Source organism: Spinacia oleracea, chromosome 2 (assembly GCF_020520425.1).
Source record: "Spinacia oleracea cultivar Varoflay chromosome 2, BTI_SOV_V1, whole genome shotgun sequence".
In the NCBI taxonomy this organism is placed as follows: Eukaryota; Viridiplantae; Streptophyta; class Magnoliopsida; order Caryophyllales; family Amaranthaceae; genus Spinacia; species Spinacia oleracea.
In genome coordinates, this window is record NC_079488.1 from 82,843,750 (window position 1) to 82,915,838 (window position 72,089).

The following is a 72,089-nucleotide window of genomic DNA, read 5'->3' on the forward strand; positions in this document are numbered from 1 at the left end:
TGGTGTATGGCGCAGTCCGGGAATGTGATTTTGATCGCGCGCTCCTCGTTGGAGTCTATTTTTTCGCGAGCCCCCAAGCACTGGGGCTCGTCGGTTGTTTTTCGCATCTTGTAATCATGTTTGGGGTCATGCTCGTATGTGCGAGCGACCTTCTATAGTAGTGTGCTACTTTAGCGAAGCCGTGGAGTGCGACTTTAGTTTTCAGGCAACATCCGGTTTTAGTTTGGCCCTGATTAACCCTTTTGACAGACAAACATTTTTTATTTGGAAAACCAATGACTTGACGACACATATTTTGGTGTTTCGAAGAATGACCATGATATTTAACTTGCTTTTTTTTTAAAAGTGTACATAAGCATTTTCTGAGACGAGTCTAAGTTTCGACCAAGTTTTAATGTTATTATTTTTTTCTTGCTTATTTGGGAGCTAAAGGTGCTTTGGGCTTGATCCTACTTGCAATAGGGCCTCGTGTTTAGCAACACGGTCTTAAGTCCTTTCCTGTTCCGTGTTTTGTGAAATCTGGGCCTTGGGCTGCATTTTCAGCGCCCAAGGCCAGGCGTTAAACATTTCGGCGCCCAGCCGTGGGCGCTGAAAGTCCTTTCCTGGTAATATTTGACTTTCGGATTTCCTAACACGTTTCCGAATGGGATCAGGATGTCATTGGGTGCGTTCAGCTATATATATGGGCTAGATACGTCCCTATTTTCTACTACTCTCAAATTTTTTCTTTTCTTTTTGTTGTGCTTTAATTATTCATTGCTTTTGCCATGTCGATCCCTACTTTCTCACTCCAACCGACTGTTAGGCGTTGGCTACGGGCCCTTACTCCCACAGAAAAAGCTTTGTTAAAAGAATACCACTTAGAGGCACTTTTAGGCTTACAACAAATTAATATTGATTATAATTTTCTGCATGCTGCCCTAAGCTTTTGGGACTCTGATCATCATGTTTTTGCCTTTCGGGGCAACGAAATATGTCCTTTGCCTGATGAATTTGCTGCGATCCTTGGTTATCCTACTAATGCTACTCCTGTTACCCCTGGCACTATTGAAGAGGGTAAAATAACCATAAGGGCTTTCCTAGGACTAGATGATAACATGTTTGCTGAAATTGTTGTAGATGATAAGGTTAACTTGGCAAAACTTGTAAAACATCACTTTAGGCCTAGTAAGAATATGACCGAACAGAAATTGAATATTCGAGCCCTTGTATTTTGCTTTTTGAATCATTATTTGCTATCGAATAACAATGGTGAGTTCGGTGACATAAGGTTGATCCCCTTGATTAGCCAGATGGAAAGTTGCTATTCTATCATGCCGTTGGTTGTTGCCGAGACTTTGCTGAGTGCGAATGAGCTGAAGAAGGATGCCAAATCTGAACATTTTAAGGGAAGCCCCCTATTACTGCAGGTGATCGATTTTTTCCTTGCGCACGTATACGTGTTAGGTTATGATACATATGACATTACATAGATCATGCGGAAACAACCATTAACCCAGGACAACATATTATTTACACATAATCATATAGCATAATTTAGATGCATACTCTTTGTTGCGTGCCCTCCCTAGCTGCGACTGAACCGAACAAGAACAAGTCTTTAGGACTCCAAGTGTCGTCCCTCCGTAGATAGTCCACAGCACGTCCGGATCCGCCTTAAGATTGACCAACTAGAATCGCCCTTAAGGTACTAGAAAATTTCGGCACTTTTATGAGCAAAATGTGTGTTTTAATTTTCTCTCAAAAACTCAATTTTGAATACTTTTAAACTTGTTATAAATTGTGAGCCCTAGCCTCATATTTATAGGGGTATGGAAAGGGAATCGAAATCCTATTCAGATACAAATTAATTAAACTTAGAATCCTACAAGAACTCTAATTTAATTAATTTATCAAATAGAATTAGGAATTTAATCATTAACCGAACTCTGCATGTTTTAGGAAACGTGCACGAACACAAACACTTGCACACACACGCACGGCAGCCACGATGGGCCCCATGCGTGCGCGCGAGCAGCAGCCCAAGCAGCGCCCGCGCGCGCTGCGCGCTGCGCGTGCTGTGCGCGCTACGCAGCCTGCTGGGCCTGGCCTTGCGCTGGGCCTGGCGTGGCTGTTTGTGCGGCGCGCTTGGCTTGCTGGGCGATGGCCTGGCTTCGTGCTGGGCCTCGTCCGGCAGGCCTCGTCCGATGCTTATTCGTACGATGCGCTTCCGATTAAATTTTCCGATTCCGGAATTCATTTCCGATACGAACAATATTTAATATTTCCGATTCCGGAATTAATTTCCGTTTCGAAAAAATATTTAATATTTCCGTTTCCGGAATTATTTTCCGATTCCGGTAATATTTCCGATTCTGACAATATTTCCGTTTCCGGCAATATTTCCGATTCTGGCAATATTTCCATTTCCGATAATATTTTCCGATACGTACCATGTTTCCGTTTCCGGCAACATCTACGACTTGGATAATATTTATATTTCCGATACGATCCATATTTCCGTTTCCGGCAATATCATCGTTTCCGGAGTATTCATTTCTTGCCTGTGACGATCTTAGCTCCCACTGAAACCAAGATCCGTCGGTTCCGAATATTCATAGATGGAGTATTTAATGCCATTAAATACTTGATCCGTTTACGTACTATTTGTGTGACCCTACGGGTTCAGTCAAGAGTAAGCTGTGGATTAATATCATTAATTCCACTTGAACTGAAGCGGCCTCTAGCTAGGCATTCAGCTCACTTGATCTCACTGAATTATTAACTTGTTAATTAATATTGAACCGCATTTATTAGACTTAACATAGAATGCATACTTGGACCAAGGGCATTATTTCCTTCAGTCTCCCACTTGTCCTTAGGGACAAGTGTGCATTTCCTAATTCCTTTGTCGCTCGATGCTTGCTCTTGAACATAAGGTAAGAGTTGTCATCCTTATTACGTCCAGAGGTGTTCCTCGGTTTCAGAGTTCAACTGATCAAATAAACAGATAATCATAGCCTATGATTCATCCGAGCACGGCCATGCATTTCACAGTTTCTAGCTCTCCGAGTGGCCTTGTACAACTTTTAAGCATCTCATCCCGATTTATGGGAGGACAATCCCAATCTTGCGATCTTGAGATTAGACTTCGTTTGATAGGTGATTACCTGAGCGTTGCCTTTATAGCCTCCTTTTACGGTGCGACGGTTGGTCAACGTCAAAGCAACCAGTTCTCAAACAAGTAATCTCAAATCACTCAGGTATTGAGGATTTAGTGTCTAATAATTTAATGAAATTTACTTATGACAGACTTTCATCTCTTACAGTAAAGTTTCATAGGTCTTGTCCGATACTAGTCTTCCCAAAGTAAGTATCTATGCAAATGATTATAACATTGCCATGTCCACATAGTTCAAGAAACAGAACTACTAGTCATCTTGCATTCTAATCGTCTAACGTTTTCTATGCGTCCAATTTTATAGAAAACTCCGACTAGGGACCATTTTCAACCTTTGACATTCAAGTTCACTTGATAGACATTTCTTAGTCACAGGACTGGTCCTGACAGTCTATCTTGAATATATCGTCAAATTGAAGGGACTCATCATTTAATAAACCACAAATTAAATGGAAAAATGAATTCTTTTCATTTATTGTGAATGATTAACCAAAAATGTTTTACAAAGATTTAAACTCTAAAACTTTAAAACATTAAACAGAGACATCAAAGCCATTCTCCAATATGCTTGATTCCCATAGCTGCAGTGTGCGAGTTGTGCTTCGCCTGCGGCAGAGGTTTAGTTAATGGATCTGATATGTTGTCATCAGTTCCAATTTTGCTTATCTCGACTTCTTTTCTTTCAACGAACTCTCGTAGAAGGTGAAATCTACGAAGTACATGCTTGACTCTCTGGTGGTGTCTAGGCTCTTTTGCCTGTGCAATAGCTCCGTTATTGTCACAATACAGGGCTATTGGTCCTTTAATGGAGGGGACTACACCAAGTTCACCTATGAACTTCCTTAGCCATATAGCTTCCTTTGCTGCTTCATGTGCAGCAATGTACTCCGCTTCAGTTGTAGAATCCGCAATGGTGCTTTGCTTAGCACTTTTCCAGCTTACTGCTCCTCCGTTGAGGCAGAAGACAAACCCAGACTGTGATCTGAAATCATCTTTGTCGGTTTGGAAACTTGCGTCCGTATAGCCTTTAACAATTAATTCATCATCTCCACCATAGACCAGGAAGTCATCTTTGTGCCTTTTCAGGTACTTCAGAATATTCTTGGCAGCAGTCCAATGCGCCTCTCCTGGGTCTGACTGGTATCTGCTCGTAGCAATGAGTGCGTACGCAACATCCGGGCGTGTACATATCATAGCATACATTATTGAACCAATCAATGATGCATATGGAATCCCATTCATTCGTCTACGCTCATCAAGTGTTTTTGGGCACTGAGTCTTGCTTAGAGTCATTCCATGAGACATGGGTAGGTAGCCTCGCTTGGAGTCCGCCATCTTGAACCTATCAAGCACCTTATTGATATAAGTGCTTTGACTAAGTCCAATCATCTTTTTAGATCTATCTCTGTAAATCTTGATGCCCAATATGTACTGTGCTTCTCCTAGATCCTTCATCGAAAAACATTTCCCAAGCCAAATCTTGACAGAGTTCAACATAGGAATGTCATTTCCGATAAGTAATATGTCGTCGACATATAATACTAGGAAAGCAATTTTGCTCCCACTGACCTTCTTGTATACACAAGATTCGTCTGCGTTCTTGATGAAACCAAAGTCACTGACTGCTTCATCAAAACGTATATTCCAGCTCCTGGATGCCTGCTTCAATCCGTAGATTGACTTCTTTAGCTTGCATACCTTTTTAGCATTCTTTGGATCCTCAAAACCTTCAGGCTGTGTCATAAACACAGTTTCTGTTAAAACGCCGTTTAAGAAAGCAGTTTTGACATCCATCTGCCATATTTCGTAATCGTAATATGCAGCGATTGCTAACATTATCCGAATAGACTTTAGCATTGCAACTGGTGAAAAGGTTTCATCGTAATCCACACCGTGGACTTGCCTGTAACCTTTTGCAACCAATCTAGCTTTGAAAACTTCAAGTTTCCCATCCTTGTCCTTTTTCAGTTTGAAAACCCATTTGCTTCCAATGGCTTGGTAGCCATCTGGCAAATCGACCAAATCCCATACTTGGTTTTCAGACATGGAGTCTAATTCAGATTGCATGGCTTCTTGCCATTGCTTGGAGCTAGGGCTCGTCATAGCTTGTCTGTAAGTCGCAGGTTCATCACTTTCAAGTAATAGAACGTCATAGCTCTCGTTCGTCAAAATACCTAAGTACCTTTCCGGTTGAGATCTATATCTTTGCGATCTACGCGGGGTAACATTTCTAGATTGACCATGATTCTCACCAGATTCTTCTAAAGATCTCTGAGTTTCATCCTGAATGTCATCTTGAGCATTCTCTAGAGTTTGTTGTTCGACTCGAATTTCTTCGAGGTCTATTTTTCTCCCACTTGTCATTTTGGAAATGTGATCCTTCTCCAAAAAGACACCATCTCGAGCAACAAACACCTTGTTCTCAGATGTATTGTAGAAGTAATACCCCTTTGTTTCCTTTGGATAGCCCACAAGGATACATTTGTCAGATTTTGGATGAAGTTTTGTCTGAAATTAATCGTTTGACGTATACTTCACATCCCCAAATCTTAAGAAAAGACACATTTGGAGGTTTTCCAAACCATAATTCGTATGGAGTCTTTTCGACAGCTTTAGACGGAGCTCTATTTATAGTGAGTGCAGCTGTATTTAGTGCATGTCCCCAAAATTCTAATGGAAGTTCGGCCTGACCCATCATTGACCTGACCATGTCTAGCAAGGTTCTGTTCCTCCGTTCTGACACACCGTTCCATTGTGGTGTTCCAGGAGGAGTCAACTCTGATAGAATTCCACATTCTTTCAGATGGTCATCAAATTCATAGCTCAGATATTCACCGCCTCTATCAGACCGCAGTGCCTTAATCTTCTTGCCTAATTGATTCTCTACTTCACTCTGAAATTCCTTGAATTTGTCAAAGGATTCAGACTTATGCTTCATTAGGTAGACATAACCATACCTACTGAAGTCATCAGTGAAAGTGATAAAGTAGCTGAAACCACCTCTAGCATTTGTACTCATTGGTCCACATACATCTGTATGGATTAAACCCAATAGTTCATTTGCTCTTTCTCCAACTTTAGAGAAAGGTTGCTTTGTCATTTTGCCAAGTAAACATGATTCGCATTTACCATAATCCTCTAAGTCAAATGGTTCTAGAATTCCTTCCTTTTGAAGTCTTTCTAAGCGTTTCAAGTTTATATGGCCTAATCGACAATGCCACAGATAGGTGAGATCTGAATCATTCTTTTTGGCCTTTTTGGTATTTATGTTATATACTTGTTTGTCGTGATCTAATAAATAAAGTCCATTGACTAATCTAGCAGATCCATAAAACATCTCTTTAAAATAAAACGAACAACTATTGTCTTTTATTAAAAAGGAAAATCCCTTAGCATCTAAGCAAGAAACTGAAATGATGTTTTTAGTAAGACTTGGAACATGGAAACATTCTTCCAGTTCCAAAACTAGCCCGGAGGGCAACGACAAATAGTAAGTTCCTACAGCTAATGCAGCAATCCGTGCTCCATTTCCCACTCGTAGGTCGACTTCACCCTTGCTTAACTTTCTACTTCTTCTTAGTCCCTGTGGATTGGAACATAAGTGTGAGCCACAACCTGTATCTAATACCCAAGAAGTTGAATTAGCAAGTATACAGTCTATAACGAAAATACCTGAAGATGGAACGACTGTTCCGTTCTTCTGATCTTCCTTTAGCTTTGGACATTCTCTTTTGTAATGGCCTATTCCATCACAATAAAGACAGCTTGATGTGGACTTGTCCTGCTTTGATTTAGCATTGCCCTTGGACTTTCCACCTTTCTTGAACGGTCTCTTTCTAGCCTTGAGTAAATCTTTGGCTTCACAGTCCAGTATTATTTCAGCCTTTCTGACAAGGTGAACAAATTCTGCAACTGTTTCTTCTCTTGGTTCACTTAGGTATAGTTGCTTGAAGCGACCAAACCCACTGTGTAGTGAATTGAGCAAGACAGAGACTGCCATTCTTTCGCTTATTGGTGTTCCTAGTAGACTTAGGCGATCAAAGTATGAACACATAAGATCCACATGGAACCTCAGTGGGACGCCTTGTTAGGTTATGATACATATGACACTACATAGATCATGCGGAAACAACCATTAACCCAGGACAACATATTATTTACACATAATCATATAGCATAATTTAGATGCATACTCTTTGTTGCGTGCCCTCCCTAGCTGCGCCCGAACCGAACAAGAACAAGTCTTTTAGGACTCCAAGTGTCGTCCCTCCGTAGATAGTCCACAGCACGTCCGGATCCGCCTTAAGATTGACCAACTAGAATCGCCCTTAAGGTACTAGAAAATTTCGGCACTTTATGAGCAAGATGTGTGTTTTAATTTTCTCTCAAAAAAACTCACTTTTGAATACTTTGAAACTTGTGTATAAATTATGACCCCTAGGCCTTTATTTATAGAGTTATGGAAAAGGAATCGTAATCCTAGTAGGATACGAATTAATTGAAATTAGAATCCTATATGAATTCTATTTAATTAATTTATCCAATTAGGAATAGAAATTTAATCATACACTGACTCTTGTAGATTCAGGAATCACGCATGAGCACAAACTCACACACACACGCCAGCCACAAGGGCTGCCCATGCGCGTGCGAGCAGCAGCCCGCGCAGCACGGCCCACGCATCCGTGGCCCTTGGCGCGCGCTGGGCCTGCCTTGCGGTAGGCCTGGGCGCTGCCTTGGCTGCGCGCGTGCTTGCTGGGCGATGGCCCGGCTTCGTGCTGGGCCTTCGTCCGGCAGGCCTCGTCCGATGCTAATTCGTACGATACGCTTCCGATTAAATTTCCAGTTCCGGATTTTATTTCCGATACGAACAATATTTAATATTTCCGATTCCGGAATTAATTTCCGTTTCGAACAAATATTTAATATTTCCGTTTCCGGAATTATTTTCCGATTCCGGTAATATTTCCGATTCTGACAATATTTCCGTTTCCGGCAATATTTCCGATTCTGGTAATATTTCCATTTCCAATAATATTTTCCGATACGTACCATGTTTCCGTTTCCGGCAACATCTACGACTTGGATAATATTCATATTTCCGATACGATCCATATTTCCGTTTCCGGCAATATCATCGTTTCCGGAGTATTCATTTCTTGCCTGTGACGATCTTAGCTCCCACTGAAACCAAGATCCGTCGGTTCCGAATATTCATAGATGGAGTATTTAATGTCATTAAATACTTGATCCGTTTACGTACTATTTGTGTGACCCTACGGGTTCAGTCAAGAGTAAGCTGTGGATTAATATCATTAATTCCACTTGAACTGAAGCGGCCTCTAGCTAGGCATTCAGCTCACTTGATCTCACTGAATTATTAACTTGTTAATTAATACTGAACCGCATTTATTAGACTTAACATAGAATGCATACTTGGACCAAGGGCATTATTTCCTTCAGTCTCCCACTTGTCCTTAGGGACAAGTGTGCATTTCCTAATTCCTTTGTCGCTCGATGCTTGCTCTTGAACATAAGGTAAGAGTTGTCATCCTTATTATGTCCAGAGGTGTTCCTCGGTTTCAGAGTTCAACTGATCAAATAAACAGATAATCATAGCCTATGATTCATCCGAGCACGGCCATGCATTTCACAGTTTCTAGCTCTCCGAGTGGCCTTGTACAACTTTTAAGCATCTCATCCCGATTTATGGGAGGACAATCCCAATCTTGCGATCTTGAGATTAGACTTCGTTTGATAGGTGATTACCTGAGCGTTGCCTTTATAGCCTCCTTTTACGGTGCGACGGTTGGTCAACGTCAAAGCAACCAGTTCTCAAACAAGTAATCTCAAATCACTCAGGTATTGAGGATTTAGTGTCTAATAATTTAATGAAATTTACTTATGACAGATTTTCATCTCTTATAGTAAAGTTTCATAGGTCTTGTCCGATACTAGTCTTCCCAAAGTAAGTATCTATGCAAATGATTATAACATTGCCATGTCCACATAGTTCAAGAAACAGAACTACTAGTCATCTTGCATTCTAATCGTCTAACGTTTTCTATGCGTCCAATTTTATAGAAAACTCCGATTAGGGACCATTTTCAACCTTTGACATTCAAGTTCACTTGATAGACATTTCTTAGTCACAGGACTGGTCCTGACAGTCTATCTTGAATATATCGTCAAGTTGAAGGGACTCATCATTTAATACTAAACCAAGATTAAATGGAATATGAAAATACATTTCATATATGATAAATGTTCAACCCCAATGTTTTATAACCATGGGCCTCAAACCCATCTTCTAAAACAATTCATGGAATTCAAAGCTATGCTTGATTTCCAGTGCTACAATGTGAGTGTTGCTTCTTACTTGTTGCATAGGTTTAGTTATCATGCTTTGCCAATCTTAATATCCTTTTCATCGAATGTTCTTCGAGATATGATGATAAGATCTTTTCGAGTTTGTTTATTATGTGATCTAGTCTTTCTTACTTCGATGGTGGTTTTACTCACTTTGCAATGAAGAACCATCAAGTTAGCAGACGTTTTTCTTGCTTCAAGAGTGGTTCTACGCATTTTTCAATGAAGAACCATCAAGCCAGCAGATAGGTGATCTACCCAAGTTCAGTGAAGAACTTTAAATAACCCTGTTTTATTGCTTCTTAGGCAATAATCACTTTTACTTCAACTGTATAGGTTGCTAGTGATGCTTTGTTTGGATTTACCTATCCAAGCAGTTCATAGATATGTGGAAGACTCTTCAACTATATCTTAGAACATAGAAATTATTATTTTAATTTCCCACGCAACAACTCATGGTCTCCAATCCATGTTGCCATTTCAAAACACGATGCTCTATAGCTCGTCCTTATCAATGGTTAACTCCAAAGGGTCTTGCTTGATCCTTTGCCAGTGTTTATGCGTGTAGCATCAATATTTAGCATATCTTTATTTCCTTGAATCAAGAACTATTCCTATGTACCTTTTCAAGTACCATAAGTATCCTTGATCTCAATCTAGTTGATCTTCACTTAGATCAATAGAGATTGGTATATGTTCGTCATGGCTAAAGTCATACGATACGTTTTTGGCGATCCTCATATTATATCATACATGATAAATTCTTTTGCAGAATAATTCCCAATTGAATTCTATTCATGTAACTTTAGCTTATTCAATTTCAGCAGATACTGAATCCAGCTAAATTCTTTGACATATAATATAGGTTAAGAATCTCATTTAGATTCTTTGATGTTTAACTTAGTAAATGCTTATACATAGTTCAAACATCCTTTACTTAGATTTATTCACATGGGTCGAATATCTCCAATGGAGACTTTCGTGTTTGATTTAGTAAATGCCATTACTTAATCCAAAACAATATCATAAGATCTTTGTAAATAGATCTTAATACCCAGTATGTACTAAGTTTCGCCATGGTCCATCATTGATGAATAATTTCAAATCTAAGTCATTTAGCATTTGAATGTTATTTCACAATAGAGAGATATGTGTGTAATACACATAGGACCAATTAAGTTTTAAGTACTCCCACTAAACTTCTTATATATCTATAAGAATCATGTATATTTTATGAAACTAAAATACTTATTAGCTTCACTAAAATACAGTTCTAATTCCCAATTGCTTGCTTAAATCTGGATTTAGATTTCATAAGCTAGCTTTCCTTTTCAAGCATTTATTTGGATCCACAAACCCTATGACATACCATGTACATAGTTTATTCCAACATTTGATTGAGGAATACGTTTTGTCATCCAATTGCCATATGTACCAATATGCAATCATTGCTTGAATTATAGACTTAAGCATTACGATTTTGCATGAGGTTTCAACACAATCCATGCCATGAATTTGCTTGTAACCTTTAGCAACTAATCTAGCTTTGTGTGTGAACACAATTCCATGTTTGATGGTTTTTATCCTTAAAACAAACTTGCAACCAATAGGTGTGAAACTATTCTTGCAAATCAACAAAATTTCAATTTTGTCATCAAAACATTGAGTATGTTTTATGGCCTCTAACCATTTAAAACATTTGAGTCTATATATGGCCTCTAACCATTTTAGGGAATCTAAGTTTCGTCATAGCTTTCTTACAAGTCATAAACTCATTAATCTACATGATAATAGTTTGACTGCAAGTTGTAGGTTTCTTTACAATCGAATAGAAGAATCTCATAGTTTCATTGACCAGAACTCTATGTTTCCTTACTATCTAATAGAAGAATCTCATAGTTCCAGTGACTTGAACTCTATGCCTACTTGGGTATAGAACATCAAACAATAGAATATCAACAGGCACTTTGAGAGTCCTTTGAATATTCTATTCTCCTTGAAGCACTTGTAAAGTCTTCTAAGAGATGTCTATTCTTTAAAAGCTACTTCTAAAGTCCTTTCAGAATAAGTTCGGATTTTCTGAAGCACTTCGAAAAGCCTCCGGAATGTCCGTTTATGTTTGTTGTTCGCCTCGAAAACTTTCGAGGTCTATTTTCTCCCACTTGTCATTTTGGAAACGAATCTCCAAAAGGACATTTCTTCGAGCAAACAAACATTATGTTCTCAAAAATTCGTGGTAGAAACAATACCCTTGTGTCTCATTTGAATAAATCACAATGAAACATATATCTATACTTGGGCCATAGTTTGTTGAATAACAAACACTAAGCTCCCACTGAGTTTAGGAACTCTTTAGATATATTATGAAAAGATATTCTGAAATTACTTTTCAATAGCTTTGACGAAATTGGTTTAGTTTGGTGGTAGTTGAGCATTTTGTTTTAGAAATTATAGGAAAAGTCTTTATGATCCGTCATTGATCGAATCAAGTACTAATTGACTTCGATTATTCTAACTAAGATATGCCATATCTTATGGACCTAGATTGTGAAATTACAACACACAATCATTGATGATCATATTTGGTCTCAAGTAATCATCAACATGATCTAACCTAGATCTTTATGATTTCTTGCCAAGTGGATTTTATACTTTTGAATCTTTGAACTAGCCAAACAGATTCAACTTATATCACATTTGAGTAAATAAACCTATATTCACTCAAATCCATGTGAAATAATAAAGTCATAAAACCTTTCTTTAGCTTTGAACTCTATCGTCTAGGCGTTCTAACAATAGTTCATATTCTTTGTTACTTTCAACAAGTAAGACTAGCTTGTCTTAAGTTGATCTAGAAATCAACCAACTTTCAAAAGTCCATCAAAATAGAGCTTATGAATGTTAACTTGTTGATATGGTCTAAGCAACAATGCCAAAGATTTAATGGAACTCAAATCAAGGGTTTGATTTGAACCTAGTAAAGTTCTTTAAAGAGTTGTTTGTTTTAATCAAGCATATTGACTCAACCAGTAATTGACCATTTCATTCAAATAAACAAACAAACAAGCATTGTTTTTGTTCTTCTGAATGTGAGTCTTTCTGTGTTTGAAGCAGAAATTTAGGTATGCTGATTATGGAACAAAATAGCCATTAAGTTCCAGCCTTTGAAAGGACTTAAAACAAACTAGATGACCCTACAACTAATGTAGCATTGCCATGCTTCATTTCCCACTTGTAGGTCATTAGTGTATCCTAGCTTCCATTATTTGAGTTATTACCGAAGTAAGAACCTCAAGCGGTATATGATACCAAGGAAGTTTGATTGCTAGGTCACTTCTCTTTAAACATAAATTTATAGGTAGAAACGGAATCGTAAATTCCTTTCATTTGTTCCTCGTTTTCCTATTTCTTGTACCCTTTCTTATAGTCTTAAGAATTAAATTCTTTAGTGTTGACTTTTATACTTTGTTAGACATGTCCAATGTCACCAATTCAACAAGGTTCTTTACCATTTTAATTTATGTTGAATATTCTTTTCAACTAGATGATCTTACCAGAAGCTTCTAAAGTTCTCTAAGCATCGATCTATTCGAATGTCTAGGAACTAGACTCATTCGAGAATTAAATGGAAAAAGGATTTTAGGTTGTTAACCATTGGTAAAGCTGAGCGTTTAAACTCAATGCTTTATGATCTCAAAACCACATTGTATTTTGAATTCACAAGCACCAATCGGTTTGCCATTCGACTTTGATATTCGAAAACAACCATAAAAGTCGCTATAAGAAACGTACATTTTAAATTGCTCACTTTCTCTCTTTTCCGTGAATCGTTCTTGGATTCACTACCAATCGAGGAAATTTACTGTTACCTTTCTAAAAGGATTTATTGCAGTGCAAGATATTTAATTATAAACAATAATTAAAACATACATTGAAGCATGCAAAGTCTAAACATTTATCATGAATAATAACTTGAAATTAAAGCAACCATGCAATTCAAACAAGTTATTAGCATTTTATTCGATTTTATTGTTCCGGCAGGTGTGAATAAAATGATTCCAAGACCCTAAAACCATTGAAGAATTAAGCACAGTTTGTCGACTCAATTCTAAAACATTTTAGGTAAGCAAAAGCCGTTTGCTAATAGTCTAGAAACTACTCTTGGTTGATAGGTACGTCTAAGAACTTATTAGGTAAACCTATCGATTTTGCCACGACATAAAAGGACTCCTTACTTATATCGTTGAGTTTCACCAAAACTAACATGTACTCACAATTATTTGTGTACCTTGCCCCTTTAGGACCAATAAGTAACACCTCGCTGAGCGAAAACTATTACTAGATTGATGTAAAGGATATCCAAGCAAGTGTATATTTTGGCATGGCACCTTTTAACTCAATTTTTAAGTTTGGAACTTAAGGCTCTTACTATGTTGGTTAGATTTTAAGTGAACTAAAATCCTTAATCATGCAACATAATCAAGCTTTTGATCTCATGCATTTTAAGACATATTTAAAGCAATAAATAACTTAAAACATGCATAAGATATTTGTGATCTAGTATGGCCCGACTTCATCTTGAAGCTTTGACTTCAAAGTCCGTCTTGAAAATCTCCGTGGGAGGCACCATTTTCTTCAAATAGGATAAGCTATAACTAATTACAACTATTTGATGGTACGCAGACCATATTTGAATTGAAAAATGCTTTGGTGCTTTAGACCAATTACATTCAAATTAATGGTACGCAGACCATATTTTCTATCCTATTTGGGCCATACTAGTCACTTCATAACCTGCAAAACAGTACATATACAATATATACCATTCACCCATTCATTATCATGAATGGCCCACATAGCTGGTTAGTAAAACACATTATGCATCACGTAAACATTTGCAGCAATTAATCAAGGGCACCAATAATCTACCAATTATTCAGTCCTTATTAATTCTAATCAAGTTGTTTTAACCTTAAGGATTTGTAGACCTAATCAAGAGTTTATGACTAAAAAGCGCTCCCACTCAAACCAATAAATTCATATGCTTTACTAATTTTAAACATAAAATTGTGTTTCTAGTCTAACCGGAAACATACAAATTTAATTAAAATTTAAAGCTCATATAAATTTATAATTGAATCCAAAAATTTAATTTAATTTCAGTCGCATTTAAATTAATTCATCATTTTAATTTTAGTAAAATAATTAGAATAAATAACATTTATTATAATTATAATATTCAAAATTAAAATCCAAGAAATTAATTCAAATTATGAATTTTAAAATTAATTAAAATTACGTGAACTGAAATTTTCAAATTAAACATTCAAAACGATCTAATCGAAACGCAAACACCCTACGCGTTGCACGCCCATGGGCCGTACGCACACAGCCATTGCTGGCCATGTGCGCGCAGCCCATGCGCTCGTTGCATAGCTGCTGCTGTCCTATCGCAAGCCTCCGCACAGCGCCCCATCGCACGCGAGCTATCGCTCGCAGTGCGCGCGCGCGAGATCGCTCGCTGGGCGCGCTGGCTCGCTCGCTGGGGCGCGACATCGCTCGCTGGGCGGGCGACATCGCGCGCTGTGCGCGCGAGCCATCGCTCGCTGGGGCGCGACATCGCTCGCTGGGCGAGCGACATCGCGCGCTATGCGCGCGAGTAGTGCTGGGCGCAGCGCTCGTGGCACGCGAGCTTGCGCTCGCTGCGCGCGAGGCTGCGCGCACTTGTGCGAGGCAGCGCGCGTTGTGGCGCAGCTCGCTTGCTGCCCACACGCGACTGCCTTGGCTCGCCCTTCGCCCATGCCCATTCGTTCATTGCTCGTGGCACACGACACAAGGCAGGGCTGCTGCCTTGTGCTCGTGCACTACGCCCTTGCTCATTGCATTCGTGCCGCACGGGCGACGAGCTCCCTTGCTCGTCGTCGCATGCCCGCATTATACAACACCCCTTAAGGGTAACACGAAGCGTCCATTGCTTCGTGCGTGCAAGTTATTTGAACGAATCGCATAAAAATTTAAAATTTATATTTAAAATTAATGACAAATTAATAAATATTATTAATTTCATAATTTTAGGGCGAAAAAATCGAAAATTTATTATCCAATTGATTTCCGATTGATATGGATTCAAGTCTAGGTCATAAAAATTTAAAATTTATCGTAAATTTACAATTTTTATGGTGGTTTTTAATCATAGGTTTCTAATTAAATTACAATTAATTATGAAAATCAAATTAATTCTAAATTATTCTAATTTTCAACAAATTAATCATAATTACAAATTAGATTGCATAATTAACAAGACTAGGCATTCAAACTTGTTAAACATATGCAGTAGGTCAATCAAAAATTCAAGATTTATCAACAAGAATCGCAAATATTTAATTTAACATCTTAAATTTACGAAATTTTGCATTCGAAAAACTAAAACCTTCGAAAAGTCATAGTTAGGCTTCGAATTTGAGAATTCTGGGTTCGGCAGAAAAATACTATTTTTGTCAAAATTTTAGAATGCCTTTTACATGCGGAATTGACACAAAAATCACTCAATTCGGATGAGTAATAAAGAAACTGCCGAAAAACTGCGTACATATAATTAAATAAACGCAATTTGCAATTAATTAACAATTACGAAAATTAATCACCCCTTTTAATTCTTGCAAATTTGTAATATTTAACCATGTTCATGCAATTTAGATTATGAAAATAATAAGGGGCTCGTGATACCACTGTTAGGTTATGATACATATGACACTACATAGATCATGCGGAAACAACCATTAACCCAGGACAACATATTATTTACACATAATCATATAGCATAATTTAGATGCATACTCTTTGTTGCGTGCCCTCCCTAGCTGCGCCCGAACCGAACAAGAACAAGTCTTTTAGGACTCCAAGTGTCGTCCCTCCGTAGATAGTCCACAGCACGTCCGGATCCGCCTTAAGATTGACCAACTAGAATCGCCCTTAAGGTACTAGAAAATTTCGGCACTTTATGAGCAAGATGTGTGTTTTAATTTTCTCTCAAAAAAACTCACTTTTGAATACTTTGAAACTTGTGTATAAATTATGACCCCTAGGCCTTTATTTATAGAGTTATGGAAAAGGAATCGTAATCCTAGTAGGATACGAATTAATTGAAATTAGAATCCTATATGAATTCTATTTAATTAATTTATCCAATTAGGAATAGAAATTTAATCATACACTGACTCTTGTAGATTCAGGAATCACGCATGAGCACAAACTCACACACACACGCCAGCCACAAGGGCTGCCCATGCGCGTGCGAGCAGCAGCCCGCGCAGCACGGCCCACGCATCCGTGGCCCTTGGCGCGCGCTGGGCCTGCCTTGCGGTAGGCCTGGGCGCTGCCTTGGCTGCGCGCGTGCTTGCTGGGCGATGGCCCGGCTTCGTGCTGGGCCTTCGTCCGGCAGGCCTCGTCCGATGCTAATTCGTACGATACGCTTCCGATTAAATTTCCAGTTCCGGATTTTATTTCCGATACGAACAATATTTAATATTTCCGATTCCGGAATTAATTTCCGTTTCGAACAAATATTTAATATTTCCGTTTCCGGAATTATTTTCCGATTCCGGTAATATTTCCGATTCTGACAATATTTCCGTTTCCGGCAATATTTCCGATTCTGGTAATATTTCCATTTCCAATAATATTTTCCGATACGTACCATGTTTCCGTTTCCGGCAACATCTACGACTTGGATAATATTCATATTTCCGATACGATCCATATTTCCGTTTCCGGCAATATCATCGTTTCCGGAGTATTCATTTCTTGCCTGTGACGATCTTAGCTCCCACTGAAACCAAGATCCGTCGGTTCCGAATATTCATAGATGGAGTATTTAATGTCATTAAATACTTGATCCGTTTACGTACTATTTGTGTGACCCTACGGGTTCAGTCAAGAGTAAGCTGTGGATTAATATCATTAATTCCACTTGAACTGAAGCGGCCTCTAGCTAGGCATTCAGCTCACTTGATCTCACTGAATTATTAACTTGTTAATTAATACTGAACCGCATTTATTAGACTTAACATAGAATGCATACTTGGACCAAGGGCATTATTTCCTTCACGCCTACCCTCTGTTTAGTGCGAAGGAGCTGAACATGTGTTTCTTGGACCTCCATCCTATAACACCTGTTGGGAGAACTAACCTTTAGACCAGACATTGATTCAATCAACTCATGGACGTTCAGGTCCCTGTCCTCCGTAGTTCCACGACAGATATCCCTCAGATTCTTGATGAGCATAAAAGGTTCATAGGCTACAAACCTTTTAGCCCAATCATCAGGGATATTGTTCAGCATGAGACTCATAACCTTTTTGAGATCCGCATCCCAGGCGTAAAATCTCTCAGGGGTCATGTCTCTGGCATAGTAGCTTGGCATGGGATGTGACAGTACATACTCAAGTCCATTGAGTTTGACTATTTCAACTAGCTTAGCTTCCCATTCAAGAAAATTTGTCAGGTTCAGCTTGACCATAAGCTCAGAACCCATGATGATGTTTTGATTGTTGTTTGCCATATTAAAACTACAATTGAAAAGAATAAACAAATAAATAACCATTCACAGTTTCTCTTTAATAAACTTAAATTCTAGCATACATGCATAATTCAATGTTTATTAAGCATTTTATTCAAGTTATGTGTTCCGGCAGGTGTGAATAAAATGATTCCAAGATCCTAAAATCATTGAAGAACTAAGCACAGTTTGTCGACTTAATCCTAGAACATCTTAGGTAAGCAAAAGCCTTTTGCTAATAGTCTAGAAACTATTCTTGGTTGATAGGTACGTCTAAGAACTTATTAGGTAAACCTATCGATTTTGCCACGACATAAAAGGACTCCTTACTTATATCGTTGAGTTTCACCAAAACTAACATGTACTCACAATTATTTGTGTACCTTGCCCCTTTAGGACCAATAAGTAACACCTCGCTGAGCGAAAACTATTACTAGATTGATGTAAAGGATATCCAATTGGATATCCTTTACATCAATCTAGTAATAGTTTTCGCTCAGCGAGGTGTTACTTATTGGTCCTAAAGGGCAAGGTACACAAATAATTGTGAGTACATGTTAGTTTTGGTGAAACTCAACGATATAAGTAAGGAGTCCTTTTATGTCGTGGCAAAATCGATAGGTTTACCTAATAAGTTTTTAGACGTACCTATCAACCAAGAGTAGTTTCTAGACTATTAGCAAAAGGCTTTTGCTTACCTAAGATGTTTTAGGATTAAGTCGACAAACTGTGCTTAGTTCTTCAATGATTTTAGGATCTTGGAATCATTTTATTCACACCTGCCGGAACAATAAATTCGAATAAAATGCTAATAACTTGTTGAAATTGCATGATTGCTTTGATTTTCAAGTTATTATTCATGATAAATGTTTAGACTTTGCATGCTTCAATGTATGTTTTAATTATTGTTTATAATTAAATATCTTGCACTGCAATAAATCCTTTTAGAAAGGTAACAGTGTATATTTTGGCATGGCACCTTTTAACTCAATTTTTAAGTTTGGAACTTAAGGCTCTTACTATGTTGGTTAGATTTTAAGTGAACTAAAATCCTTAATCATGCAACATAATCAAGCTTTTGATCTCATGCATTTTAAGACATATTTAAAAGCAATAAATAACTTAAAACATGCATAAGATAATTGTGATCTAGTATGGCCCGACTTCATCTTGAAGCTTTAACTTCAAAGTCCGTCTTGAAAATCTCCGTGGGAGGCACCATTTTCTTCAAATAGGATAAGCTATAACTAATTACAACTATTTGATGGTTCGCAGACCATATTTGAATTGAAAAATAACTTTGGTTCTTTAGACCAATTACATTCAAATTAATGGTACGCAGACCATATTTTCTATCCTATTTGGGCCATACTAGTCACTTCATAACCTGCAAAACAGTACATATACAATATATACCATTCACCCATTCATTATCATGAATGGCCCACTTAGCTGGTTAGTAAAACACATTATGCATCACGTAAATATTTGCAGCAATTAATCAAGGGCACCAATAATCTACCAATTATTCAGTCCTTATTAATTCTAATCAAGTTGTTTTAACCTTAAGGATTTGTAGACCTAATCAAGAGTTTATGACTAAAAAGCGCTCCCACTTAAACCAATAAATTTATATGCTTTACTAATTTTAAACATAAAAATGTATTTCTAGTCCAACCGGAAACATACAAATTTAATTAAAATTTAAAGCTCATATCAATTTATAATTGAATCCAAAAGTTTAATTTAATTTCAGTCGTATTTAAATTAATTCATGATTTTAATTTTAGTAAAATAATTAGAATAAATAAAATTTATTATAATTACAATATTCAAAATTAAAATCCAAGAAAATAATTTAAATTATTCATTTTAAATTAATTAAAATTACGTGAACTGAAATTTTCAAATTAAACATTCAAAACGGTCTAATCGTAACGCAAACACCCTACGCATTGCACGCCCATGGGCCGCACGCATACAGCCATTGCTGGCCATATGCGCGCAGCCCATGCGCTCGTCGCATAGCTGCTGCATCTCCATCGCAAGCCATCGCACGCTGTGGTGCTTGCTGCGCGCGCGCCAGCGCTCGTCGCACGCGAGCCATCGCTTGCAGTGCGCGCGAGCCATCGCTCGATGGGCGCGCGACATCGCTCGCTGGGCGCGCGACATCGCTCGCTGGGCGCGCGAGCCATCGCTCACTGTGCGCGAGCAATTGCGCGCGATCAACGCTGGGCGCAGCGCTCGTGGCACGCGAGCTTGCGCTCGCTGCGCGCGCTTGCGCGAGGCAGTGCGCGTTGTGGCGCAGCTCGCTTGCTGCCCACACGCGACTGCCTTGGCTCGCCCTTCGCCCATGCCCATTCGTCCATTGCTCGTGGCCCACGACACAAGGCAGGGCTGCTGCCTTGTGCTCGTGCACTACGCCCTTGCTCATTGCATTCGTGCCGCACGGGCGACGAGCTCCCTTGCTCGTCGTCGCATGCCCGCATTATACAACACCCCTTAAGGGTAACACGAAGCGTCCATTGCTTTGTGCGTGCAAGTTATATGAACGAATCGCATAAAAAATTTAAAATTTATAAAATTAATGACAAATTAATAAATATTATTAATTTCATAATTTTAGGGCGAAAAATCGAAAATTTATTATCCAATTGATTTCCGATTGTTATGGATTCAAGTCTAGGTCATAAAAATTTAAAATTTATCATAAACTTACAATTTTTATGGTGGTTTTTAATCATAGGTTTCTAATTAAATTACAATTAATTATGAAAATCAAATTAATTCTAAATTATTCTAATTTTCAACAAATTAATCATAATTACAAATTAGATTGCATAATTAACAAGACTAGGCATTCAAACTTGTTAAACATATGCAGTAGGTCAATCAAAAATTCAAGATTTATCAACAAGAATCGCAAATATTTAATTTAACATCTTAAATTTACGAAATTTTTGCATTCGAAAAACTAAAACCTTCAAAAAGTCATAGTTAGGCTTCGAATTTGAGAATTCTGGGTTCGGCAGAAAAATATATTTTTGTCAAAATTTTAGAATGCCTTTTACATGCGGAATTGACACAAAAATCACTCAATTCGGATGAGTAACGAAGAAACTGCCGAAAAACTGCGTACGTATCACTACTAGAAAAGGGGATTTTAACGACAAACTTTTTCGTCGTTATAAGTCGAAAAAGTCGTCGTTAAAACTTTTAACGACGAACAAAGTTCGTCGTGATTTTTGTCGTAATAGCTTCCGACGTTATTAGTATTAACGTCAACGTTCGTCGTGAATTTTACACGACGAAATTATTGTTCGTCGTTATTTATTAACGACAAAAAGGTTGTTCGTCGTTATTTATTAACGACAAAAAGGTTGTTCGTCGTTATTTATTAACGACAAAAAGGTTGTTCGTCGTTATTACGTATTCAATGACGTCAAACAAAGAGCAAATAACGACCAACATAGTTGACGTAAAAAGAGAATCAAATTGACACAATAATTTTAATTATCGTCCAACAACGACAAAATATTTCGTCGTTAATGTGACTAAAATAAATATAGTTTGTCGTAAATATGAAAAATATATATAACCTGCCATTCATTCAAAACCATAAAAAGTATATAGAATATTACACTAAATTTATATTAATTAACGTAATCAATTACAAAAGATTTATAATAAACAAATTCAATGTGAGTCAAAACAAACTAATAACGTCAAATATATAACTTGGTCCATACTAAGAATTAAATCTCAATGATTCCTTGTTCTTAAAAAAAGTAAGAAAATTTGCACCAAATATCTAAAACTGATGTGTAGCAGCTTCGACCTATTCTTGCATTTCTGATCCTGCTTGTGAAGTTGGAATAGTAACATTAAGTTGCGACACCAATGCATCTTGAAACATTTTCATTCTAGACTCAACCAAGCTAACACGTTCCTTCATTTCATTGTTCTCGGCTTGTACTTCCTCCACGCGATTTGCAAGAACTTCATTATGTTTGTTGGCAGCATTCAATTTAGTTTGAAGCTCTACTCTACTGGGTTGTGGTCCCCTTACATCTTTAAGCTTTATTCCTCCTCCAAAACCTACAACCCTATCTCGAGATTTTGATTTAAAAACTTGTTGTACTACCTAGCAGAACACAAAGAAATTACATTAGTACATGAAGAATACATTTGCACATGAAGATCTATTATTGGTATTTCGAGACAAGAAGTAGATAATAAGGCCTGATCACAATTGAAAAGGTAGTACTAAAGGATGCACCATTCAAGGAAATACCCTGCCCAGATAAGGTAAGCAAAGACCCTGAAATTATTTAGTACAGAAAAACTCAGACTAGTCACTCGCTAAAACTGCCTAAACGTACCATACACAAACACCAAAAGAGAATTAGAGGAGAGTAGTAGGCCTAGTAAGAGTTGGTAATGCCATTCAGAATTGCACCCCAACTAAGCAGTGAGAATCGTTGGTTCAACAAAGCGGGACAGACTGAAAGAAGAAAGCGAGGGTGACGAAGACAAAGAAACAACTCACAATCTAATGAACACAAAAATGCAAGACAAACAAGTCCATGAATGATCACACAAACAAAACTTGGGTGATGAAGAGCTAGGCAACGGTTAAACAATAAACATCACTATTAAAACCTAAAGTCGTCGTTTAATCAGACCAGTTCATTTTCATATGTTCCACATCCACCAGAGTTGAGTTAGACCAAAACCAAAAAATGTATGAATATCCAGGACATGAAAAAGAGACTGGGATATGGTCAAGTTTTTGACACAGACAGATAGTCTTTAGGAGACGAAGCAAAACTAAACGTCCTGTTTGTTATGCTAAAAAAAATCTTGAGGAGTATCATTATATTGAATATCAACCACAACACAAGACACCAAGAAATACGTCAACAATCATTTCTCTATTATGATCCTAGCAAAACCAGCCAAAATCAGAAACTTTAGAGAGCACAGCTTTCTCATTAACATGACAGAGACACAAGATATTAACCAAGATAAAAGGTGCCAAGGGGAGAGAGGGAAGGGGGGGGGGGGGCATTCTTCTGCATAACTTCTGTTCTACTAAAGGTTCAGAAACTTACTAGTACAAAAGTAAGAATGAGTACCATCAGAAGGTGAAGGTATAGAAGAGGAGAAAAATGTATCAAAGGATTTGATGATGGCGTGTTCAATCACCTTTATTGAAATACCTTACTATGCTTAGTATTCCAAACTAAGCAACTATTTTTATGGTAACATGTAGATCAATCATGGCAATAATTAACTTCTTTGTAATGTAATAGCAAGTCCTTTTTCTCTCTGAAAATCTGTGTTATGTTATTAACCCGCAACTACAGAAACTAAAATATGGAATTCTTAGCTACTAAAAGTTCACGGGCGGCTATGAACATAATGGCCACATAGAGACAGAATAAATTTCAACCTACATTAGTTTTCATCTAGAACACAAAACCACTCTGACGGAGCTAGGTGAGAGCAGAACCAAACATGAAAGACTAAACTCTATGTATAGTTACCAGTATTACATAATCAATATTCTTGTAGTGACAATTGAATTAAATATTGATGATTCCTAACAAACAAATACTATACAGTGGCAAATAATCATATCACTTGAAGATAACACTATACTAACTACTTATCATTTCAGTATTTTTTGCAGGATGATCTTATAAAATTCTCAAACTCAAAACTGAATGGATGAGAAATGACAGATGAAGAGTATTTACCTCGACTTGAGAAAGTGATGGATCCTTTGCCATTGTTTCCCGAAGTTCTTCCTATAACATAGCAAAAACAAGATCATTAACATTAACTAAAAAAAACGGGCCAACAAAAATAAAGCATTCAACAGACATACATATTTTTGCGTTGTCTCCGCATTTGGAAGCTGAGTTCCTTTCTTTCGAGTGGAGTAGAATACATCAACCAAACTCGGCTTCTTCCCATTATTTCCTCCCTTACATAACAAAGAAAATAATCAGTTGTCATGTGAATTTAATTCCAAACTTCCTGAACCTATGAAATTAGGTATTAATAATCATTCTTTCTCACCAAATCATCCCAAATGACTTGCCTAAAAGGCTTGCTCCCAGTTCGAGGCATTAACTCTTTAAGATACTGAGCCCGATTATTAGAGTTCCTGGCACTTCTTTCCTGAAATTCGAAAAAATTAAATTTCGGAACACATTATAAAGGAAAAGGGATTATAGTTAAGTGATTTTACCTTAAATTCTCGCTTTGAAAAAATCTCCTTAATAAGCCACTGCCACTCACTCTTATTAAGCCCATCAGGTGGAGAAGCGTTGTATGCAGCTTTTAAGGTGAGTTTCTTATGAATGATTTTATACCTTAACAAGTCTGACCTCCATTTTCTCCACAACTCCTTCATATGGTCCAAAACATGCTCCTTGTAGGCCTCCATATTTTCATTAGTAAAGGAATCCTGGAATCAAGTAAAAGAAAAACAAATCAAAGAGTGAAATGTCAGACTAAAAATGGAAACCCCAATAACATAACCAAATCCATAAAAATCATGTTACCGTGACTGCTGCCCACATGTGTTCTTTTTCTTTGTCTCCAATATCTGCCCATTTGTGCACTTTGACCGGACACATGTTAGTATTTCGTACTATAATACCAAGATGTCTGGCAAACACATTGTGATTATCCCCTACTGCCCGATTGTTAAAGAATTGAATTTGCAGCTTCTCATTAGGTTTCAGTTTAGCAATCTTTTTACACTTGTTTCTTCCCCTCCTTTTTTCATTATCAGCTTTCTTCTTTGTAGTAGATTGACCACCACCTTCAACCAAACAATTTAAAAACATAAAATGATTAACATAAAAAAAAGAATAATTCAAAGGCATAAATCGGATGTTAAATTATTACCATTTGCATCCTCTTGAATAGTGTTGGTCGGAGATATCTCCATTTCATTATCATTGACATTGTCATGAATGTTCTCACGAGGTTCATCACCATGATCATTATCATTGACATCCTCATGAATTCTCGTATCAAACTTATCACCATGTTCATTATCATTGGCAACCTCATTCTCAGCCTCGTTCTCAACCTCGTTCTCAGCCTCGTTCTCATCAGAAGCATATTCTACAAAGTCTCTTTCGAATTGTATATCTTCATCTAAATAATGACTTTCTGCATTAGGACCATAACAACGACGACTGGAAACCATTAAGGGATCAACAAAAGATATATCATTTTTGTTTAATATGACAGAATCAGTGCGAGCTTGAGAATGAGCAAGATGGCGTTTCTTTGATGGTAAAAAATTGTTAGCAGGATGACTAGGGAGGTTACTCTCCTTTCCAATGGAGGCATTGGTTTCAACATTTGTTTTGGAAGAATACAAATCAGCTAACCTCTTACCACGACCCCTTGCCAGCATAAGAGGTGGTACGTACTCGCGTTTAGATCTTACCATAGAAGATTGTTGTGCAGACCCATTGGGAAGAACCATTTTCTCCTGCATTGTTCATTGGTCAAAGTCAAGTCATACTATACAACCAAATAACTAAAACCCACAAAATTGAAAATAAAAAACTAACAAAACCATCAAAGTTAACCAAAGTCAACTTTGGTCAAAATCTAATTTGTACAACCAGAAAAACAACAACAAATCAAAGCAGACACTAAGCAAAACCAGAATGTCAGACATTAAATGTGCTAGCTGACGACTGAACCCTAACACTTTACACTCAGCTGGCACAACACAATAGTCATCACAGAATCGGATCATGCTTAACCTTCTAATCTTCGATGCATACTGCTGATGTGCAACTTACGAGAAAATGAGGCTTCTATACTGTAATTACATGGAACAATAAAGCTTCTGATAAGAACATCCTCTACTGAATAGACAGACAAAATGCAACTTTGAATGATACTGAATACACAGACAAAATGCAAAACAGAATTCAGTTCTTCGTTCAATAGCCAATCGGTCCGGTGCAAAATGCAAAACAAAATTCAGTTCTTCGAACTTCGTTCATCTGTTACTAACTACTGCTTTGCTTTGATTGTAAATTTCTCTTCCAGGCAAAATTACCTATGTAAGAACTGCAAGCGGCCTGGGCATTTTGCTAGAGAATGTCCAAATGCTTCTGTGTGCAACAACTGTGGGCAGCCTGGGTAAGTTTATGAAACTTAGACTCTTAACAAGTTCATTTTGGTTTATAATGCTACCACTTGTCTACTGTTCCATTCTGCTTAAACTGAGTGCAAACAATCTCTTTGCAAAAATCGTTGTCAGATATTCATGTTATGATTTTCTTTTTATTTTTACTTTCTTTTTTGTTATTCAATTGGGAGCACAACCAAACACAACCAGCAACCCTAGCAGCAAACAACAATAACGCAACAGCAACATGACACAAAAATTGACCATAAGCATATCAACACACGCTGAACCAGGAACTAGAGCACTAGCCAGCAGCAAACAAACCACACTCAGCAGAAACACTAGCTGAACTAAGCAACCAGGCTGAAGTAGACAACAACAACGACCCTGCCAACAAAACAACCTGCATTCCAGAACAAGCCAACAGACTGACTGCACCTAAACACCAGATCCAGGGAGAAAACCAGGAATAAGACAACACAAACAAAACTGAATACAGACATAAATGCAGAGGAAAGTAGCATTGCAGCAGAGTACAGCAGCACTGCAGCAGATTACAGCAGCACTGCAGCAGAGCAAACAGCAGAACTGTTGCACAGCAACTGCCCTACACAACAGCGTACTGGCCTGAACAATGATAGCAGGCCTGTAGCAATCAGTCATACCATATGCCAGAAACCAAGACCAAGACTGAATCTAAGGCATATATATCTTTGTACAGAAATCATGTCAAAGCGTATAAGAGAAATCTGTACAAATGCAAATCGCAAGAATGAACTCAGCATTGACTAAAACAGTCCAATATATTCAACTCAAAAATCAAACCAATTTCTCACAAATAAATTATCAATCAAACTCATAAAAACCTAATTCCAGCAAGTCGCAACTACAGTGAGCATTCTTATTCAACCAATCCACTTTTTAGTTGGAAAAACAGCTCGTAAAACCAAAACGTCAAACAAAAAATCCAATAAAACCACAACAAATACAATTACGGAACGAATAGTCAGGTGGTCAAGATTTTGGAAAGCAAAAGCAAATAGAAAATTGACCAATAAATCTTTTATAAACCTAAACTCCCCCCAAAAAAAACTAAAATTGACACATAACTAAACCACCACAATAATACCAACTGCAACAGGTAACGAATCATTCCTCTCTTCTCCTCTTCACAGGAGCTTGTTGTTCTCCACTTTTGATTGAAATATCTTCCACAATAATGGGATCTATGCCAACCCGACTTCTACAGATTTCACTGCTTGCACTTGTAGAGGAAGATGCAACATATGTTGGTCTATCAAATTCACTCTGTTGGTATGCTTCACTTTGCTCATCAACATCATTGTCATCATCTAACAAGTTGCGCGGTTGAGTCTTGGATGCAATAACCCAACCTTTGTTAATGTTATCAGTGGCATAAAAAGCTTGTCTTGCCTGACTAGCTAAGATAAATGGTTCATCAGTTTTTAATTGCCTATTGCAATTAATACTAATGGTTCCATATTCATCTTCTTTGATTCCTCTTACCTTATCAAATACATCCCACCAGTTACACCGAAATAGCACAATCCGGTTTCCTCCGAGATATTGTATCTCTACAATTTCTGTTACAACTCCATAATAATCCATGTTCTCATCTCCATCACCCGTATTTCCTAAGACAACCACGCCACTATTTTGTGTTCTCAAATTCTTATCACGGTTTTGTGTACGAAATCTGTATCCATTTACAACATAACCACTAAAAGATGTTACATATTCAGTTGGTCCACGTGAAAGTGAGAGGAGATTTTCCATTTCCTTGCTCTTATTATTCTCATATAAGAGCGCAACCTACCAAAATTAAATAATGAAAAAAGTAATTAATAAAAAAATTCACTTGTATGGAAATCAAATACGAAGTATTAAAATATATTCCTTACTTCATCCTTAAACCATTTTCTAAAATTCTCGCTCCATTCCTCTTCGGTGATCCCAGAATCATCTATTGGATGAGTTTCAGAATACTCTCTGTAAGCAAAAAAGCATATAAATATATAAAGAAAATTTTTGTGAATATGAAGAAAAGATATTTACTCTTAGACTCTTACTGTAGGAAAGGTTGAACCTCGTCGCAGTTCTTCAAAATGTAATCGTGAGCTTGATCCATTTCACGCCTGGGAACACTTATAACAGTTGGAGCTCCTAAACCTCTACCAGAATGGCTGAAAATATCCAAGGCTTCATCACTGCCGTTTGCATTTTCATAATTTCGTTCCTGGCGATTAAATCTTGTTTCTATATTATGCATATACCTTGAGCAAAGGGTCATACACTCATCTGCTAAATAGCCCTCCGCAATTGAAGCTTCTGGATGAGCCCTATTTCGTACATAAGATTTAAGCTTATACATATATTGTTCAATAGGATACATCCATCTGAACTGAACAGGACCTCCGATCATAGCTTCATCGGCTAAATGAATTGGCAAATGCATCATTACATCAAAGAACGAGGGAGGAAAAACCTTCTCTAATTTGCAGAGAGTGATAGGAATTTGGGTCTCTAGTTGCTTCAATTCACTCACTTTAAGTACTTTAGCACATAATAAGGTAAAGTACCTTGATAGCTCAATCAGTGCTTCGCGTACAAGTGGAGTGAGTAGACCACGTATTGCCAAGGGAAGAAGATGTTCGAGTATTACATGGCAATCATGGCTCTTTAAACCTGAAATTTTTCCTTCCTTAGTGTTGACACAGTAAGATATATTCGATGAAAAACCGTCAGGTACTTTTAACTCTTTCAAAAAATTACAAAATCTTTGCTTCTCGGCAGGAGAAAAAGTAAACGGTGCTGGAGGCATCTTATATTTGTCCCCTTCTTTGACTGGGTGCAATGTGGGCCTTATCCCCATAGCTTCCAAGTCATGACGTGATTTTATAGTGTCTTTAGTCTTCCCTTTGATGTTCATAATTGTCCCAAGAACACTATCACATATATTTTTCTCAATATGCATCACATCTAAATTGTGCCGTAACAAATGTTTCGAAAATACTTTTCTTATTCCAATTATCACCCCTAAGCTCATGATTTATTTTTGTCTTCACATGTGGATCCTTGGACAAAACAATGTTCTCGAGATCCTCGAGTTGACGAAGAATTTCATCAATTGAACAAGGTTCAGGAGGTAGACCATGCTCAACTTTTCCGTCAAATGAATCCTTATCCTTCCGCCATCTATGGTTCTTTGGCAAATAACATCTATGCTCCATGTAGCATTCTTTGCCCCCATGAGATAGTCTCATTGATCGTGTATCCTTAAGGCAACGAGGGCATGCCAAATAACCCTTAGTACTCCATCCTGACAACATGGCATATGCTGGAAAATCATTAATTGTCCACATCAGTGCTGCACGTAAATTAAAATGATGTTGAGTTGCTGCATCGAAGGTCTCGACACCAGTGTCCCATAGATCTTTTAATTCCTCGATCAATGGTTGCAAATATATGTCAATTGCATCACCGGGTCCTTTAGGACCAGGAATAAGCATCGAAAGAAGTATATTAGACTGCTTCATACAAAGATCTGGAGGTAAGTTATATGGCATAAGTACTACAGGCCAAATACTATAAGGTGTTTTCGAGTTTGCAAAGGGTTGGAAACCATCACTGGCAAGCCCCAACCTAACATTTCTAGGATCTGATGCAAACTCGGGAAACTCCTTGTCAAATGACTCCCACGCGGCTCCATCAACAGGATGTCGCATCGTACCATCTTTCTTCTTTTTACCATCATGCCACCTCATCAAAGAAGCAGTCTTTGAACACATGAATAATCTTTGAAGCCTCGGTTTTAGTGGGAAGTAGCGTAATATCTTGTGAGGTATTTTTTTACCATTTGACTTACACTTGTCTTCCCCACTGTGTTTGTTTGTTTTCCATCTCGATGCACCGCAAATATTGCATGCATCTAGCTTCTCATTCTCCTTCCAATATAACATGCAATCATTAACACATGCATCGATCTTTTCATAGGAAAGTCCGAGGTTTCTCATGAACTTTTTTGACTCTTTGTAAGAATCTGGTAAAGTTGACCCTGTAGGTAAAAGCCGATTCTTCAAAAATTTGAGAAGCATGCTAAAAGACTCATTGGTCCAACGACCAAGAGTCTTAATATGAAGAAGCTCCAAGATTGCAGACATTGTAGAACTCTTAGCACCTTCATAGACCGGATCTTGTGAATCCTTCAATAGGTTATAAAAACTTTTAACGTCGGCATTTGGCTCCTCGACATCATTGACATCAACAGAGGGACTAACATCATTGAACGCAGGATATAAATCCCTTAGAATATCAAAAATTTCATCATGGTCTTCTCCCTCATCATGATCCTCGTCAGACACGATTTCTGACTCATCCAACCCCTCCCCATGATGATACCAGAAGGTGTATCTTTTGATTATTCCAAAAACAAGTAGATGTTCCCTTACTTTCTCACGATCACCGGATTCTCCATTCATACATTTGGTACAAGGACAACGAATTGTCTCAGTTTTCAACTTTTGAAAAGCATAGTCTAAAAAATTATTAACTCCCTCGGCATATGTTGGATCACCAATGTAATCTTTAATGGAAATCCAATCCTTACAGAGAGTCATTTTCACCAAGTATAATAATAAAATGGCAGAAAAAAATTACCTAGAGAATCAACAAAGATAAGAATATGTTATTTTAAAAAAACCGGTCCACGATCATGATAAATGTAAGAGGTACAATAATCCAACACCTAATACGACAATTTTCAGCAAATGCAGGCTAGCATAAAATTTCGCACACATAGTATATTGAGTCAATGATGCTGACTCGACTAGATTTCTTGGTCATATAAGTCAACCAAGGAAGACCTAATACACTTAAAAGTATATAAAACTTTATGAAAAATATTATACGCATACAAGCCTAATTCTTAGGATGGGAATACGACAATACTATATTTTTTCAAACTTTGGATGGGAATCAAACCTAACTGAAGGGTGTATTAGATTTTTAGATGTATCGGGTTGTTGCAGAGGTTTCTTATCACTATGGCTAGCTTCATATCAGGTTTTAGACATTAAGATCAGAAATGTCAGAATATATGCAGAACTTGTTAATTCAGAATATAGGCAGAACTTGTTAATTCAGAATATAGGCAGAACTTGTTAATTAAGATCAAGGATCAGTTTAATCCTGGAATTTATTTATTAAGATCAGAATATAGGCAGAACTTGTTAATTCAGTCAAGGATCTGTTTAATCCTGGAATTTATTTATTATTCATTTTAATATTTTTGTTCTGTTTTCTTGCAATTTTAAATATAGGATCACAGAGGACAGAAGGTTAAACTGGATTATGAGTCAGGTTAAACTCAATTTTAAGCTTATACATAGATTATATCTAGGATGTTTATTCTACAGTATCGGGTCCAGTCATACTTGTCAGACATCAACAAATATTTAGCAATCAAAACTAACCACAAGTCAAGAATAGAAATATAAAAAAATATAAAAACAAATTAACAACCACTCTGAATCTTAACAAATTGCCCAAAAACAGAAAAGAGTACGCATACCAGGAAGCTTATCCTAGAAATAGACTCAAAAAAGAACAACAAATAAAAATTTCCTAACATAACACAAGCCTTGGGAGAAAGAAACCAATGCCACACATGACTCAGAGAGTAACCATTCTGTCAAGAAGCAGGTTCTGACTCGTATATGAAAGTCCATTCATGATGGAGTTTCCAGGACATTGTATATATTGAAACCTTTGGAAAAATGCATAATTTAATTTTGTTATATACAGATTACAGAGCATACCGCAAATTGACCTTGCTGGGATTGAACTTCTTGTAAAATTTGTCTGAATGTATTATCAATTACTATAATCTCCAACAAGCAAGAAAGCAATATTTACAATATAACATATCAAGAATATATACCCATATGCGCTTGAAGGCAAACCAGAAGTCATAATACAGTTGACCAAAACAGGGGAGAATTGAGGGGAACTTCCATTGCCAACTGAATACTGCATTTATTACTATGAAATTCAAAGCATGAGGTCTGAAATTAACAGCACATAGGCCTCCTATTTGGTAACAAAATCTAAATCAAGTACATATTTGAACATATGAACATCAACAAACCATAAAAAAGAAATCAACATATGAACATCAACAAACCATAAAAAACGCCCAAAACTAATTTCGAAACATACCGATTCAGAGGATTAAATCTTCAATTTCGTAGATTTTGTAACAAACTCCAACTATAGCAGCTTCAATCCTTGATATCGTTCCTCCTCTGTCTGGCTTTTTGTTCTTCAAATTTATTTATTTTCCAATTGAATATGAATCGTGAGTTTAGGGTTAGGTTTTAGGAAGGAGATGATTGAAGAAAATTGAGGAAAGGAAGGGTTTCAAAGATTTTCAGAAAATTGCGCGTTATTGACTCTGAGAATTAAGTGAAAAATTTATTTGCCGCTTCACCTAAATAAATCGCGCTGTGCTGGAGTATATTAACGACGACTTGTTTTTTCCTTTTTTTTTAATTATTTACTTGTTCATATTAACGACAGACTCATTAAATTTGTTATTCTTAGTTTTAACCAATTACTTCGAACAATGGGGCTTGTCGTAGTAACATAGTGCAAATAGATTATTAACGACAAAAAATTCATTTCGTCGTTAATAGGTTGTCGTTAAAACTGCGAATTCTAGTAGTGATATAATTAAATAAACGCAATTTGCAATTAATTAACAATTACGAAAATTAATCACCCCTTTTAATTCTTGCAAATTTGTAATATTTAACCATGTTCATGTAATTTAGATTATGAAAATAATAAGGGACTCGTGATACCACTGTTAGGTTATGATACATATGACATTACATAGATCATGCGGAAACAACCATTAACCCAGGACAACATATTATTTACACATAATCAGATAGCATAATTTAGATGCATACTCTTTGTTGCGTGCCCTCCCTAGCTGCGCCCGAACCGAACAAGAACAAGTCTTTAGGACTCCAAGTGTCGTCCCTCCGTAGATAGTCCACAGCACGTCCGGATCCGCCTTAAGATTGACCAACTAGAATCGCCCTTAAGGTACTAGAAAATTTCGGCACTTTTATGAGCAAGATGTGTGTTTTAATTTTCTCTCAAAAACTCACTTTTGAATACTTTTAAACTTGTTATAAATTGTGAGCCCTAGCCTCATATTTATAGGGGTATGGAAAGGGAATCGAAATCCTATTCAGATACAAATTAATTAAACTTAGAATCCTACAAGAACTCTAATTTAATTAATTTATCAAATAGAATTAGGAATTTAATCATTAACCGAACTCTGCATGTTTTAGGAAACGTGCACGAACACAAACACTTGCACACACACGCACGGCAGCCACGATGGGCCCCATGCGTGCGCGCGAGCAGCAGCCCACGCAGCGCCCGCGCGCGCTGCGCGCTGCGCGTGCTGTGCGCGCTGTGCGCGCTGCGCAGCCTGCTGGGCCTGGCCTTGCGCTGGGCCTGGCGTGGCTGTTTGTGCGGCGCGCTTGGCTTGCTGGGCGATGGCCTGGCTTCGTGCTGGGCCTCGTCCGGCAGGCCTCGTCCGATGCTTATTCGTACGATGCGCTTCCGATTAAATTTTCCGATTCCGGAATTCATTTCCGATACGAACAATATTTAATATTTCCGATTCCGGAATTAATTTCCGTTTCGAAAAAATATTTAATATTTCCGTTTCCGGAATTATTTTCCGATTCCGGTAATATTTCCGATTCTGACAATATTTCCGATTCTGGCAATATTTCCATTTCCGATAATATTTTCCGATACGTACCATGTTTCCGTTTCCGGCAACATCTACGACTTGGATAATATTTATATTTCCGATACGATCCATATTTCCGTTTCCGGCAATATCATCGTTTCCGGAGTATTCATTTCTTGCCTGTGACGATCTTAGCTCCCACTGAAACCAAGATCCGTCGGTTCCGAATATTCATAGATGGAGTATTTAATGCCATTAAATACTTGATCCGTTTACGTACTATTTGTGTGACCCTACGGGTTCAGTCAAGAGTAAGCTGTGGATTAATATCATTAATTCCACTTGAACTGAAGCGGCCTCTAGCTAGGCATTCAGCTCACTTGATCTCACTGAATTATTAACTTGTTAATTAATACTGAACCGCATTTATTAGACTTAACATAGAATGCATACTTGGACCAAGGGCATTATTTCCTTCAATACGTCCCTTTTGCATATTTTTTTTTGCCTGGGGCTGAGTTTCAGCGCCCAGGGCTGGGCGCTAGAGTTTTCGGCGCCTGGTCCTGGGCGTTGAAACTGCGCCCAGGGACCGTTTTTTTCTTTTCATTCGTTTGATTCGATCGTACCTGTTTTTGTAGATTTGTCTTGCGGAACGGCTTTTTGGAAGCTCCTGCTGATCCTAAACATTATCGCCCTATAGCCTTGGGTAACCGAAAATACTTGCACCAAGGCCAGGACGAGGCCGAATGGACCTCCTTTTTTACTTATGGCATTTGTTCTATTAAGTGGGTGGTACCATGGTGGGGTTTGACTACTATGACAGGGGGTTCTGATGTATCGGTTTATGTTTCTTTGTTGGGGCTATCTCGTCCCATTTATATTTTCCCTTACCAAGTCATGCGTCAATATGGTTTAAGGCAGACTATCCCCTTTTCTGATACGGTACCACCTAAGGTAGAGGCCTTTTCACAAACGCGGGTCTTAGCGTGGGCTAAGTATTATGATGGTCTCCCGCGTTGGGCCGTAGCTACAAATGGCTTTGTGGGTCTTTCTGAAAACTACAAGTTGTGGATGAGCTCCGATGATAAAGATGTGAGGACTGAGGCTCGTAATGGGGAGCCGGCTGAGCTTTTGATACCTCGTATTCGTGTCAAGTATGAGGGTCCTGATTCCGCCAGACCTCGTACTTATAGTATTAAGACTATGAAAGCTCGTCCTGATCGAAAGCGAAATGAAGTTCCTCCCCGTTCCAGTTTCAGGCCTAAAAAGATGCCTAACATGAAGGGACCTGCTGTTGTTAAAAGAAATGCAAGCTCTCGCGGAGATCGTCGCCGGAACAATGTATGGGTCAGGAAGGCTCAGCCGCCTGTAGAAACAGTGGCTAGTCTAGTTGATGATAATCCTTCTCCCACCATTGCCTGTGCCCTCGAGGCTGAGCGGGCTATAACTGAGAATGTTTCTGAAGCCTTGGCATCTTTGGAAGTTAGTGTCCAGGAGCCGGTTCTTATGGAGATTGACATTGGGGCACCGCAGAGGACTGTGGGAGTGGATCCTGCAAATATTGCCCTCTACAAGACTTTATTTGATGATCCAGAAGAACTAGAGTAGTGTAGTTCTTGCTAGGGTGTAGGTGCCCTCCATTTATTTCAGTTGTGTTTGTTTTTATTTTTAGCACTCTGTTTTCCTTCTTATTATTTTTTAATAAAGGCGTATTTTTTATTTTTCATTTTCATTTATTTTTGTTTCTCCTCTTTTTTTATGTACTTTATATGTCTAACACTTTTTGCACAAAGAATATTTGTTTTTTTTTATTGGACCGAATCCTTGGTAAGGATTGCCTACGTATCTTTTCAGAATCAGGTCGCGCGTAGTTCTAGCTTTTGAATAAGTTCTAGTATGCCGGATTTCGGTAGATATGCCCTGAGGTGGAAACATATTACTTAGTCGGTCAAATGAGTGAAGTATTATCATTATTTTCATCTGCCATTTTTTTTGCCATAAGTCGTGTAAAATATGAAATTCGAAATTCGACTAATTTGTATGGCTATATTCTTGGTTGGTAAGCCTATTTGGATACGTACTGTACCCCCCAAGTGTTCGTTATTTTTCCGTTGTGTGCGGATAAAATGACGAGCACTTCTGAAAAGAAAACTTTTGGCAGGCAGAGAGTTTCAACGCCCAGGCTGGGGCGTCAGAAATTTCGGCGCCCAGCCCTGGGCGCTGAAAATGACTTGGGCGGTCAATTTTTGACGCTTTGCTTCACATGTTCTTGCGTTTATTTCTATTTCTTTTTTTTGTGCCTTGATATTTTGCTTCGTATTTAAAGTTAATTTTGAGGCTATTTTGGAGGCTTTTTTGACTGTTAGCGTGAAATGCATTTTTGTCCGGATTAATTTTTTCTATTGGTGACTCGAAACAGTTTTGAAAATGGAGTTAGGGTGCGGAAGTTATGAAGATCTTTGTGTAGGCTTTGGAGGTGGGTTGTTAGTGAAGGGTATGATGGAATCTATGTTTTATGAATCTGTTTTTTTTTTGTAACATTTGCATTGTTTTGGATTTTTGATTTCCTTTGATTTTGGGTTGCATGGATTGGCTCTTATGATGACACTGGTTGGCCTTTTAGGTTTTGGGGATATGAATGGGATAGTGTGGTTTATTTTGTGGGTTTCGGGAATTGGTTCCCAAGGCACTATTTCAAAACCGAGTGGGCTTTGTTTGTTGGGCCTATAGTGGGCCGCCTCTTTATTTTTGTATTTTGCAAGTACATTTGGTGTTTATTTAGTGTTAGAATAAAAATTTTAGGAGAAATATTACGCCTTTATTGATTCGGAAAGTAAGGAAAACACACTGAAATAAAACTGACCTATATTCTAAGCGGCCTTAGGACCATCTAAAGTCTCTATTATTTTTTTCTATCAATCTAAAGAACTACTAGGCGCTTTTTACTAATGGTGCTCTACGTGGCTCAAGCCTGGGGTTTAGTCTCATAAAACTTCGGTCCTTCACCGGTACTCATCTTGAATTCCATTCCTTTTGCATTGACCCACTGATATGTCTTCACCCATCCGTTCTCGACCTCTTTTAGCGTTGATGCAGGAGAGATTAACCGGGTTGGATCGAAACCTTCATCTTGTAAAGCTAGGGTAGTCATCACAGTCTCGTTCTCCATAGGCCTTGATTCGTTAAACAATGTCCATAGAGCCTGGTTGTCCAATATTTCAGCTGTTTTGGTCTTGGTGAGGTGGGGTGCCTCATCCAAGGTGTGGCAGTCATGAAAAATTTCAAATCCGGGTTTTAGCAAGCCATCCTGAACGAAGGGTTCAGGGAAATCACAACATGGGTGTTCTTCTCCTTCCCGAACGAACATCCCGTTAAGGGTCCTTTGATATGGGGGAAGGAGGGTGGTTTGTTTGGCTTTGTTAAGGCGTAGCCTAGATAGGCGGTCAGCAATATCTTCCTCCGTTGGTTCATAACCTAAGCCAAAGGGAGTAGATTTGTCGGGAAAAGGATGGAATGTGTATTCCTTCTTCCTTATGCCCAATGGGGTTCCTGGGAAATAACCTTGAGCTAACAGCATTCTAGGGATGACTCGGGATGCATGCGGGTCTAGCAATGCTGGATCATAATCTTCGATGAACTGGATTGTTTCTTCCATTTGAAACCCATAAAGGTCGTCTGCAGTTTCGGCTGTTCCAACCATAGTACAACTGACGTCGAGAGGAGGGGCGCGGATTTCTAGTATTACCCCGTTATGGTTAAGTTTAACCATTTGGTGCAAGGTAGAAGCCACACCTCCTAAGTCATGGAGCCAAGGTCGCCCCAAGAGGAGGTTGAAAGTGGGCTTGATGTCGATTATTTGAAACTCCGTGGTGCGTGCCACAGGCTCGGTTTGTATGGCAAGGTTGATTTTTCCCAATACAGGCCTTCGGGAGTTATCATAAGCTCGTACCCCTTGCGTGGAGGTTTGGAAGTCATCGTTTCCTAGCCCCAAGCAATGGGCGGTTCGCAATGGGCAGACGTTAACCGCCGAACCATTATCTACGAGCGCTAGGGGGATGTTTTGTCCTTTGCATCCAACCACTAGGTAAAGGGCTTTATTGTGAGCACCCCCCTCTTTGGGTAAGTCTTTATCGGTGAAAACTATGGCCTTTTCTCCGGCATCTCTCGTGACATGGCTAACCAATGAGTCAGGTGTGATATCTGTAGGTACTGAGATGAGGTCAAGTGAGCGAATAAGCTTTTCGCGATGTTCCTTTGAAGTACACATAAGATCCCAGATGGTAATCTCGTCCTTGGTTCTTTTTAGTTGTTTCAGGAGAGGATTTTCAATGACTTTCGCGACGGTGGCGTGCCGTCCATTCTCAGGAGTTTGCCTAACCGGGATGTCGTCCATAGGAGGTGGGTGAATATCCGGTTGGTATATTCTTCCGGATCGGGTGAGGTTGTCGACCTCGGGCTCCTGAGGGGTGGTGTCAATGAGAGCATACCCGGGCCAAGTTTCAGTGAAGAGGTCCTGGCCCGAGACTTGAGATAGGTAAATATCTTCAGCATCATCATTCCACACACCGCACACTTCCCTCTCGATTCGATCCATAGGGACCACAGCGAGTGGTGCACCTTGAGGTGTAATATACACCGTGGGGTCGAAATTCTCTGGTTGGTCGAGAGAGATGTGACAAGAGCCGAGTGGGCTCTTGTTGTTGTTGGGTTTGCCAACGTTAGGGAGAGGTATCACTTCATCCTCTATCATGTCCTGGATCGTATGTTTTAGATTCCAGCAGTTTTCAGTGTCATGCCCATTTCCTTGATGGAATTTGCAGTAAGTACCTTCGACCCAATATTTGCTTTTGACAGGAGGGTCACGGGTGGGGCCTATAGGTCTCAACTTTCCTTGATTGGTTAGTCTTTCAAAGGCTTGTACCAAAGTTGACCCGAGTGGGGCAAACTTTCGGTCTCGGACCTATCTTGCAGGGTTTCTTCGGGCGGGAGTCTCTTCTACAGCATGGACTTCTTGGGCTTGGGATGTGTTACCCCGATTATAGGTGTTGGTCTTATATGTGGGTTTGCTCTGTATGGCTTTGGCGAGGTCGTCCTCGATCTTTATTCCCACATCATAAACTCTTTTGAAAGTGTCAAGTCCCAGGTACCTAAGGTGTTGTCTGTAAGCCGGGTCCAGGTTGTCAATGAATTTTTGGACCAATTCTGTTTCGGGAGGCCTATTGATTAGCTGGGCCGCCTGGTCCCTCCATCTAGCAAAGTAGGTTGTGAAACCCTCATTTTTCTTTTGGAAGAGAACTTCCAGCTCGCGCATGGTGACTTGGAAATCCATGTTCGACGAGTATTGCTTGATGAAGACATTGACAAAGTCTTCCCAAGTGGGGAAGAGCTTAGGGTCCTGGTGATAGTGCCATTTGAGCGGCACAGGTTCCAAGGACAAAGGAAAGGCAGGTAAGTACATGGACTTGTCCACGCCTTTCAAGTTCATGGTATTCACAAAGCTCAGTAGATGATCACGGGGGTTGTCCGTGGCCTTGAACTTTGGTAAGTCAGATGAACTGAACTTTTCTGGTAATTTGCCAGGAAAAGCTTCAGGATCGAGGGAGAAGTATTTGCTCCCCATGGTTTGCTGTAGGACCATTTTTTCAATCCTCTTCTCGTTATCGAGGTCATTTTTGGCTTGCGCAGCCGCTAAAGCTTCATTTTCCATTTTCAGTTGGCCCATAAGTTGGGTCATTTGGACCATCTGGTCTCGCAAATCTTCGATGGACATGTTTGAAGGTGCGAATCGAGGTTGGGGAAGCGGAGATCCTTGAAATGAGGGACGACGGACGGAGCTTGGAGTTACTAAACCTGGTGTTGGCGATGTATCTTCGAGACGCACTAACCGTTGATTCCCTGATCGGCACCAAGTGGCAGGACCAGTCCTAGGCATAAGATAAGCTAAAGTTTAGGTTCCCAAAGTTTCAAGCATTACTTAGTCTAGACTTCGACTCCCTAAATTGGTTTTTCACTCTTTCTTTTGTCGGTACACTTTTTGGTTTTCTTTATTTTGGTCATTCTTTGGATTTTCAAAACACTTGCCCGTGTGACATTCATAGTTATTAGCACGTTCGGTTTTGGTGCCGGGTATTGTCGTCGTAGGAGGCCTAACAACGACACAAAGAATTATTAATTTTTTGCGAGTCGCTTTTGAAATCGAGTGCTTTTCTTACGCCCTCGTAGCAATTCTTTTTATGAACATTTTTTGCGCTATGTATTTTCCTTTCGCGCGGGCACCGAGGCTGCTGCGCCTGACCAGAAGGCCAAGCAGCAACTTCAGCGCCCAGCGAGGGGCGTGAGAAATTCTGGCGCCCAGCCAGGGGCGTTGAAAATTCGTCCCTGGCTGGTTCTCGTTTTCTGTCTTCTGTTTATGCGACTTCGATTTACGTGCTTGCCTAATAACGTCCTTTACGCGTAACAGCGTTTGTGGGATTCGTTACAGGCCATCCCGAGCGTCGCTTATTTTTGTGGCGATCATTCAGGTTTGCGGAACACGTGTTTCGGTATAACTCTTTGGCAAATTAGTCTATGAATGTTTGGGCAATTTTTAAGGTCGTTGGTTTTCTAGGATAGTTTCTCACACACAATCACATATTTCGCTACACATGACTACATGGATTTGAAAATTAAATATGCTACGTAGTTTATGATACGCTTCTATGGGTAGTTTATTTGCGCCTGGCTTGGTACCGCTTCTATCGTAGATCCAACACATGCCCCGGTCGAGGTAGTGTCTTCAACAGACGAATTTCGCCCAAGAGGCCAACCCGCAAGTGCAAGCCAAGGGGGCATGCAGGCGAGAGGGGCCTAATGAGCGAGCGATTGGGTTCGGGATAGGTGTACTACCTGCACAAGTACCGAGTGGGAAACATGCGCGGCGTATGCACCCCCCTATTGGCGGAAAAAGGTATCCTTAGTCCCAACTCCCGAGGGAGCCGAGATTCGCTATGCAGTTCTGCCCGCTCACATTAATATGCTGATTTTCAGGTCGTCCCAACTTGATGGGGAAATAAACGCGGGGTAGGATCGTTTCACCCTTCGGCTATTTTGATTACCTACAAGCACGAGTATTTCCTTCACTATCCCCAGTGGAGTCGCCACTGTGAGGGGGTCGAAAAAGCACGAGGCTAATGCGTGACCTCGTCCCTCGTGGGTGTGACAATTCTTTTTATTCAATCAAGTGTAATTGGATTTCCTGTGAGTTTACACCCAATTTACTAGTAATATAGGAGTCGCCATTCAGGTTTTAACGACAATGAGAAAAACTGACAAAACCCGGTTATCGTGACATAAAGGGAGTGCAATTATGTTTGACCACGACGGCCGTAGGTTCCCTTGTGATCCCTGGTGTGGGGGTCTCTCAACATACACCCGCAAGGTAGAGATTGAGGGTTCAGGGGACTGTAACTACCGAGAGGAGTACTTCGCTCGTCGATAACTCCAGAGGCAGGATATCCTTACTAGCTCAGCATAAATAATTGAAGGGACATGCGTTAACTATTAAACTAATCTGAATTGATTTTAGCAATATGCAACATATAATACTAATTCGATCATGATTATCTGATTTAAATAACATTAAGGGACCTAGCATGATAATCCGATTTCCCAAAAATATTATATTTGTTAGGCGTGATAGAACAATCAGATTAGGTTAGTTTAACAGTTCATAAAAAGGGCGAGGAAAGCAGTTAAGTCATCGAAAAGGGACACATTACGACGCACCCTTGAGACGTGCGTCACGGTTCTCAGAAAACTAACCACTTTGACTTTGCTATTTCTCCTTTTTATTTAACGAATCTCAATTATGGGACAGGATACGTTCTGTTCGATTTATGGATCGATTGCGACAGAACGCGTGAACAATTTCGCAGCGAGAGGCTTAGGCTAAGGGTTGGAGTCAATACTCAGAATATAATTATGTGTTGTGTGTTCTTTTCACGTCGAATTTAGGGGTCTATTTATAGGGAAGAGTTCGTGGAAAGATAGAATTGCAGAGTTCTAATCCATAAAGAATTAGGAAAAAACACGTACCCAGGTATTTTCAGCGCCCAGGCCTGGGCGCCGAAGATTTCGGCGCCCAGAGCCAGGCGTTGAAAATAGGGTCTGGGCTGTTTTCTTTAGTCAGATTCGGATTCCTGAAATCCGTAGAGTTTGAGATTAATTCGAGTCTTTTAGCGCGTATCAATTTTATGACTGAATGCGTCTGGGCCCGTTACGAACTCTAGGCTCGTTAGGATTTTAATTAATACGTAACTCTTATTTCCGAATCATATTAGGAATAGGATTCTCGCAGCTTTCTATCTCATTTAGGATTTATGTTGGAATGCAACACCTAATTCTGACAGGTTTCTATCTTTTATGATTTTCCACTTTTAGAAGCTACCTTTTACGGCAGTTACTATTTTTAGCAGGTTTCCATAAATAGCAGGTTTCGGGTGAAATGAAAAGGAGAATTGAGATTCGTTTATTTTATAGGAGATGCGTTGTCAAGTGGAGATTTATGCTTTCATTATCGAACCTTTCCCTTTCGGGAATGGGGACAAAAGTAGGTGTCTACAACTTGATACCCTCAACGGATGTTTCTCCTTCATTTTTCTTGTAGACCCATTTACAAGTGACGGTCTTTCTTTCTCGAGATCTCTTGGTTAATTCCCAAGTCTGATTCTTATGAAGTGACTCCATCTCATCTCCCATTGCAGCAAGCTATTGGGTAGACTCAGTACATGTAACTGCTTCTTTGTAGGTGGATGGCTCATCAGAGTCATGATCCACCTCTTCAGCAACCTGTAGTGCATAGGCCACCATATCTTCAAAATCATATCTCTTGGTAGGCATCCCATAATTAGCTCTCTTTGATCGTTAAAGAGCCAAACTGTGCTGATTTGCTACTGTTAATGAAGAATCTGATGGTTCTGATTCTGAATGTGGTTGTTGACCTTCATCTTGTGGTTCACTCTCATCTAGAGTGACTTGCTGCTCCACCTGTTTCTCAACACTACCACTTTCTGACAAAACAATAGACTTCACAGTAGGGTTAATCATAGAATTTTCATCAAAGACTACATTTCTACTTAATATAACCCTCTTTTTAGATGGGGACCAGATTCTATACCCTTAAAACCCCATCCCCATAACCTAAAAATACTCCCTTTTTAGCTCGTGGCTCTAGTTTACCCTCATTTACATGATAATAAACAATACAACCAAAATCTCTTAAACTAGAGTAATCAGCAGGCTTACCAGACCCCACCTCAATAGGAGTTTTGAGATGTATACCTGTGTGAGGTCCAACATTTATCAGATAACATGTTGTACTAACCGCTTCTGTCCAAAATATTCTAGTTAGTCCAACATTAGAAAGCATTCACCTAGCTCTCTCCGAAGTGTTTGATTCATACGTTCTGCTACACTATTTTGTTGTGGTGTATCCCTGACTGTATGATGCCTTGCAATCCATTCATTCTTGCAGAACTCATCGAACTCAGACCAGCCAAATTCCAGACCATTATCAGTTCGCAGCCTTTTTATCTTCTTCCCTGTTTGATTCTCCACTAATGCCTTCCACCGCCTGAAATTTTTAAAGGCTTCACTTTTATGCTTCATAATGAACACCCAAGTCATCCTTGAGAAATCATCAATCATTGACACAAAATATATGTGACCCCCCTAAAGACTCCACCCGGGAAGGACCCCAACAATCAGAATGGATGTAATCAAGTGTGCCTTTTGTTCTGTGTATAGCTTTAGGAAACTTGCTGCGATGTAGCTTCCCCAAAAAAAATGTTCACAGAATTCAAGATCCGTGGCTTTGTGACCACAAAGAAGATCCGCTTTTGATAGAATTTGCATCCCTCTTGCACCCATGTGACCAAGCCTCATATGCCATAACTTGGTCATGTTTTCCTTATCAATCTCTGAGGATGCAACAACAACATAACCTGATAACGTAGAACCTTGAAGAAAATACAAGATACCACATTTTACACCTTTCAGAACCACATTTTAAACCTTGCAGACATGTAAAACTCCACCTTCACCTTGAAAACTTAAACCCTTGTTGTCTAACATACTCTTCAGAATTGGTATCAGCTACCGCAGCAGTACCTGACGATTTATCATGTTGCCTCTTCTTCTTGGGACAATCAGATTTCCAGTGTCCCTTCTCGTTACAGTAATTACAGACATCATTAGGTTTAGGACCTTTAGAAACTGGTTTCTTGAATTTCTTCTTCCCCGAATTTCCATGTCCATAACTCCCACTGGCTACTAACTCAGCAGCCTAATTATATGTACCTGTAACAGTCGCCCTATGGTGCAGCTCTTTAGTATGGATGGACGTGAAGGAAATAATGCCCTTGGTCCAAGTATGCATATAATATTAAGTCTAATAAATGCGGTTCAATATTAATTAACAAGTTAATAATTCAGTGAGATCAAGTGAGCTGAATGCCTAGCTAGAGGTCGCTTCAGTTCAAGTGGAATTAATGATATTAATCCACAACTTACTCTTGACTGAACCCGTAGGGTCACACAAATAGTACGTAAACGGATCAAGTATTTAATGGCATTAAATACTCCATCTATGGATATTCGGAATCGACGGATCTTGGTTTCAGTGGGAGCTGAGATCGTCACAAGCAAGAAATGAATACTCCGGAAACGATGATATTGCCGGAAACGGAAATATGGATCGTATCGGAAATATAAATATTATCCAAGTCGTAGATGTTGCCGGAAACGGAAACATGGTACGTATCGGAAAATATTATTGGAAATGGAAATATTACCGGAATCGGAAATATTGCCGGAAACGGAAATATTGTCAGAATCGGAAATATTATCGGAATCGAAAATAATTCCGGTAACGGAAATATTAAATATTTGTTCGAAACGGAAATTAATTCCGGAATCGGAAATATTAAATATTGTTCGTATCGGAAATGAATTCCGGAACCGGGATTTGAATCGGAAGCGCATCGTACGAATTAGCATCGGACGAGGCTTGCTAGACGAAGGCCCAACACGAAGCTAGGCCCGCGCCCAACAAGCCGAGCGCCCAACATGGAGCTGCCACAGCCTCGCCAGGCCCAGCGCAAGGCCAGGCCCAGCAAGGCCTTGGCGCGCGCACGCTAGGCGTGCTGTTGGGCTGCGAGCAGCGGCTGCTCGTGTGGGCCGCAAGGCCTGCGCGGGTGGTGCGATGCTCGTGGCCATACGATGCTCATGTTCGTAACGAATCCTAATCCTATCGGAATTCGTGTATTGATTAAATCCTAATCCTAATAGATTAAGTTTATTATTTAGAGTTCAAGTTGGATTCTAATTAATAAATCCAAATCCTAGTAGGATTATAATTCCTTTTCCATACCTCTATAAATAGGAGCCTAGGGTCATAATTTATAGATACAATTGAAGTATTCTAAAGGTAAGATTTTGAAGAAAAATCAGCCATACACTTGCACCTAAATAGCCGAAATTCCTAAGCAACCTTAAGGGCGATTCTAGTTGGTCAAGCTTAAGGCGGATCCGGACGTGCTGTGGATTATCTACAGAGGGACGACACTTGGAGTCCTAAAGACTTGTTCTTGTTCGGTTCGGGCGCAGCTAGGGAGGGCACGCAAAAATGTATGCATCTAAACTATGCTAAATGATTATGTGTAAATAATATGTTTTCCTGGCTTTATGGTTTTTCCGCATGATTTATGTTTTGTCATATGAATCATAACCTAACAGTGGTATCACGAGCCTCTTATTATTTTCATAATCTAAATTTCATAAACATGGTTAAATATTACAAATTTGCAAGGAATTAAAAGGGGTGATTAATTTTCGTAATTGTTAATTAATTGCAAATTGCGTTTATGTAATTATATGTACGCAGTTTTTCGGCAGTTTCTTGGTTACTCATCCAAATCGAGTGATTTTTGTGTCAATTCCGCATGTAAAAGGCATTCTAAAATTTTGACAAAAATATTATTTTTCGGTCGAACCCAGAATTCCCAAATTCGAAGCCTAACTATGACTTTTCGGAGGTTTTAGTTTTTCGAACGCAAAAGTTTGTAAATTTATGATGTTAAATTAAGTATTTGCGATTCTTGTTGATAAATCTTGAGTTTTTGATTGACCTACAGTATATGTTTAACAAGTTTGAATGCCTAGCCTTGTTAATTATACAACCTAATTTGTAATTATGATTAATTTGTTGAAATTCGAATAATTTAGAATTAATTTGATTTTCATAATTAATTAATAATTTAATTAGGTAACCATGATTAAAATCCACCATAAAAATTGTTAATTTATGTTAAAATTTTAATTTTTATGACCTAGATTTGAATCCATGTTAATCGGAAATTAATTGATTAATAAATTTTCGATTTTTCGCCCTATAATTATGAAATTAATATGATTTATTAATTTGTCATTAATTTTGAATTAAAATTTTAAATTTTTATGATAACGCTCATTAATGTTGCACGCACAAAGCAATGGAAGCTACGTGTTACCCTTAAGGGGTGTTGTATAGTGCGGGCACGCGACGACGAGCAAGGGAGCTCGTCGCCCTTGCGGTACGAATGCAGCGAGCAACATAGCGCATGGCGCGCGCACGAGGCAAGGGAGCTTGTGCGTGTGTGTTGTGTGCTGTGGCGATGTGCGAAGGGAGAAGGCATGGCACGAGGAGAGGCGCGCGCGCGCGCGAGGGCGAGAGCTGGTCGCCCAGCAATCGCTGCTCCGCGCACCAACACGCGTGGCCTCGAGGGCTTGCTTGCGCGCGAGCGAGCGAGCACTCCCATCGTGGCTGCTGCGATGCATGCACTAGAGGAAAAATCGACATGTGCTTCTCTTCAAGTGCGGGTCATTTAATAAATTGGCAGCACTTGAGAGCACACAAAAAAAAAAAAATATTTCACAAGTGCGGGCACATTTTAGAAAATTGGCAGCACTTGAGTTCAAGTGCGGGCTTTGAAATCAAGTGCGGGGTCATTTCACAAACGAGCCGCACGAAATATTAGGTTTCTATTTTTTTCATTTCCCGCTTCTATGCGGGCAAGCGGGCAAGCAGGTTGCGCGCAAGCGTGGCTTGGCTTGCTGCGTTTGCGCGTGGCTGCTGCTGCGATGAGCCATGGGCCAGCGATAGGTCGTGCACTCGACGGGGCTTGGGCGCAAGCCCAAGTGCTCGTCATGTTACGATTATCGAGTTTTAAATTTTAATTTGAGATTTTCAGTTCATATAATTTTAATTAATTTAAAAATTAATATTTTAAATTGTTTTCTTGGATTTTAATTTTGAATATTATAATTATTATAAATTTTAATTTATTCTAATTATTTTACTAAAATTAAAAACCTTGAATTAATTTAAATTCGACTGAAAATAAATTAAATAAGTGGATTCAATTATAAATTTATATGAGCTTTAAATTTTAATTAAATTTGTATGTTTCCGGTTAGACTAGAAATACATTTTTATGTTTAAAATTAGTAAAGCATATGAATTTATTGGTTTCAGTGGGAGCAATTTTAGTCATAAACTCTTGATTAGGTCTACAAATCCTTTAAGGTTAAACAACTTGATTAGAATTAATAAGGACTGAATAATTGGTAGATTATTGGTGCCCTTAATTAATTGCTGCAAATATTTATGTGATGCATAACGTGTTTTACTAACCAGCTATGTGGGCCATTCATGATAATGAATGGGTGAATGGTATATATTGTATATGTACTGTTTTGCAGGTTATGAAGTGACTAGTATGGCCCAAATAGGATAGAAAATATGGTCTGCGTACCATTAATTTGAATGTAATTGGTCTAAAGTACCAAAATTGTTTTTCAATTCAAATATGGTCTGCGTACCATCAAATAGTTGTAATTAGTTTAATTATAGTTTATCCTATTTGAAGAAAATGGCGCCTCCCACGAAGATTTTCAAGACGGACTTTGAAGTTGAAGTTTCAAGATGAAGTCGGGCCATACTAGATCACATTTATCTTATGCATGTTTTAAGTTATTTATTGCTTTTAAATATGTCTTAAATATGCATGAGATCAAAGCTTAATTATGTTGCATGATTAAGGATTTTAGTTCACTTAAAATCTAACCAACATAGTAAGAGCCTTAAGTTCCAAACTTAAAAATTGAGTTAAAAGGTGCCATGCCAAAATAACACTTACTTGGATATCCTTTTTTCATCGATCTTAGTAATAGTTTTCCGCCATAGCGAGGTGTTACTTATCGATACTAAAGGGGTAAGGTACACAAATAATTGTGAGTACATGTTAGTTTTGGTGAAACTCAACGATATAAGTAAGGAGTCCTTTTATGTCGTGGCAAAATCGATAGGTTTACCTAATAAGTTCTTAGACGTACCTATTAACCAAGAGTAGTTTCTAGACTATTAGCAAAAGGCTTTTGCTTACCTAAAACATTTTAGAATTGAGTCTAAATACATAATGTGCTTAATTCTTCAATGGATTTTAGGGTCTTGGAATCATTTTATTCACACCTGCCGGAACAATAAATTCGAATAAAATGCTAATAACTTGTTTAAATTGCATGATTGCTTTAATTTTCAAGTTATTATTCATGATAAATGTTTAGACTTTGCATGCTTCAATGAATGTTTTAATTATTGTTTATAATTAAATATCTTGCACTGCAATAAATCCTTTTAGAAAGGTAACAGTAAATTTCCTCGATTGGTAATGAATCCAAGAACGATTCATGGAAATGAGAGAAAATGAGCAATTCAAAATGTACGTTTCTTATAGCGACTTTTATGGTTGTTTTCGAGTATCAAAATCGAATGGCAAACCAATTGGTGCTTGTGAATTCAAAATACAATGTAGTTTTGAGATCATAAAGCATTGAGTTTAAACGCTCAGCTTTACCAATGGTTAACAACCTAAAATCTTTTTCCATTTAATTCTCGAATGAGTCTAGTCTCTAGACATTCGAATAGATCGATGCTTAGAGAACTTTAGAAGCTTCTGGTAAGATCATCTAGTTGAAACAAAATATTCAACATAAATTAAAATGGTAAAGAACCTTGTTGGTGACATTGGACATGTCTAAACAAAGTATAAAAGTCAAATCTAGAGAAATCAATTCTTAAGACTATAAGAAAGGGTACAAGAAATAGGAAAACAAGGAACAAATGAAAGAAATTTTACGATTTCGTTTCTACCTATAAGTTTATGTTTAAAGAGAAGTGACCTAGCAATCAAACTTCCTTGGTATCATATACCGCTTGAGGTTCTTACTTCGGTAATAACTCAAACAATGGAAGTTAGGCTACACTAATGGCCTACAAGTGGGAAATGAAGCATGGCAATGCTACATTAGTTGTAGGGTCATCTAGTTTGTTTTAAGTCCTTTCAAAGGCTGGAACTTAATGGCTATTTTGTTCCATAATCAGCATACCTAAATTTCTGTTTCAAACACAGAAAGACTCACATTCAGAAGAACAAAAACAATGTTTGTTTGTTTATTTGAATGAAATGGTCATTTACGGGTTGAGTCAATATGCTTGATTAAAACAAACAACTCTTTAACAATAAAAACTTTACTAGGTTCAAATCAAACCCTTGTTTTGAGTTCCACTAATCTTTGGCATTGTTGCTTAGACCATATCAACAAGTTAACATTCATAAGCTCTATTTTGATGAACTTTTGAAAGTTGATCGATTTCTAGATCAATTCAAGACAAGCTAGTCTTACTTGTTGAAAGTAACAAAAGATATGAACTATTGTTAGAACGCCTAGACGATAGAGTTCAAAGCTAAAGAAAGGTTTTATGACTTTATTATTTCACATATATTTGAGTGAATATAGGTTTATTTACTCAATGTAATATAAGTTTGAATTTGTTTGGCTAGTTCAAAGATTCAGAAGTATAAATCCCACTTGGCAAGAAATCATAAAGATCTAGGTTATATCATTTTGATGATTACTTAAGTCAAGAATGATCATCAATGATTGTGTGTAGTAAAATTCACAATCTAGCTCCATGAGATATGGCATATCTAAGTTGGAATGATCGAAGTCGATTAGTACTTGATTCGATCAATGATGGATCATAAAGACTTTTCCTATAATTTCTAAAACAAAATGCTCAACTACCACCAAACTAAACCAAAATTCGTCAAAGCTATTGAAAAGTAATTTCAGAATATCTTTTCATCATATATCTAAAGAGTTCCTAAACTCAGTGGGAGCTTAGTGTTTGTTATTCAACAAACTAAGGCCCAAGTATAGATATACGTTTCATTGTGATTTATTCAAATGAGACACAAGGGTATTGTTTCTACCATGAATTTTTTGAGAACATAATGTTTGTTTGCTCGAAATAATGTCCTTTTGGAGATTCGTTTCCAAAATGACAAGTGGGAGAAAAAAGACCTCGAAAGTCTTCGAGGCAAACGACAAACATAAAACGGAGATTCCGGAGGCTTTTCGAAGTTCTTTAGAAAATGCGAACACTTATTCTTTGAGGACTTTAGAAGTGGCTTTACAGAATAGACATCTCTTAGAAGACTTTACAAGTGCTTCAAGGAGAACAGAATATTCAAAGGACTTTCAAGTGGCTATTGATATTCTATTTGTTTGATGTTCTATATCCAAGTAGGCATAGAGTTCAAGTCACTGGAATCATGATATTCTACTATTGGATAGTAAAGAAACATAGAGTTCAGGCCACTGAAGCTATGAGATTCTTCTATTAGATAGTGAAGAAACCTACAACTTGCAGTCAAACTATTATCATGTAGATTAATGAGTTTGTGACCTGTAAGAAAGCCATGACGAAACCCAGATTCCCTAAAATGGTTAGAGGCCATATATAGACTCAAATGTTTTAAATGGTTAGAGGCCATAAAACATACTCAATGTTTTGATGACAAAATTGAAATTTTGTTGATTTGCAAGAATAGTTTCACACCTATTGGTTGCAAGTTTGTTTTAAGGATAAAACCATCAAACATGGAATTGTGTTCACACACAAAGCTAGATTAGTTGCTAATGGTTACAAGCAAATTCATGGCATGGATTGTGTTGAAACCTTATGCATAATCTTAATGCTCAAGTCTATAAATCAAGCAATAATTACATATTGGTACATATGACAATTGGATGACAAAACGTATTCCTCAATCAAATGTTGGAAGAAAACTATGTACATGGCATGTCATAGGATTTGTGGATCCAAATAATGCTTGAAATGAATGCTAGCTTATGAAATCTAAGTACAGATTTAAGCAAGCAATTGGGAATTGGAATTGTATTTTAGTGAAGCTAATAAGTATTTTAGTTTCATAAAATGTACATGATTCTTATAGATATATAAGAAGTTTAGTGGGAGTACGTAAAACTTAATTGGTCCTATGTGTATCACACACATATCTCTCTATTGTGAAATAACATTCAAATACTAATGACTTAGATTTGAAAATTATTCATCAATGACGGACCAAGGCGAAACTTAGTGCATATTGGGTATTAAGATCCATTCACAAAGATCTTATAATATTGTTTTGGATTAAGTAATGGCATTTACTAAATCAAACACGAAAGACTCCATTGGAGACATTCGACCCATATGAATAAATCTAAGCAAAGAATGTTTGAACTATGTATAAGCATTTACTAAGTTAAACATCAAAGGATCTAGATTAGATTCTTCACCTATATTATATGTCAAAGAATTTTGCTGGATTCAGTATCTACTGAAATTGAATGAGCTAAAGTTACATGAATAGAATTCAATTGGGAATTATTCTGCAAAAGAATTTATCATGTATGATATAATATGAGGATCGCCAAAAACGTATAGTATGACTTTAGGCATGACGAACATATACCAATCTCTATTGATCTAAGTGAAAATCAACTAGATTGAAATCAAGAAAAACTTATGGCACTTGAAAAGGTACATAGGATTAGTTCTTGATTCAAGGAAATAAAGATATGCTAAATATTGATGCTACACGCATAAACACTGGTAAAGGATCAAGCAAGATCCCTTTGGAGTTAACCATTGGCAAGGACGAGCTATAGAGCATCGTGTTTTGAAATGGCAACATGGATTGGAGACCATGAGTTGATTGCGTGGGAAATTAAATATTACTCCCTCCGTCCCTTAATACTCGCACCGGTTTGACCGGTGCGGAGTTTAAGACATTTAAATTGACTTATTAATTTAATGAGTGTTAGTTGATAGTGAGGTATTTTTTAATATAGTTAGTGGGAAATGTGTAAGAGGTGTAGAGTAGTGAGTGGAGGTGTGAATTTTTAAATGATTTTTTGTAGGGAATAGGGTGTAGGTGGGGTTAGTAAGTAAGTGTGAGAAATAATATAATATTGGTATAAATTTCCATTTATAGAAGCGGTGCAAGTATTAAGGGACGGCCTGAAAAGGAAAGCGGTGCGAGTATTAAGGGACGGAGGGAGTAATTTCTATGTTCTAAGATACAGCTGGAAAGTCTTCAACATATTCGTGAACTGCTTGGATAAGTAAATCCAAACAAAGCATCACTAGCAACCTAAACAGTTGAAGTAGAAGTACTTATTGCCTAAGAAGCAATAAAACAGAGTTGTTTGTATTAATGAGTTCTTCATTGAACTTAGGTAGATCACATGTCTGCTGACTTGATGATTCTTCATTGAAAAATGCGTAGAACCACTCTTGTAGCTGGACAGACTAGATCACAAAATAAACATACTCAGAAGATCTTATCATCATATCTCGAAGAACATTCGAGAAAAGGATATCAAGATTGGCAAAGCATGATAACTAAACCTATGCAACAAGTGAGAAGCAACATTCACATTGTAGCACTGAAAATCAAGCATAGCTTTGAATTCCATGAATTGTTTTAAAGATGGGTTCGAGGTCCATGGTTGTAAAACATTGGGGTTGAAAATTTATCATATATGAAATAAATTTTCATTTTTCCATTTAATTTGTGGTTTATTAAATGATGAGTCCCTTCAATTTGACGATATATTCAAGATAGACTGTCAGGACCAGTCCCGTGACTAAGAAATGTCTATCAAGTGAACTTGAATGTCAAAAGTTGAAAATGGTCCCTGGTCGGAGTTTTCTATAAAATTGGACGCATAGAAAACGTTAGACGACTAGAATGCAAGATGACTAGTAGTTCTGTTTCTTGAACTATGTGGACATGGAAATGTCATAATCATTTGCATAGATACTTACTTTGGGAAGACTAGTATCGGACAGACCTATGAAACTTTACTGTAAGAGATGAAAATCTGTCATAAGTAAATTTCATTAAAATTATTAGACACTAAATCCTCAATACCTGAGTGCTTTGAGATTACTTGTTTGAGAACTGGTTGCTTTGACGTTGACCAACCGTCACACCGTAAAAGGAGGCTATAAAGGCAACGCTCAGGTAATCACCTATCAAACGAAGTCTAATCTCAAGATCGCAAGATTGGGATTGTCCTCCCATAAATCGGGATGAGATGCTTAAAAGTTGTACAAGGTCACTCGGAGAGCTAGAAACTGTGAAATGCATGGCCGTGCTCGGATGAATCATAGACTATGATTATCTGTTTATTTGATCAGTTGAACTCTGAAACCGAGAAACACCTCTGGACATAATAAGGATGACAACTCTTACCTTATGTTCAAGAGCAAGCATCGAGCGACAAAGGAATTAGGTAATGCACACTTGTCCCTAAGGACAAGTGGGAGACTGAAGGAGATAATGCCCTTGGTCCAAGTATGCATATAATATTAAGTCTAATAAATGAGGTTCAATATTAATTAACAAGTTAATAATTCAGTGAGATCAAGTGAGCTGAATGCCTAGCTAGAGGCCGCTTCAGTTCAAGTGGAATTAATGATATTAATCCACAGCTTATTCTTGACTGAACCCGTAGGGTCACACAAATAGTACGTAAACGGATCAAGTATTTAATGGCATTAAATACTTCATCTATGGATATTCGGAATCGACGGATCTTGGTTTCAGTGGGAGCTGAGATCGTCACAAGCAAGAAATGAATACTCCGGAAACGATGATATTGCCGGAAACGGAAATATGGATCGTATCGGAAATATAAATATTATCCAAGTCGTAGATGTTGCCGGAAACGGAAACATTGTACGTATCGGAAAATATTATTGGAAATGGAAATATTACCGGAATCGGAAATATTGTCAGAAACGGAAATATTGTCAGAATCGGAAATATTATCGGAATCGGAAAATAATTCCGGAAACGGAAATATTAAATATTTGTTCGAAACGGAAATTAATTCCGGAATCGGAAATATTAAATATTGTTCGTATCGGAAATGAATTCCGGAACCGGAATTTTAATCGGAAGCGCATCGTACGAATTAGCATCGGACGAGGCTTGCTAGACGAAGGCCCAGCACGAAGCCAGGCCCGCGCCCAGCAAGCCGAGCGCCCAACATGGAGCAGCCACAGCCTCGCCAGGCCCAGCGCAAGGCCAGGCCCAGCAAGGCCTTGGCGCGCGCACGCTAGGCGTGCTGTTGGGCTGCGAGCAGCGGCTGCTCGTGTGGGCCGCAAGGCCTGCGCGGGTGGTGCGATGCTCGTGGCCATACGATGCTCATGTTCGTAACGAATCCTAATCCTATCGAAATTCGTGTATTGATTAAATCCTAATCCTAATAGATTAAGTTTATTATTTAGAGTTCAAGTTGGATTCTAATTAATAAATCCAAATCCTAGTAGGATTATAATTCCTTTTCCATACCTCTATAAATAGGAGCCTAGGGTCATAATTTATAGATACAATTGAAGTATTCTAAAGGTAAGATTTTGAAGAAAAATCAGCCATACACTTGCACCTAAATAGCCGAAATTCCTAAGCAACCTTAAGGGCGATTCTAGTTGGTCAAGCTTAAGGCGGACCCAGACGTGCTGTGGACTATCTACGGAGGGACGACACTTGGAGTCCTAAAGACTTGTTCTTGTTCGGTTCGGGCGCAGCTAGGGAGGGCACGCAACAAAGTGTATGCATCTAAACTATGCTAAATGATTATGTGTAAATAATACGCTTTCCTGGCTTTATGGTTTTTCCGCATGATTTATGTTTTGTCATATGAATCATAACCTAACAGGACGATCTAACCTCATCTAGAGAAATAGTATCTCTACCAACAATAAACGATTGCACGAAATCTTCGTACGATAATGGTAAAGAAATTAACAGAATTAAAGCAGCATCCTCATCTTCAATTTTAACATGAATATTACGCAATTCTAATAAAATTGTGTTTAATTGATCTAAGTGATCTCGGAGAGGCATACCTTCCTGCATTCGCAGACTGAACATACGTTTCTTTAGAAGCAACTTATTGGTTAAGGACTTTGTCATATACAGACTCTCGAGCTTAACCCACATACCTTGCACAGTTTCCTCCTCCGCGACCTCGTTGATGATATCGTTAGGAAGACCCAACAAAATCGTCGAGTGTGCCTTCTCCTCTAGAACGACCATCTCATCGGTGATTGGATCTGTCGGCTTCCTAACAAGCGGCGCCCACATCCCTTGTGGTTTCAACAAGGCTCGCATCTTGATCCGCCATAAAATGAAACTATTACTCCCGGTGAATTTCTCGACCTTCACGTTAATACCAGACATCTTTCTCCACGAAATTTCAAACACTAGAACAGATCCGGCTCTGATAGAAGTTTGTTATAACGGATGCAAAGAAAGATTAAATAACGTAATAAAGAACGCAGAGATTTAACGTGGTTCACTAACAATGTGCTAGCTACGTCCACAGGCAGAGGGGAGGAAAATTTTATTGATCTTGAGGAGTATAGATTACAGAATACGACTAGGTTATGACCTATAGAGTTTATATAGTACTCTCTATACAGATGCGGAAAAAACCCAGAAAATAGGTCCAAAACAGATAACCCTAATCTTGAATAACAGATACCGTAAAGTTCGTGGGCGTTGCCCCCGAATCCCTAAACCAGGGGCGTCGCCCCTGGAACCCGACTCGCTGACCGGGCAGCGAGATCCCCGTGCTGGGGCGTTGCAGTAAGGGGCTTGACCGATTCAAGGCATTATTCTAACAAGACAGAGGTTGTAGAGGCGGACATCTGATATCTGATATGTGTGCATATCAGCCACAACATGACAAAATAGGGGAAAAGGCAAGGGGAAAGGACAAAACACAAAAAGACAAAACACATAAATCAGAACAAAAATAAGAGAGAGAAATAAATAAAGTAGGGAGAGAATGAGAAAAAAATAGAGAGCGAAATAGACGACAATAGAGAGCGAAAGTGACAAAGTGGAGAGGAAAAGTACCAATTTTTTTTTTATAATTCTTAAAAATAAATAAGTACTACTCCCTCCGTCCCGGAATACTTGACCTGTTTTCCTTATCGGGCCGTCCCTTAATACTTGACCTGTTTCTAAAAATGGAAATATTCTAACAATATTATATTATTTCTCCCTCCACCCCTATTAACCCACCTACCCCCTACTCCATACCAAAAATAATTAAAAATTCAACCCCTACTCTCCCCCAACCCCACCCCTTTACACATTTCCCACTAACTACATTAAAATAATACCCCACTATCAACTACTACCTATTAAATTAAATAAGTCAATTGAAGTCCCTTAAACTCTGTGCCGGTCAAACCGGGTCGAGTATTCCGGGACGGAGGGAGTATTCCTTTTTAAACAAGTACCATTTCTTTAAAAAACAGTAAAGTTTATTTAAAAAACAGTACCATTTCTTTTAAAACAATTATAAGTACCATTTTTTTTAAGAAATAATCCCTCCGTATTTTAAAAAAAAAAATACACTTTCCTTAAACCATCTATACTATATATTAAAAGACGTTTATAAAATAGCATACGTGACACGTGGCGCTCTGCTTATGAGTCGTTCGCTCCATGTAATCTTTATATACATTAAAAAAATGTCAAATATGATTAGCATAAGGTTTGAACTCTTGATCTTGAGTTTAAACAATAAAGCTTTTACCACCAAGCTATTAAATATTTCATGTTATCATTGCAAAAAAAATTATATATGAGTAAATGTGAATGTTGTTAACGTAGTAACCCGGGGCATCGCCCGGGCCCAAAAACTAGTTGTATTTTAAAAAGAGATACACTTCCCTTTTTTGGCATGTTTTGGTCCCCACTTCCAATTATATTAATATTTCTCTCTTTCTTGTGGTTCTTACACTTACTCACACCATCTTTTTAATATAACAAATAATTCACCAATTACCTCACTTTCATCTTATTTTAATACATTCAACTCACCCTCCTAAAACTATGTGACGGTCAAAATGTATCTCTTTTTAAAATACGAAGGGAGTACCATTTTTTCATTTTTTCATATTCATAGTTAATCTCAAAAAATAAATTGCCAGTAATTTTTTTTTGTCTTTTGCTATTTTGGCTTTTAGCTAATTTATCTTTTAGCTTTTGTCTTTCGCTCTGTTATGTGTGTTGCCACACATATCAGATATCCGATTGTAGTTCCTCATAAAAGACACCATTGTACAAATTTGGCTCTACCATAATAGGCTGACTTGGTAAAGGCCAGCCGTCATGAAACAACCTGGTCCGTCCGAAGATTTATAAAAGAGATATATGAATCCAGTACGACACAAACGTGTGTGCCTATAAGGCCGATCACATGTCGGAACTAGAACATGTTGTGCAGTTCTGATTTCGGGTAATGAAACTACAGGTTCCGATTACGGGTAACGAAATTTGACTACCAATTATTTTTCGTTATACATATCAATTATAATATAAAGTACCCTAAATAAGGGATCGAGCCATACAAAAATGCTTTCTATGCCCAAAATATAAAACAATCCAAGCTAATTTTTGGAAAATATAAATATAGAATTACAATTTAAGCCCAAACTATAAAACAATTAAACCCAAGCCATAAAGTACATATTTTTTCAATAAATTAGCAAAATTTATTTAAAATTTTAAAATGACAGGGTACCCTGAACCGTAACCTGTTGGAACAGGTTCCGGTTTTCATTTTCAGGAACCTGTTGCAACAGGTTCCGGTTCCTGTTCCTGAAATTTTAACTGGGTACCATGTTGTGCTCAACCCTAAGCATTAGTGTACTTATAACTTAATAATTTTTAATTCTTAACTTCAAAAATAATAAAAGTACAAGAAAACTAAACATTTTTCCAATAAACCATTCAACCTCTCATCTTCCATGTCCCCCTTATAAATAAATTTGACTACCAACTATTTTTCGATATATCATTCACACAACCAACTATATATATAAAACGTTATTATGTAAGATCTTGTTAGATTAGTCTCATTATGTATTTTCAGAATATCAAGTTTTTATAATTTTTTCACAAACGAAATTAGATATTTATATAAGTGGTTAAATATTGCATTACATTGAAGCCCGTGCAAATAATAAGCGTAAAAGGTACAGATGTAGAAATTAAAAACAAACCCAGTCTGAACGTAAGTAATACGAATTACAATATAATACAATACCAAATAACTCAGGTCGATCTCAGGATAACGCTCTTAAAGAAACTATCATAAATTCACAAGTCTTCTAGAGACCTTATTGACTAATGAAAATCACCTCTCCGGGATCCATCACATTAAACGTAGTTTGTCCTGGACCACAAAGAAAGGAGTACATGCAAATCAAATTTTGTTCATACCTAAAAATTAGGGCTTTAATTATTTATAAATGTCTAAATTTTGGATAGGAAAAAGTGTGCTTTTATCATAAGAGTAATGAGCAAATCAAATTAGGGCTTCAATCTGTGGGCTTTCTTTTCTAATAATTGTTCATTGTCGTCTCCGTTTGCATAACTAAAATATACTTTGTACTACGTAGCATATAACAAAAGGTTTTGAGCGCACAAGGTGTACAATAAATTTATTGTACACCAAGATAACTTTTACCCCTTTTTTCGTAACTTTAACCTAGTTTTGATTAACTTTTATATTAGTTAAAAAAAAGTTGATAGAAATGATTAAATGATTAATTTTATACATTATTAGTGATTTTGAAGAAATAAGTTTTACTAAAATGAAAAAAATTGTCACTTCAAAATAGATAACTTTTACATATATAAGTTTAACTTTTAAGCATTTTGAGTTAACTTTTACTTCGGTGAACAATATTTATTGTACACCCATTGTAAATAAGAATTTGTGAACACGTAATACCTTATATAGAAGCAGTGTAAATTGGGGTATGTTCAAATTGGGGTATGTTCCAACTCTGACATCCTGTTGAGAAAGAGTGTAAAAAAAAACTATTGAGGAAAAAAAACATCCCGAAGGAAGGGTGTGCACTATTCTAAATCATACCATGTGTAGTTTACATTTTTGTTAATTGTTACTAGTAGTAAAAACAAAAGAAATCCAGTTCATGAGCATTCGGTTCAAATTAGGAGCATTATGTTCAATTTAAATCAGGAGCATTCAGTCCGGTTCAACTCAGTTTAGTGCAGGAGCATTCAATTCAGTTAATTTTAACTTTAGTTCAGGAAATTTGAGTCCAAAGAACAAGTCCTAATTCAAAGTTCACTTCTTTTCTTGTGAGATCATGCATCTTATTTACGACCGAAATGTATATGATTAAGAAATTTCATCAATCGATCATGAGCTCAGTTACTTTAATTTCAGTTCTGGAAAATTCAGTCCAAAGAACAAGACCTAATTTAAAGTTTGTCTTTTTCTTGTGAGATGATGCATCTTATTCACGGCCGAAAGTCTAGATTACGAAATTTCATCAATAATGAGGTTAGAAAACTGTTAATTTAATTTTAGTTCGGGAAATTTCACTTCAAAAGAACAGAGGCTAATTCAAAGTTGGTCTTTTTTTTTTCTTGTGAGATGATGCATCTTTTCACGGCTGAAAGTATGTACGTAATTAAGAAGTTGAATGAATAATTAGCTTAGGGAATTTAATAGACAACTAGTGCGTGGCTCGGGCGATGCCCCGATTGCTACATTGAATAGTTAATTTTAGAATTTTCTTGAGCAAAATATTTGATAAGATACATGTATAACATTAAGTGAAAGCATTCATCAAGTTCGTCAACTGCACAAAAACACTAAGCCATTTATTATGAGAAATAATTTTTCAATTGCATCATCTTACAATTTGTATAATTTATTTTCTAGTGGACATAAGTGATTCAAAATTAACAAACACCAAATTAGACATATGCAGTCATGCAAGACATTTTTGTAGTTGATGCTTATGAGACTTGTGACATCATGTTTATCCATGGTTGTCCTAATTCTTTAATTATTATTTTTTTCCAAAATAGTAAATAGAAAATAAAAAGTCACATAAAAGTTTAGTTGTTGTAAACTTCATGTTAACATTCATTTATAAATTAATGTGAGGAGATAAACCACAAATGGTTGTTGGTTAAGATGGTAATGAGAGTTATCTTCCACACTTGAGGTCTATAGTTCGAACCTCATTGTACGTATTGATTGTTGGTTGTCCATGATATGACATATCATTTGGTGAGTGGATGATGCGGCGCAAAAGGAAGAGTATATTACGTGCCACATAGACATTTTTCTCAACGCCTTTTAATATGTTAGTATAGATTGATTTATTTTTTTGGTTGGGGGGTGGGGGGTTTGGTTTGAGCTAGGAATGGAGTATTACCAATATTGATTGTGCAACACAAAAGAATCCGCAGTAACTTTGTTGCCATCCTGGTTACGATGCCAATAATAGTAAGCATGAGTTTTGTTCTTGATATCCAATATGGCATGCCCAAAACTTGGTTCACGAAATGCTGAATAATGAGGCTGGGGAGATATATACCTGCAAGAATAATCAATACGCAAATGAGCCTCATAGGCAGGAACTTGAGATCTGTCGTATACATGCTCTAGTCTTAACTACTAGGCGAAAATTTTATTAGGTATCGTCCCATTACGTGCTTGTTTATAAGCCTATTAGAAGTTACATATTTTTTTTTTTCTTCTGTGTATGCAAATTGACTTAACCCACTTCATTACTAAGAGGGTGTATGGTTATGAGAAGTTTGCAGAAAAAAGAGATTTTTTAAGTAAATTAGAAGTTTTACCATTTCAAAAATATGATGAGAGTCTTTGGTTATGAAAAGGTTTGGAAAAGCGTTTTAGGATTAAAACAAAGCTATTTTTTAAAAAGCTTAATAAAAGAGGTTTTTGCAATAGAGCTTTGGGGAATTGAGTGTAAAATGACAATTTTGTCCAACATCGTCTAAAAGTACAACTTTTACCAAGTTTGTCATTCTTTTTGGTGAAGAAAGGCTCTTGTCAATGTTTTAATGGTCATGTTCTCATTAACTAACAACTAATTTACCAAATATTTTACGCAAACAACTAATTCAACAAATTAATAAATCAACTAATATTTAACCTTTAATTGATTCTAATAATCCACATTTGCATTTCTCTTTTCTTAATCCCACATACGACATTTTTTTTTAATAATCCAATCTTTTGGACCTATTCTATTTTAATGGTCTCTTATAACCGTCCACCTGAAGAAACGGTTGTTATATTTTTTTAATTACTGATCATTCACACCCCCCCCCCCCCACAAGTTCATCACGAACCATTATGCCTCACCTAGTCGTCAGATCATTAAAGGAGGGGTATGTCGGCTTGAGGAAAGAAAATGAGGAAGGGGAAAAACACTTTAAAAAAAATTAGACCAATCAAAGAGTGACACGTATCAATTAAGACAACTTGCTATAGTTGTTGGTTACCTGCTAAGACCATTAAAAGAGAATCGATCTAAAAGATTGGTTATTAAAAAGACTCATATGTGGGATTAATAAAAATAAAACCGGTCAAAGAATTATTAAAATTAAATTTTCCTCCAATATTGCAAACATGGCCAAAATGTCACCACAATAATCGAGCACAAATTCTTATTTACAAAGGGGGAAAATAAATATTGTACACCGGGATAAAAGTTAACTCAAATTGTTTAAAAGTTAAGCTTATATATGTAAAAGTTATCTACGGAGTATTTTTTAATGATAATTTTTTTCATTTCAGTAAAACATATTTCTTCAAATCCACTAATAATGTATAAATTAATCATTTAACCATTTCTATCAACTTTTTTTTACTATATAAAAGTTAATCAAAACTAGGTTAAAGTTACAAAAAATTGGGTAAAAGTTATCTTGGTGTACAATAAATTTATTGTACACCTTGTACGCGCAAGACCTTTTGATAATCGAGACATGCCCTTAAATGACACCACGATAATCGGGATATGCCCTTAAATGAAATTTTATCCAACTATAGATTTACCTAAAATAATGTATATGATTATTAATTTCGAACAGAGGAATCAGATTAGCAAATAAACTATGTTAATCAAGAGGCAGAGAAAATAATCTTACTCTCCCGCAATTCCTTCAGAATTTCCACCATCTCCAATAGTTACGTAAAAAGGAGCCGATTCGTCCAACACGGGACTACATGCACCATTTGATATGTTGTACTTCAAATTTGAGACTCTATGCTGAAATAAGAAAAATTGACCATATTGAATCAACACATATACGCAATATCAGGTTAGTCATCTCAATTGCGCAAGTCAACATTTGAACCACTTCCAAGTTCCAAACATAACACAATGGATGATTGGATGGGGTGCCAATGTGCCATTAATTAGGTGAATTCCCCTGTCCCCACCAACTTGTGTTACTCTGTTCTTTTTTAATTGCACAGTTTTACTTTTGACATAATTATTCATATAATCTATTTCGACTATCAGTCATGAGACATACCGATCTCTCATAAGAATGAACATGGCCAGCAAAAACGACGTCGACTTTGTAGTCTACGAACCATTGCTCGAAGACAGATCTCATGCTTTCCCCCTCCATGTAATGAGCGGTATTAGAGTTGTAGAGTGGAACGTGCATTATTACTATTAACCATGGTGTCTTCTTCCTGTCAACTTTTTTCAGCTCATTGTCTAGCCACCGATACTGAGCCGTGTATTTTACTGTCGGAAAATGATCGAAAAGGAGAACAAAATATTAACCATTTAGGGTTACCGATAAATAGTTAAAATTTAGAACTATTGTTTATTTAAAACTTCCTACTTAATAACAATCAACAATGCAAGTTATTTAAGGATCTGCTGTTTTCGCATGGCTTGATAGGTCTGATTTTTCTAATTTTTGGTCTAGTATAATTCATCTTGGTTTGTCGATTACGTAGAAATAGTTAAAGTTAGAATTGTTGTTTATTTAATAACATTGAACAACTCAAGTTATTTAAGGCTCTGCTCTTTTCATGGCCTGGTCTGGTTTTTCTATCTTTATATCTGGTTTGATTTTTCTGGTCTGTCTGAAATTTTCTGGTATGGCCTGAGTATTTTTTATTTTTTATAGTAGGGTCTTATCTGTCTGAATTTGTCTGAATTGGTCAGGTCTGGTTCGATTTTAACAAAAAAAAGTAAGTAATAAGAACAAGGTGATTAGAACATAGGCTTGACTACCAAAACCAGAATAGCTAGAAACCGTTTTCGTATGTTTTGGTATGGTCTGATTTTTCTAGTTTTGATCTGGTTGATTTCTTTGATCTACCTAAATTTTTCTGGTATATATGCTCTTAACGTTTTCTGTAAGTGTTTTTTCCTAAATTTTTCTGGTATATATGCTCTTAACGTTTTCTATAAGTGTTTTTGCTTTTTCTGATATTGTCTTATCCATCTGAATTTTTCTTTCTTTGGGACTTGTCTGATTTTAACAAATGGAAGTAATAAACAATAAGAATAAGGTGAATAGAACATTAGCCTTAATTACCGAAACCAGAGTAGCTAGCGAGCACGATAACGTGAGCCGGACCACGCCTGATTGCATACCAAAGAGGACTTGTGCTCTCAGAAGCCTTGTATGGTGAAGGGTATCTTTCTCTAAATTGCATGAATTCCCCAAGCAGGCCCTATATAATAGCTCGTTTTTATCAGATTGTCTGACACTTACTTAACTATATTATAAAAAAATTACGGAATATATACAAATTAATTACCAATTTAGGAAAGTAGTCAATGTCATGATTTCCACAAGTCCAAATCCAGGGTTGATAAGCGGTGCTTGGCTCAACAAGACGGCCCCAAGTATCCCATCTCAAGCCACCCTCGTGTGGAGCCTCATCGATATGCCTATCCGCATAAGTAAGATCTCCCACAAACAACACAGTTTGCCCTTCACCTTTCATGTAATGTTGCAAGGTGGAAAGTGAGTTCATTGTTTGCCCTAAATCACCTGAAAAACACACAAATAAGTTAATTAAGGGCATATCAATAATTAGGCTATTTTCTCTTCTTTTGACCTGGTATGGTATGGATTTCCTAGTTTTTGGTCTGGAACTCTGGCCTGTTCACTACAAGAAAACGCCTTATTACCATATGACAAAAACGATCGGTAAATTTTTTTGGTTTTTGGTTTGCTCTGGGCTGATCGATATTCATAGTTTGGTCTGGTTTAGTTTTTTCTGGCCTGGTCTAAATATTTTCTGTGATTGCTTTTTTGGTTTTGTTGGTCTAGTTTGATCTTGAATTTTCTTATCTAATGTGGTCTGATTTTAACAAAAATAAATAATTAGCAAATAAGAATGATGCGAAGAAAATGTTACAATATATTTGGCCTTAATTTATTAGTTAAGTACTTTAACATTGAGTTCGAAGAAGTCATACAAATTTATGTTAAATCGGCCTTCTAAATTCAAAATCATAAATATTGAAACATGTGAAATTCAAAACGTACCGATTAATCCAAATGTGTATGGGGAGTCCGGACCAACCTCTGGAGGTGTTTGGAACCAAAATTCGCGATTAGAAGGACCACTTCCAATTCGATAGTAGTATTTGGTGTTATACTACATCGGAAAATACCCAGAAGTTTGTTAAGAAACTAGAACGTACTATTAATTATCTATCGTGGATAACTTAATTAATTTGAACAATTTAATTAGCTATATATAATTACCTCCAAACCATCAACAAGACAATGGTAAATTTGTCCAGATTTGTAGACATTGAAGCTATAGCTTGTATTGGTTGCCTTTGCTTTGGAGGTATATTTACCCTTTGTTGTTCCATAGTACACTGTGTGTGACCCATGTAAATAAGGTGTCACCCACGATATTATAACTGCCTTTCCATCGTAGTCTCCTTGAGTAATGTGCACCTACACATTGATAATACCAGTTAAACCTGACCATCTTAATCCTGACCCGTTGGCCCGGCCAGGCCTGAAAATGAAGGGGTGAGGCAAAATTTTAGGCTTATTTTCCAGACCCAGCCCTGCCCAATTTAAATTTTCTTTGATAGGTTTTGGGCAACTCATAACTAAAATTTTAGTTATAAAATTAGTCCATCAAAAATTGACCTGAAATGCATGTTACGTTTCGTCTGAAATAGTGGATCGATTTCGGCAGAAAATCGGCTAATATTTTGCACGGCCCGTATGGTGGGCTGAAACTTTTGGTCATAACCGGGCCCAAACCTGCCCCACCATTTAACGGATCTAGTACAAAAGTATAAGAATTAGAGGTGACCTATAGACTTGGAATTAATTTAGAATTCAAATAGTGAAGCAACTAGATTTTAGCCCGTGCGATAGACATATTCTATTAAATTGTTATGTTAAATAAAACTCCTATTACAACTGCTATATTTTATATATTAAATTAGATTAATGTTTGATTTTGAATTGAATTGATTTTAATTATAGATTTACTTTTTAATTATTAGAATGTTTTGTTTTGGATGGAGTTTGGATAAGTAAAATATTTAGGAAAAAAAAAAGAGACGAACGGTGTAGTAATTAGTTAATTAAAATATTTACGTGACACCCGCCTATTTTAATTCAAAAATAATTTTGTAATCTTATTTCGGGTAGAATTTTATTTTAGATTAGTGTTTGCTTTTAGATTGAATTTTATTTATCAGAGTATTTAATTTTAGATGGAGTTACGTTGTATACATTATTAGGTAATTTATTAAAATATCTATGTTGCACCTAATTATTGATCTACGTGGCACTCTGCTTTTTTAATTTAAAATCTTATTTTTCATTAGCGATAATCATTAGATTTCCTAAGTGACGCTCTAATAATTTAGCAAATAAGCCTCCTTTATTTTTATAATAATATACTCCCTCCGTCCCAAAATTATAGTCCTGTTTTCCAAATCGGGCGTCCCATAATTATAGTCTTGTTTCCTTATTTAAACACAAAAAAATTCACATGTTACCCATTTGGGACCACAAAACAAAAATAAAATGTTTATTCCTTTTAACATGTGTTATTTTCTCTTCCCCATGTACTTTATTCCTTTTTACATGCACTATATTTTACTTTTTCATCATCAATATACTATATTTCAATTTCCGACACATTACATTCCACTTTTCTTGAAATCCGTGTTTTTAGTCAAACGAGACTATAATTTTGGGACGGAGGGAGTATATATACAAAAATTCTTATTTACAAGGGGCGTACAATAAATATTGTACACCGAAGTAAAAGTTGACTCAAAGTACATAAAAGTTACCCTTATATACGTAAAAGTTATTTATTTTTTATTGATAATTGTTTTTTCATTTTAATAAAAAAAAATATTTAAAATCATTAATAATGTATAAAAATTAGTCATTTAACCTTTTAAAATGTTAATCCATCAATTTTTTTTCGTAATATAAAAGTTAACCAAAACATAGTAAAAGTTACAAAAAAATTAGGTAAAAGTTACTTTAGTGTACAATAAATTTATTGTACACCTTGTGCGCGCAAGGCCTTTTGGTATATATATTAGATTAATTACTTTGTTTGCGCTTTAAGTCTAATTAATTCCTAACTTGCTCGTTTGATGTTCTAAATTAAACAACGGGACCTGCATCAATATTTAACAACAACAACAACAACAACAACAACAACAATACTAATACGAAGTAATAAAAATTAACGCAGAAAAATTATAGCGCTGCGCGCCATACATATATACCTGTTGTGGAGCATTGTAGGCTTCAGGAGCAGCAAAGAACTCACTATCAAGAGGAATATCAGTGGAAGGAGGATCGAGCCTCACGTAAGAGCTTGTAAAACTATCACCATTAACCACATTGCTTAAACTAATTAAAATGCTAATTATAGTACTAATTATCAACTTTTTATTCATACTTAGCTTTTTTAAATTGTTTTTATGATATGCCTCCCTTTTGGTTTGCTTTGCTTAAACTTATTATTTCGAGCTATATTTATAGTCGAAACAAATACTATGCACTACAGTCTACGTACTACACAATGAAAGTAAGTTTTTATTTTTTGTGGACGATTTGGATTTTTAAATTAATTTACACACGTTTTTGTATAATTATTTTGTACTTGTAGCATCATTTGTGTGGTTTTTGTTGAAGATAGTTTGATAGTGTTATCTATAAATATATACTCCAATATCTTACAATGTGTGATTCTGATTCTTGTTCATTCAGGGTTGGCATTTTTATATTGTACCTCGTGATTCTTGTTCAATTAGCTTGGCGTTTCTCCGTATTATATTGTGCCTCGTGAGTGTTGAAAATTTGAAACTACCACATTTTGTAGTACAACATTGTGGGCCTTGTGCCCTTGTGGGTTGTGGCCTTAAATTTGCTAGAGTGTGCAATATCTTTATTATATACAACGAGGGCCGAAGGCTGATAAATCACAACCCGTGATGTGGATTTTTGTCCAATACTAAAGGTTAGACCTGTCAAAAACCAATTCGCCCCGAAACTGGTCCGAAATTGACTTGAAAATTTTGAGTTTTGAACAAGATTTTGTGCCCTTTAATCCGATTTTATCCGAACTCAAACAACCCGAAAAGTAATGGGATCAAACCTGATCAAACCCTTTTTTACCCGATCAATTGAAAATTTGTGTATTTATAGTAATAAGTAAGATTATGAAGAACTTAAACACAATAAACATGTTATTGTTACTATTGTTGGGTGTAATATGATTTTGGTTTGGATTATACGTCATTTCAAGGTTGAATTTGATTAACTATAAATTGTGTATGAAAATTTGTTAACTTGTGCGCATATTTTGTATATTTAATTGATATATGATTATATTTACCCATATTCATGAAAATATAATTGAAACACCCTAATAATTCCTTGCTTTTTAAAACTTTTTTTTAATAAATAAAAGGAATTACCAAGGCATTACCGCCACCATGAAAATGGTTAAGGCTATTATCAGAATTTTACAGCGGAACTTAACTACTACTACTGAACATATTTTGCAAAGTTCAATATGAAATTCAAGTCCACACAACTTGGAACTATTAAAGGCCCACAAAACCATTAATCCAAAATGCTAAGATTATATTAAAGCCTGAAAGCGTGAATTGTATTGCTAATTACAAGGGATATATATAGTACACTAATTCCAACTAATACCCCTAGTGGACTTTTTTTTTTAACACACAACGGAGACTTATATTAGATTAAACCGCACTAGCGGAAACGAGATTACAAACTACAATGGCCCAAACCCAAAAACTTGCGGCCCAAAAAATACAGTTATAGCTATTGTTAAGCCTACCAATATTCCAACCAAAAACTTCACCTAGGGACCAAAAGACAAACAACACATAGATTACATCTTCACTAATTAATCCATCTAGGTGAAGAGATAGGGACTTCTTAATTCTATTTTTCCAGCAGAATGGCTTTCCCCTTCTCCTTGCTATGTCCATCGAAACCTGGTTCATCTTGAGCACCTGAGGAAGATCCTGCTCCATCTTGCCTTACAGAGATTGGAATAGAGCCCACCAGGAAGTGGTCTTCTGAGGTATCCATATCCTCCACCATGGTTGAATCATTAACCTCTAGCACTTCTCCATCATCTCCAACTGGTGGAAAAGGATCTTCGACACCAGTACGATGGGAGATAATGTGAAAGTCTTTCTCAAAAACGTCATTTTCAAATTCTGGAACAACATAATGCACCTTCTTCTTTTCTAACATACTCATCCCATATGCAGCAAGCTCATGCGCAACAGTGTTATTTGCTCTTGGGATGTGCATGAACTCTACGCGATCAAATTTTGTTAACAAACCTACAACATCATTGATGATTGGAGATAGCTATGATGATAATTCTGATCCAAAGTATCCAGCATAATCTTCAACGAAATAGCATCAGTTTCAACTTCCAGCTTTCTAATTCCATACTCCTCCGCCATGATTAACCCATCCTTTACAACATCAAGTCCAGCTGCCAAAGGGGAGACAGAGAAATATTTGCAGGAGTATCCCGAAAACCAGGAACCAGTAGGTCTTCTAAAGACACCTCCACCTCCTGCTTTGTTAATTGCTTTCCAGGATCCATCTGTATTAAGCTTGATGTAGCCTTCTGGGGGTGCTTTCCAAGCCTTCCCTAGTCTATCAGCATGGCTCTCTTTTGCTTTTGCTTTACCCTGCAAAATGTGATTAGCGGCAGAGAAATCCACGAATATTGAGTTAAAAATGGAAAAGACTTTTTTCATTTTCTGATCAAAGACGGCCATATTCCTGGATTTCCAAAGATGCCAAAGACAAACACAAAAGAGAACTTTCCAATCCATTCCCTGTGACATATTAAAACAGATCCACTGACTCCAATTACTATTGAAAAACAAACTTAGATTAATGTTCTTTGCAAAGCTGATTCTTTGAAAAACAAAGTTCCATATTATACTAGATTCACAACAATCCCGAAAAAGATGCAAATGATTTTCAGCACTTAAATTACATCTAGTACAATTTAGAACTAAGTTGGGGATGAAATGCGAGAGTTTCTCAGCTACTGGTAAAATTTCATGGGCTGCATTCCAAAGAAGCATTTTATATTTGAAAGGGCACTTAACTTTCCATAAAGCTTTCCAATTAAAGATATTAGGGTTAGGGTTCCAGAAAGACTCACAAACCGAGAAATAAGCTGACTTTATGGTGAAGTTACCATTATTAGAAAATCTCCATCGAATAAAATCCTATTGGTTTTGATTAGACAAAGGAGTAGCTTGAATTAGGTTACAAATATCTTCAGAAATAAGATGTCTAATATCCTCCAAATACCATTTATGATCTTGAATGATGTGACTAACAAACCAATGGGCCTTAGAATCCGGGACGTCTCTATTCATAAACTTATACAACGGTCCATTTCCGACCCAATGATTATACCAAAGAGAAGTGCTCTTCCCATTCCCAATTCCCATAATTAAACCATTTGCTAAAATCTGACGACCCTTCAAAATATCTCTCCAAATTGGTGAATTGGTAGAAGATGACAAATAATCCATGAAATTGGTTTTTTTAAAATATTTGTCTTTGAAAACCCGCACCCACAATTTTTCTGGATTATTTATCATTTTCCATCCCAAATTTGCCATGAAAGCCAAATTCCACTCCTTGAGTTTCCTAATTCCCAAACCACCTAAGTTCATAGGTTTAGTAATTGCACCCCAATTAGTACGAGGAACATAATGCGACCTATCCACCTTATTCCACAAAAACCTTCTACAACTTTTCTCCAACAGATTAAGGATACTACATGGCAGAATACTAGTTTGCATAGAGTAAAGAGGATAAGAATTAAGAACAGACTTGACCAAAGTGCATCGTCCAACCATGTTAAGAAGTTTAGCCTGCCATCCCTTTATACGATCCATAGTTTTATCTAACAACCCCATAAAATTACTGATTTTGAGCTTATTAGGCCTAATATCTACACCCAAATATTTGCCAAAAAAACTCGTGACTCTAAAACCATGACCAGCTAAAACATCATTCCTGACAACATGACTCATTTTCATTGGAAAGATTAAAGAAGATTTTTGGATATTAAGTCAAAGTCCAGACAGGGTGCCAAAATCCTCCAAGGTATTTAAAACAACATCTAAATTATTCCTAGTGGCATTGCAAAATAAGAAAACATCGTCCGCATAAAAAACATGTGAAATTCGAATGAACTTAGTTAGCTTTAAAGGCTTCCAATCATTAATTCTAACCTTTTCTTCAATTAAAGTAGAGAGACGATCTAAACACAGCACAAAAATGTAAGAAGAAAGGGGGTCTCTCTGTCTAATTCCCCTAGTAGGGTTGAAGGCAGAAGTAATTTCACCATTCCACAAGACCGAAATTGAAGGGGTAGTAATACAACACATAATAAGCTTAATTAATAGATCTGGAAAATCAAACCACACTAAAGTGTCCCGAATAAAGTCCCACTCCAAACTATCGTAAGCTTTAGTTAGATCAAGCTTCAAAGCAAAAATATTTTGACCCTTTCTCCACTTATGAAAAAAGTGAGCTACCTCCTTAATCAAAATGACATTATCTTCAATACCTCTTCCCTTTATAAAACTGGATTGTAAAAGACTAATAATTCTATGTAAAAAACCTTTTATTCTTGAAGAAATAATCTTGGTTATTAATTTATAAATAGTATTACAAAGACCGATTGGACGAAAATGCGTTATAAGAGAAGGATTATCATTCTTCGGAATAAGAGAAATGTACGATTCATTAATAATATGAGGTATCTTTCCGGATCTAAAACAATCCACACAAAAATTCCAAACTTTAGACCCTTAAGAATCCCAATGCTTCTGAAAAAAGACCGCTTGAATGCCATCGGGACCGGGACACTTAATAGGGTCCATACTAAAAAGATTAGACTTGACCTCTTCCATAGTAACCTCCCTAATAAGATTTGTTTTGTCCGTATCTGAGATTTTACAAGGACTCAAACCTGAATTTTTGAACGAGCTAAAAACATGAGTGGTTTGTAAAAGTTTATTAAAATAATTAACCGCCAAAGACTTTAAACTTGTTTGATCTGTGATCCACTCCCCCTGATCATTTTGTAAAGTGAGAATTTTTCCTTTGCTTTTTCTAATCTTGGCCAAAATGTGAAAGTA

At 37.3% G+C, this 72,089-nt stretch overlaps 4 protein-coding genes across 5 annotated transcripts in view; all 4 read right to left on the reverse strand.

Annotated features, from left to right (window-relative positions):
- Positions 1 to 21,714: 21,714 nt before the first annotated feature.
- Positions 21,715 to 26,925, reverse strand: LOC130467583 (uncharacterized). The gene is made up of 11 exons (XM_056836129.1): positions 26,764 to 26,925; positions 26,568 to 26,665; positions 25,928 to 26,028; positions 25,786 to 25,844; positions 25,011 to 25,608; positions 24,662 to 24,924; positions 24,346 to 24,564; positions 24,174 to 24,275; positions 23,980 to 24,078; positions 23,849 to 23,899; positions 21,715 to 22,230 (listed from the first exon to the last, which is right to left on the reverse strand). Exons 1-11 carry the CDS (start codon positions 26,923 to 26,925, stop codon positions 21,925 to 21,927), a joined length of 2,058 nt encoding a protein of 685 aa, XP_056692107.1. The 3' UTR covers positions 21,715 to 21,924.
- Positions 26,926 to 29,246: 2,321 nt separating this feature from the next.
- On the reverse strand, positions 29,247 to 30,899 carry LOC130467584 (uncharacterized). The gene has a single exon (XM_056836130.1). The coding sequence runs from the start codon at positions 30,897 to 30,899 to the stop codon at positions 29,247 to 29,249; it is 1,653 nt and encodes a 550-aa protein (XP_056692108.1).
- A 27,593-nt stretch (positions 30,900 to 58,492) lies between these two features.
- LOC110805898 (bifunctional purple acid phosphatase 26-like) lies at positions 58,493 to 67,607 on the reverse strand. Of its 2 annotated transcripts, XM_022011515.2 has the most exons (10): positions 67,143 to 67,403; positions 65,125 to 65,325; positions 64,903 to 65,014; positions 64,166 to 64,401; positions 63,940 to 64,078; positions 62,914 to 63,134; positions 62,524 to 62,645; positions 60,780 to 60,941; positions 59,315 to 59,377; positions 58,493 to 58,753 (listed from the first exon to the last, which is right to left on the reverse strand). In XM_022011515.2, the coding sequence occupies exons 1-9, from the start codon at positions 67,314 to 67,316 to the stop codon at positions 59,347 to 59,349; spliced, it is 1,398 nt and encodes a 465-aa protein (XP_021867207.1). In that variant the 5' UTR covers positions 67,317 to 67,403; the 3' UTR covers positions 58,493 to 58,753; positions 59,315 to 59,346. The 2 variants fall into 2 exon arrangements, with proteins under 2 accessions (XP_021867207.1, XP_021867208.1); XM_022011516.2 differs by lacking the exon at positions 59,315 to 59,377 and having other exon boundaries at positions 67,143 to 67,607.
- A 4,152-nt stretch (positions 67,608 to 71,759) lies between these two features.
- LOC130467585 (uncharacterized) overlaps positions 71,760 to 72,089 on the reverse strand; it is a 1,404-nt gene continuing 1,074 nt past the window's right edge. The window contains exon 3 of the mRNA XM_056836131.1: positions 71,760 to 72,089. This exon is cut by the window's right edge and continues 257 nt beyond it. Within this exon, the coding sequence (XP_056692109.1) occupies positions 71,760 to 72,089 (330 nt within the window).

Coding starts and splice junctions, on each gene's coding strand:
- LOC130467584 (XM_056836130.1), bottom strand. CDS start 30,899: ATGACTCTCTGTAAGGATTGGATTTCCATTAAAGATTACATTGGTGAT.
- LOC110805898 (XM_022011515.2), bottom strand. CDS start 67,316: ATGAATAAAAAGTTGATAATTAGTACTATAATTAGCATTTTAATTAGT. Junction 65,015..65,124: donor GTCTTGTTGATGGTTTGGAG/GTAATTATATAT, acceptor TTTCCGATGTAG/TATAACACCAAATACTACTA. Junction 63,135..63,939: donor CGCTAGCTACTCTGGTTTCG/GTAATTAAGGCT, acceptor ATTTTCCGACAG/TAAAATACACGGCTCAGTAT.
- LOC130467583 (XM_056836129.1), bottom strand. CDS start 26,925: ATGACTGATTGCTACAGGCCTGCTATCATTGTTCAGGCCAGTACGCTG. Junction 26,029..26,567: donor GGTTTGTTTGCTGCTGGCTA/GTGCTCTAGTTC, acceptor CTGTGTATTCAG/TATCATTCAAAGTTGCATTT. Junction 25,609..25,785: donor ATTTAATGTCTGACATTCTG/GTTTTGCTTAGT, acceptor TGAACAATGCAG/GAGAAAATGGTTCTTCCCAA.